Source organism: Puma concolor, chromosome E2, assembly GCF_028749965.1.
Source record: "Puma concolor isolate L17-30 chromosome E2, mPumCon1.1.hap2, whole genome shotgun sequence".
NCBI lineage: Eukaryota > Metazoa > Chordata > Mammalia > Carnivora > Felidae > Puma > Puma concolor.
In genome coordinates this window covers 46406092-46478180 of record NC_141681.1, presented here as the reverse complement: position 1 = coordinate 46478180, position 72089 = coordinate 46406092, and the positions used below count along the sequence as shown (strand labels likewise).

Here is a 72089-nt window from a genome sequence, read left to right as displayed (position 1 = left end):
CAAAGCAATCCTGAGAAAGAACAAAGCTGGAGACATCACCTTTCCTGATTTCCAACTATAATACAAAGTTAGAATAATCAAAACAGCATGGTACTGGCATAAAAATAGACATATAGGCCAATTAGAATCAAGAATATAGAAATAATCCCATGTATACAAGGTCAATTAATATTTGACAAGGGAGTCAAAGGACAGTTTCTTCAACAAATGGTGTTAGGAAAATTGGATAATCACATGCAGAAGAATGAAATTGAACCCCTAGTATAACAGCCACTAAAATTAACTCACGATGGGTTAAAACTTACACATAAGACCTGAAACTATAAATCTCCTCCAAGAAAACATAAGGAAAAAACTTGACATTAGTTTTGACAACGACTTTTTTGGATATGACCTCCAAAGCAAAAATAATTGAGACAAGAATAAAGTAAAAAGCTTCTACAAAAAAACAAAGGAAACAATAAACAAAGTGAAAAGGGGATCAGTAGAATAAGGGAGAAATTATTTGCAAAACATGTATCTGATATGGGGTTAATATCCAAAATACACAAAACTCATACAACTCAATATCAAAAAAATCAAACAATCTCTTGGGATGCCGGGGTGGCTCAGTAGGTTGAGTGTCCGACTTTGGCTCAGGTCATGATCTCATGGTTCATGAGTTCAAGCTCTGCATCGGGCCCGCCACTGTCAGGGTAGAGCCGGTTTGGAGCCTCTGTCCTCCCCTCTCTCTGTCCCTCTCCCACTCACACACTCTCTCTCTCAAAAGTAAAAATAAACATTTATATATATATATATATACACACACACACACACATATAGAGTGTGTGTGTGTGTGTATGTATATATACACACACACTTATATACACACACATATATACACACACACTCTCTCTCTCTCTCTATATATATATATATATATCAGACAATGATTGGAGGACCTGAATAGACACTTTTCCAAAGAAAACCTACAAATGGCCAAAAGGTATATGAAAAGATATATGACATCACTCATCATAAGGGAAATGATGATTAACTCAAAACTACGAGGTTTATCTCACACCTGTTAGGATGGCTGTCATCAAAAAGACAACAGATAAGAGATGATGAGGACGTGGAAAAAAGGCAACACTTGTGCACTGTTGGTGGTACAGCCACTATGCAAAAGAGCATGAAGCTTCCTTAAAAAATTAAAAATAGATTGCCATATGACCCAGCATATATTTTTCTGGGCATATATCCAAAGGAAATGAAATCAGGATCTTGAAAAGATATCTGCACTTCCATGTTCACTGCAGCATTATTCACAGCAGCCAAGATATAGAAACAACCTATCTATGGATGAATAAATAAAGAAGATGTGGTACACACACACACACACACACACACACACACACACACACACAGTGTTATTCAGCCTCAGCCATGAGAAAAGGAAATCCTGCCATTTGCAACATGGGTGGACTCTGAGGGTATTATGCTAAGTGAAATAAATGAGACAGAGAAAAACAAATACCCTATAATCTCACTTATATGTGAAATCTTAAAAAACCAACTCTCAGAAACAGAGTGGTGGCACCAGGGACTGGGGGCAATGGGGGAGATGTTGGTTAATGGGTACAAACTTCTAATTATAAAACAAATAATTTCTAGAAATCTAATGTGCAGCAAGGTGATTATAGTTAAGAATACTATATTATATACTTGGAAGTTGCTAAGAGAGTAGGTCTTAATGTTCTCAACACAAAAAAGAAATAATTATGTGACGGAATGGAGATGTTAGCTGATCCTATGGTGGTAATAATTTTGTAATATACAAATATATCAAATCGATACTTTTGTATACTTTATTTTTTAAGGAATCCCTGTGCCCAGTGTGGGGACTGAACTCATGACCCTGAGGTCAAGAGTCACATGCTCTATAAATTGAGCCAGCCATTTGACCCATCATTGTAATTTAAAACAACACAGTATTATATGTAAATTATAGCTCAATAAAGCTGCAGAAAGAAAACTGTCAAATTTTTAAGATCCTAAAATTCAGGGAGTTGTTGGGAATTCCCCTTAATTGGGATAAAGACCAAACTAAGCTTGAACAAAGCACCTGGTTAAGAAGTAGGGTTGAAGAGAAAACAAAATGTAGAAAGCTGGTCCTAGTAACTTCACTAATCACACTGAAGGACAGGAGCATATAAGATGAATTCTTGCTAACACTACCTCAGTCTCAGATTTCTCCTCAGGAAGATGGATCAATAAACTAGTAAATAAAGTTTAAAAACCAACACCACAGATTTGGCAAGAAAATTCTAACTGCTCAGAACTCAGAAAAAAATTATTAAAATTATTTCTGAGAGAACTCAGAAAAAAATTATTAAAATTAAAAAATATTTAAGAAAAAATTTAGTAAATGTGAAAATATAAATGTCTTAAAATTAGAAGTCCAGAACTTATATACATAAATCTCTATATTTAAAAGTTGATATTTTAAGCATAAATAATACAGGCAGCAAATGTTTAACAAGTTTAATGACGGAAACACGTTTAATGATGTTTAAAAACATACAGAATTAAAAATACATACAGAAACAATCTCAATGAAAAATTTCAAGGAAATGAATAATTTCAAAGGTAATTTGGGAGGAAGGAGGAAAGATGGCAGAGTAAGATGGTCCTGAGCTCACCACTTTGTCACACAGACACACTGAGGTAACAGCTACATACATTTATGCAACTAACCGAAAGCAATCTGAAGACTGGTAGAGACTGGTAGAACAAGCCTTCCACAGCTAATCACATAGAGAGAGGGCCACTTTCAAAAGGATAAGAGAGGTGGAGATGTGGTTGAGAACCAAACCCCTGGTGTGACTAACCGCAAAATGGAGGGACGTCATAAACACAGAGAAGCGTTAGGATCAGACACCACACCAGACACACCAGGCACTGGAGACATGCACTGCGAACATGAGGCCTAGTAAGGCCTGTATTGAAAACCAGGAAGGCTTAACTCCGGGATCTTTAAAAATCAGTGGGATTAACTCTGGGAAAGCTGGAGGGCAACAGGAAACTGCCCTTAAAGAGCCAGCATACTAAATAAGTTGGTCTGAGAGAAAGCACAGAAACAGCAGTCTAAAAAGCACCTTGGGTATATGTGAAGAAGATTACTGACTAATCTTAGGAAGTGCTTGAGGGACAGGAACAAAAGTGCCGGTGGGAGCCATTTCTTTTCCCCTTTCCCAACCTAGATAAGCCAGAGGCTTGCAAAAGCCAACACTAACATTCTCCATCTACCTGCTAGCCCTGGTGCCCCAACACAATGTTCCCCTACTGACCTTCTCCATCCAACTCATCTACCTCAGAAGGCATCCCTCCAAAGCAGCTCCTATTTCCCCATCCTCGCAGGCAGCTCTGAACAGACTGGTGCCACTCCAATGGACTCCTGCCCCCACATACCAGTGCACATCAGGTTCTGCAGCAGAGTCTCTTAGCCCTTTGTTCAGGGAGCAAACCTGCCCTTTAGTGCACCTGCAGCTGTAGAGAGGCTAATTGTAGGTAGACAGGCTAAAAGCTGGCCCCACTCACCAACAAGCCCATGCTGGTGGCAGCCAGGCCTCTCAACAAATCAGGGAGCAAACCCTGCCCACTGTGCCCACAACAAGCAAGGAAGGTCACTGCAACTGGCTTGGCTTAAGACAAATGCAGCAAGGGTACTACATAATGACAAAGGGATTAGTCCAGTAGGAGGATATAACAATTTAAGTATCTATGCTCCCAATACAGGAGCACCTAAATACATAAAAGAAATTAATGGACATATTTGTAAACTTAATTCAATTCAATGTCAATACCTCAGTAGTTTTAATTATGGAAACAGAGTAATTCTAAAGTTTATATGAAAAATATAAATAGCTACAAGTAGCTAAGGCGATGCCGAAGAAGAACAAAGATGGAGGACTCATTTGCATTATCAGATCAAGATTTATGATATATGGTAATTAAGATAGAGTGGGAGTGACATAAGGAAATCAAAACAATGGAAAAGGACATAAAAGTCAGAGATACATATATTAACATGAATAGGTCTGAAAACACAATGTGGAGTGAAAAAAAAGGAACTGCAGAACTGTAAGCCCATTATGTTCTCAGTTATTTAAAAATCTCAAACACAGAGCAACATATGTGGTGTTCACATATACAAATCTGTGTGATAAGAATATAAAACCATGAACTCTATGGGGGCGCCTGGGTGGCTCAGTCGGTTAAGTGTCCGACTTCAGCTCAGGTCATGATCTCGCGGTCCGTGGGTTCGAGCCCCACGTCGGGCTCTGTGCTGACGGCTCAGAGCCTGGAGCTTGTTTAGGATTCTGTGTGTGTCTCTCTCTCTGACCCTCCCCTGTTCATGCTCTGTCTCAAAAATAAATAAACGTTAAAAAAAAAAATTAAAAAAACAAAAAAACCCCATGAACTCTATGGATATAGGTAACATTCATGAGAGTGCATCTGGGGACAAAGTATCTGTAATATTCTAAGTATTCTGTTGAAAAAAATCTTGAGGCCAAAAGGACAAAATACTAAAATATGCTAATTTGGGGAGCTGGGTATGTGGCTATTTATTCTACTTATCCCTCCCTCTTTCTAGATTCTTTTTTAAGAGAGAGACAGCGTGCATGAGCGGGCTAAAGGGGCAGAGGGAGAGAGAATCTTAAGCAGGCTCCCTACTCAGTGCAGAGCCTGAGTGGGGCTCAATCCCATGACTCTGGGATAATGACCTGAACTGAAATCAAGAGCTGGACACTCAACTAACTGAGCCGCCCCATAGATTTTCAAATAATAAAGAAAGGAAGAAAAGAGAGAGACAGAGGAAGAAGCAGCTCTTTATTAGTTATACTATTTTGTGTTTTTCTAACTAACTGACTTGTATTGTATTCTTACCAATTCCTTTATTTTCTTATTTTGTTTCTAATTACCAGAACTGTGTATTTTGCTCTTTCATTCTTTTGTTTATTAACATACTGTTTTCAGCCTGTGCAATGCTTTACTTATTGAAATTTTTTTTAATGTTTTATTTTTGAGAGAGAGAAAACGTGCGCACATGCACATGCACGAGCAGGACAGGGGCAGAGAGAGCCCGAGACACAGAATCTGGGGCAGGCTCCAGGCTCTGAGCTGTCAGCACAGAACTCGATGCGGGGCTTGAACTCACAAGTGGTGAGATCTTGACCTGAGCCGAAGTCGGATGCTCAACAGACTGAACTATCCAGGCGCCCCATGCATTGTTTTATTTTTTAAGATGTTATGTAACATAAAGTTTTATGTCTCTGTTGATTTGAGTTGCTTATCCTAGTTTAAAAATTTCTATGTGAATGTTTTTCTTTTTGAATCTTTTATTATTTACTTCATATTTAATTGTATTGTAGAACTGTCACATGTATAGTTTCTACGTTTGAAATTTATTAAATTTTATTCAGGCCTAATACATGGTCAGTTTTCAGGTTACTACATATCCAAATAAGGGACAGTAACTGTTTCCAGGCTATAAACTATCTTAATCTAGTAGCTCAATCAAATTTTTTTTTACCATTTTTAAAAAACTTTTTATTTTTTAGAGACAGAGTATGTGCACGTGGGGTGGGGAGGGCAGAGAAAGAGGAGAGCAAGAACCTGAAGCAGGCTCTGCGCTGTCAGCACAGAGCCCAATCTGGGGCTTGAACCCACGAACTGTGAGATCATGACTTGAGTCAAAGTCAGATGCTCAAATGACTGAGCCACCCAGGTGCCCCAACTCTATCAAATTATTATTGGTAAATACATTCTTTTCTTGGTCTAGTTTATCTAGCATGAGCTAAGACAGATCAATGAAAGTTTCCTATGGATATGTATCTTCTTATTTTCAGTGTTCTTTATAGTAACTTTGCTGCAGGTTATTTGATAAAGAAGCAGTCCTAAGCCATTTATCTTTATTAGCTATTGCACTCATCATTTTATTTTTTTAGAGTTTATTTATTTTGAGAGAGAGAGGGACAGCATGTGCACGTGTGAGTGGGAGAGGGGCAGAGAGAGAGAGAGAGGAGGGAGAAAGAGAATCCCAAGCAGGCTCTGTACTATCAGCACAGAGCCAAATGTGGAGCTTGAACTCCTAAACCTTGAGGATCGTGACCTGAGCCAAAATCAAGAGTCAGAGACTTAACCAACTGAGCCACCCAGGACCCCTGGACAACCACTTTGGAAAACTGTCAGTATCAATAAAAGGTGACATATATATATATATATATATATATATATATATATATATATATATATATGGTCTATAACTTAGCAATTCTAGTTTTGGTTTATATACAAAAGAATGTGTACATATATGCAACAAAAGACATCTACAAGACAATTCATAGCAATAGTATTTGTAATTGTCCTGAAATAAGAACTACCTAAATGGCAATCAATAACAGAATGGATAAATAAAATTATGGTTTATTTACATAACTGAATAATATACAGCAATCTGAAATTAACTGAACTACAACTACATGCAATAATTCAACATGAACCTGACAAACATAGTATTAGGCACAAGAAATCAGACACAAAGTATATAGATGAATAATATAAATCATCTGTGGTGACAGTAGTTGAATAGTGGTTACCCTGGGGTGGGAGTAATGCCTTGGAAATGTGCAGAAGGAATCTCATGGTTTGTTAGATCTATTTCTTGATCTACTGCTTATGCAGGTTACACACTGTGTTCACTGAAAATTAACTGAGTTTCAGGAAAAAACTAGATATACAGAGAAACTGCGAGATAGGGACACACCGTCAAAGAAAGGTACATGTCAGTATAGGAAAGCTTTGAGCTAAGGGTGAAAAGGCAGTGAAGTGAGATATGTTTAACAGCTAAGAGTGCAGGATAAATCTGAAAGAGAAAGATTCCAAAGGAAGTATAAAGAAAAAGATGAAGTTTTGAGGAAAAGGAATTATCCTTGAAGAGGAGGCAAACATCACTTATTCTAAGAGTAAAATAAAGAAGAAACAAGGAAACATGGATTCAATTCACTAAAACCGTAAATACTCACAAAAACTATGTATACCAGGCATAGAATGTTCTAGGGGATGGAGATATATCAGTAGCCAAATAAAAAATACTCTCTGTTCACATTTCAGTGGACTAAAATTATAAGAATTTACCAGAAATTATTAGACTGTGGCCCAATCTATAGCAAATACCCATTGAAAAATATAATTATGTAGGGTCATTTGAAAGACACACATCTTGTCTATTTCTTAGGATATTCTAGTATTCTTCTTTACTATTATGTATGATACATATAGAACAAATGGCACATATACTAATCTTAAGTGCATAACCTGATACATTTTTATACATTTATATATTTGTGTACTTAGGTCAAAATAAGAACATTTTCAGCACTCCAGAAGATTCTCTCATATCCCCTCCCAGTAAATATCGTAGGGGTACCCACTATTCTGATTTCTATCACAAGGGATTAGTTTTCCCAGCTTTTAAACTTCATATAAATGGAACCATATCTTTGGTTTGTGAATTTACCTATATTGTTGTGACTAACCAGTATCTGCCATTTTTTTTTATTGTTGTGTGGTCTCCCTTTGCATGAAAGAGATAATTTATCATTTTTCCTGATACTCTTCATTTCCATTCTTTCCATTGCTGGCTATTTTAACGTACATTCTTTGTTTTCTCCTTCATCAAAACAGACCATCAAAATAGCTGGGTTTTTCAACTACAAGAGGTCACACTATAATATATTCACTGACCTACAACAATAGGTGCCAATGACAAACATACTTCTAAGAAATGTTCATTTTAATTCTTATTTACAATGCAAATTATGTAATGAATTTCTGCTCTGGTTTGGTAATAATAATGAAATTGAAAGTTGAAGCCCAACTTTAATCTCTCTGAATGAATGTTGGTATTACCATTTGCACTCTTTCCTGGTCTTAAACTTCCAACTCTGTTTCCTCTGAAAATGCTTATGTATATACGATTTTCCAATTTACTGTATGGATTACTGTAATCCCCTTAAACTACACTGTAGAATAAAGGAGAGAATATGCTATTTAAAATTTACCTGGGACTCAGTCATTTCCTCTTCTGTCTGGTAATGGACAGGGCTTAAAAAGGCAGAGCTGGGAAAGAGAAGAAAAGCCATTAGACCAGGTGTGCTTTGTGGTTTCAGAAACCTGTACCCACAAGGTGGATTAAAGGTCAACCTGTAGCAAAATGATTCTTGGATCCATCAGAAAGGCCAAGAATATTCACACCAGAGGTGCTGAGAGGTATAAGGATGACTGGTAAGATCATGTATAGCTTAGGCATAAGGTGGATAAGAATACGATTTCACATGTGGGGGATGTCCCATGAATCTGTCAATAGCTCTGTATCAGAAAATAAATAGTTCACAGGAAGCAGGAAGACACACAGCTTCATGAACGCACATAACCAAGAAAATCAGAAAACTGACAAAACACCTAAGGTATTTTAATGTATTGAGACATTACCAACTAAATGAGAATTTAAACAAAATGGTAATATAATTATATCCTTTCAAGGTAGGAGTAAGGAGAAGTTTGTGTGTCTGTGTGATATTTATTGGAGATAGTGGTGGTGGTAAGAGAATTTCTTTTTTGCCATAGTAAAAAAAAATATATAAGAAATCACACAAGAGCTGAAAGAGGTTTAAAAAAAGGTGAAAGTGTTTTTTTCTGGCAATAGGAATTAGGGATGGGAAAAAAAAACAGTACAGTTTTCCTTCTTTTTATTTCAAGCCTAGTAGCACTATTTCATTTTTTTAAATAAAATTCATATTAGGGTGCCTGGGTGGCTCAGTCAGTCGAGTGGCCAATTCTTGATTTCAGCTCACGTCATGATCTCACGGTTTAAGAATTCAAGCCCTGCGTCAAGCTCTGCACTCACAGCACAGAGCCTGCTTAGGGTTCTCTCTCTCCTCTCTCTGCCCCTCCCCCGCTCATGCACATGCTCTCTCAAAATAAACAAACAAACAAAAAAGAGAGGACAGAATAAGATGGTATCTCAGTAGTTTCCCAGCACCAACAGTACAAAATTCTGTAAAGAAAATTTGATACTTCGCTAAGCATAGAGAACCAGCATACTCCGAAAGGCCACATGTGGCAGATAACGTTACTAACAATAGCCATTGCCCTCATCTTATTCCTTGAAAAATAAACCTTAATTTTTTCACATGCCAATATACCTTCTCCCAAGGATGAATCATGATTGATCTAGGTCAATGAGGGTAATCCTACTTCCCTTTGCCAGTTACTCACTTTCCCAGCATCCCCTGCAGCTATGAGTTACAATGTGACAAAATATTGGCTAAGAGGAGAAGGGTTATGGAAAAATTTGTGATATATATATATTTTTCCCCCCTGCACATATCTCTTGCACACAGCCCCTTTGGCCTGAGGGTGCATACCAGCACATTCTGTTGTCTGGACAGTTCTGGCTCTCATAGTGGATGTGGGTCTATGTGGGCATAGGTTAAAAAAGGAATTATCATATTAAGGGCATTTGCTTAAGGTGAACTGAAGTCGTCAACTAGCCAGAAAGAAGATGCCAATCAGGACTCCCCCCTACTGTCTTTCTTCTTTCTCTGAATCATCAAATTTCTCAAGTACAGGCAAGAAACGGAAAGTGGAGAGAAAACTCCAAAATTTCTTTGAGGCACCTTACGATGAATTTCATTGTAGAATTTCTAATAGCAGTATGTGAACTGGAAGGATGGTTCAACAAAAACGACTTTATATATTGTTAAGGACTTACAAATGATGAAAAGAAAGGAGAGCTCTTATTTAAAGAGGATTTCTTGGGGCGCCTGGGTGGCTCAGTCGGTTGAGTGTCCGACTTCCGCTCAGGTCACGATCTCACGGTCCGTGAGTTCGAGCCCCGCGTCGGGCTCTGGGCTGATGGCTCGGAGCCTGGAGCCTGCTTCCGATTCTGTGTCTCCCTCTCTCTCTGACCCTCCCCCGTTCATGCTCTGTCTCTGTCTCAAAAATAAATAAACGTTAAAAAAAAATTAAAAAAAAAATAAAAAAAGAGGATTTCTTGGGGCGCCTGGGTGGCGCAGTCGGTTAAGCGTCCGACTTCAGCCAGGTCACGATCTCGCGGTCCGTGAGTTCGAGCCCCGCGTCGGGCTCCGGGCTGATGGCTCAGAGCCTAGAGCCTGTTTCCGATTCTGTGTCTCCCTCTCTCTCTGCCCCTCCCCTGTTCATGCTCTGTCTCTCTCTGTCCCAAAAATAAATAAACGTTTAAAAAAAAAAAAAAAAAGGATTTCTTCCCCATCACCTTCAATGAAGTTATGCCACATTTATATTACAGTACAGGTAAATATATTTGTCTCATTCTGCCTTGCATTTTGGGTTCTACTTCCATCCTCATTGATATCTATAAAAAAGATTGCTAGGAATTTGATTGGGATTGCATTTAACCTACATATCAAAGAGACATGAAAACATGAGTCTTCCGATACACGAATGTAGTATGTTTCTGTACTTATTTTTTATTTCTTTCATCACAGTATTTTTTTTTTTTTTTCGTTTTCAGCATACAGTGTCTACACATATTCTGTGAGATTTATTTTTAAGTATCTTATTTTGGGGAGTGTTACTAAATTTTTTATTTCAAATTCCAACTGTTCATTGCTGGATTGTAAAAATGATTTGACTTCATATAATGATTATGTATCCTGCAACCATGCTACATTCATTGAAGAGATCTAGGAGCTTTTCTGTAGATTCTTTGGGGTTTTTTTTCTTTTTTTAATTTTTTAGTTTCAAACTATATAAATACATATCTTTTTTTTTTAATGTTTATTTTTTTGAGAGAGAGAGAGACAGAGCATGAGCGGGGGAGGGGCACAGAGCGAGAGGGAGACACAGAATCCGAAGCGGGCTCCAGACTCTGAGCTGTCAGCACAGAGCCCAATGCAGGGCTCCAACTCATGAACCGCAAGATCATGACCTGAGCTGAAGTTGGACGCTTAACCGACTGAGCCACCCAGGAGCCCCTTGGGGTTTTCTATCTAGATAATCACGTTGCCTGCAAATAGAAACAGCTGTATTTCTTCCTTTCTGATTTACAGGTCTTTGTTTTTCTCTTGCTTTATTGCACTGGCTAGGATTTGCAATACAAGGGTAAATAACGGTGGTGATAGAGGACATCTTCACTTTGTTGCTAATCTTAGAGGTAAAGCATTATCTCACCACTAAGTATAATGCAAACTCCAGTATTCAGGTTTTTTTAGATGACCTTTCATAAAGAACATTCCCTTCTGCTCCTAATTTGCTGAGAATTATTTTTTCATGAATAAATGTTGAATTTTGTCGTGCTTTTTCTGCATCTATTGAGATAATCATATGGTTCTTCTTTATTCTCTTTTGGTGAAGTACAGTCACTGATTTTCAAATAATGAACTTAAAATTCATCTTGTATTCCCAACATGAATCCATTTAGTCATGTTATATTATCCTTTTTATATTGCTAGATTCAATTTTTCAATTCAATGTTAAGGATTTTTGTATCTAAGTCCGTGAAAAATACTGGTCTGTGGTTTTCTTGTCATGTCTTTGTCTGGTTTTGATATCAGGGTAAGGCTGGTCTCATAAAATGGGTTGGAAAGTGTTCTGCTTCTTCTACTTTCTGGGAGAGTTTATATAGAATTGTTATAGCTTCCTCCTTAGATGTTTGCTATTTCACTTGTGAAATTATTTGGGTGTATAGTTTCCTTTTTAGAAAGTTTTTTCGTTTACTGAGGTATAATTGACATATAACATTATATTGGTTTCAGGTGTACAATATAATGATTTGATCTTTGGGTACACTGTGAAAGGATCATCAAAATAAGTCTAATTAATATACATCATCTTACATAGTTACAATTTTTTTTCTTGTGATGAAAACTTTTAAGATCTATTCCCTTAGCAACTGTCACATATGCAGTAGAGTATTGCAAACTATAGTCATTATGCTATACATTACATCCCAGGACTTGTAACTAGAAGTTTGTACCTTTTGACTACCTTCACCTATTTGTCTTATCCCCTACCCTACCCCCTGCTTCTGGCAACCCCCAATCTGTTTTCTTTACCTATGACCTTGGTATTTTGGGGAGGGGAGGCATTTTTAATTTTTTTTAGATTTCACATATAAATGCAATCATACAGTACTTGTCTTTCTCTGTCTGGCTTATTTCACTTAGCATAATGCCCTCGAGGTCCATCCATATTGTCACAAATGGCAAGATTTTATTCTTTCTTATGGCTGAATAATATCCCATTGGATATTATCTGGATCTACTTTACTCCGATATTCAGGAGTGATTCAAAAATCACCAAGCTGGCTAAACAGCAAAAATCCATACATAAGGATATCATACTCATGGAAAATCAAAAAAGAAAAAAATTTCAAAGAAGCCAGTAAAAAAGAAAACACCTTATGTATAACACGGCAAGAATAAGAATTACAACAGAATTCTCATCAGAAACCATACAAACAAAAAGACAGTGGAGTAAAATATTTAAAGTATTAAAAGAAAATCCTACCAACATAGAATTCTCTAACCTGGGAAATTATCCTTCAAAAGCAAAGGAAACTAATATTACACTGTATGTCAACTAACTGGAATTTAAATTAAAACTTTAAAAAAAAGTGGAGAAATAAAGACTTTCTCAAATGAACAGAAACTGAACTTTATCACCAGTAGACCTGCCTTGCAAAAAATGTTAAAAGTTCTTCAGGCAGAAGAAAAATGATATAGGTCAGAAACTTGGACCTACATAAAGAAAAGTAGCGTATCAGAGAAGGGATAATGAAGTTAAAACAAAATCTTCTGGCTCTTTCATTCTTAATTTTTCTAAAAGAGAAATGTTTATTTAAAGAAATAATTATATTAGGTGATTATATGTATTAGGTGATTTTATAGCACATGCACAAGTAAAATGAATGACAGGAATGTCACAGGAATGAGAGGGAGGACTTCGGAATACAGTTGACCCTTGAACATCACAGGTTTGAACTATTTGGGTCTACTTACATGGGGATTTTTAAAAATAAATATAGTACAATACTGGGGCGCCTGGGTGGCCCAGTTGGTTAAGCATCCGACTTCAGCTCAGGTCATGATCTCGAGGTCCATGAGTATGAGCCCCGCGTCATGCTCTGTGCTGACAGCTCAGAGCCTGGAACCTGCGTCACATTCTGTGTCTCCCTCTCTCTCTGCCCCTCCTCTGCTGTGCTCTATCTCTGTCTCTCAAAAATAAACAAAACAACAAAAAAGTTTAAAAAATACAGTACAATACTGTAAATGTATTTTCTCTTCCTCATGATTTTAATAACTTTTCTCTAGCTTACTTTCCTGTAAGAATACAGTATATGATACATATAACTTAAAAAAATACATGTTAATCAATAGTTTACACTATCAGTAAGGCTTCCAGTTAATAGCAGGCTATTAGTAATTAAGTTTTGGGGGAGTTAAAAGTTATAGGTGGACTTTGAACTTCACAGTGTTTGACACACCTAACTTCCGTCTTGTTCAAGGGTCAACAGTACTGTTATAAAGCTCCCTGCACTTTATCTGAAGCACTATAGCATTTTTTGAGAGTGAACTCAGATTAGGTAAAAATATATATTGTAGGGGCACCTGGGTGGCTCAGTTGGTTAGGTGTCCAACTTCAGCTCAGGTCATGATCTCACAGTTCCTGAGTTCGAGCCCTGCATCGGACTCCATGCTGACAGGTCGGAGCCTAGAGCCTGCTTCGGATTCTGTGTCTGTCTGTCTGTCTGTCTCTCTCTCTCTGCCCCTCCCTTGCTTGTGCTCTGTCTCTCTCTCAAAAGTAAATGAACATTAAAAAATTAAACAAAAAAGAATGATAAAAATATATATAAACTCTAGAGCATACCAATTTTCTTTTTGCAAGGATAAATGATACAGTAAAAGAGTGGACAAAATGGAAACATGCTCAGTGAAAGACAGAAGTCCAGAAGGGAAAAAAAGAAACAGAGCAAATGGAACAAGTAGAAAAGAGTTACAAAGATGACTGATACTAATTCAACTATATAAATAATCATATGGGGGCGCCTGGGTGGCTCAGCTGGTTAAGCGACCGACTTCCGCTCAGGTCATGATCTCACAGTTTGTGAGTTTGAGCCCTGTGTCGGGCTCTGTGCTGACAGCTCAGAGCCTGGAGCCTACTTCAGATTCTATGCCTCCCCCTCTCTCTACCCTCTCCTGCTAATGCTCTGTGTCTCTGTGTCTCACAACAAATAAAAACGTTAAAAAAAATTAAAAATAAATAAACAAATAAATATATACATAAATAATATTAAGTATAAATGGTCAAAATACAAAAATGGAAAAACAGGTTGTTACCAGTGGGTAAAAACACCAAGACCCAACTATATGTGCCTACAAGAAACACATGTTAAATATAAACATCAGATAGGTTAAAAGTAAAGGAATAGGAGTGACATCAGCAAAAATATAAGAGTAGGAAACTCTAGGGGTCCATGTCTGTTCAGAAACTGAAAAAACTAGCAAAACCTGTCAGGATCAGCCTGATAGTAACTCTGGAAGACAGTCAAAGGATACAAACAAGTAAATGCTTAATCAGGAGAGAGGTGAATTAAACACAGCAGGAGATCTCTGTGGTATTGTAACTAACCTATTCACAATCACAAAAGCAAGAAAAACACTAAGGTACTAAGAATAATGCAAACAAAAGCTGTGTAAGAGCCATTTATTCGATTTACTGATGTTCATTAAAAGCGGTCTTAAATAAATATCATGCTTTAAAATAGAAGTGAGCATGGTAATGATGATACCTTTCCCAATATTATCTGTAAAATTAACATAATTCCAGTAACCTTTCAAAAAACACTTTTCATTCAACTTGTCAAGTCAATCTTCAAATTTATTTAAGATGATCTGAGAAAAGTGAGATTAAAAAAAACCCTAAAATTTATCTAAGAGGGATGATATGAATATACACATATCAAGCATATTTACTCATATTAAAAAATGGAATAGAACCCAAAAAAACTAAAAAAAATTTTTAAAGTTACTAATAGGAGTAGAGAGAAACAAGGTAATAGAGGCACAAATATAATATAAACAAGACTTCTTTACCTTATCTGACCACAATGCTATGAAACCAGAAATGGGTCACAAGAAAAACCACAAATGCAGGGAGGTTAAACAACATGCTACTAAACAATGAACGGGTCAACATGGGAAATCAAAGAAGAAATAAAGAAAAAAATACAAGGAAACAAATGAAAATGAAAACATGGCAGTTCAAAACCTATGGAATACAACAAAAGCAGTCCTAAGAGGAAAATGTATAGCTATACAAGCCTATCTTAAGAAGCTAGAAAACTCTAAAATAAACAACCCAATCACCTAAAGGAGCTAGGAAAACAAATGAAGCCTAAAGCCAGCAGAAAGAAGGAAATAATAAAATTACAGCATAAATAAATGATACAGAAACTCTACTCCTGAAACCAATATTGCACTGTATGTTAACTAAAGTTAAAAACAAAAATAAAAACCAGACAATAGAACAGATCAATGAAACCAGGAGCTGGTTGTTTGAAAAAAACTGTAAAATTATAAACCTCCAGCCAGACTTATCAAGAAAAAAAGAGACAGGACCCAAATAAATAAAATCACAAATGAGAGAAGAGAAATAACTAACACCACAGAAATACAAACATGGATGAATAAATGAGCAAACAGAAGATACATTAATAAAACCAAAGTAAAAAGTGGGTAATTCTGAATTTTTAAAATTGGAAATAGCAATATGAACTCATGAAATCCATTCTATTAAGAATATACTTCCTGCTACAACATTAATGAACACTGAAAACATGCCAACTGAAAGAAGCCAGTCACAAAAGATGATATGTTGTATGATTTCATTTATACCAAATGTCTGGAAAAGGCAAATTTATAGAGACAGCTGATTATGGTTGATTACACTGGGATGAAGAAGGGGAATAGGAGACTGATTGCTAATATGTATTTCTTTTAGGAGGGGCAAAAATGTTCTAAAATTACATTATGATGATGGGTATACCTGTGAATATAGTAAAAAACAAAAACAAACATTGAATTGTACACTTTAAATGGATAAAATATTATCAAGCTATTAAAAAATAAAAGAGTGTATTTCCTAGCTCTGTCCACCAAAAAGGAAAAAAAAAGTCTAGAAACAATGACCCTGCCAATAACAGTAAGCACTGTAACGGTGGTCTCAAAATATCATTTCCTAATAAAAGGAACCAGAGCACCATAAAGAAATGCCTGATTCCATGCCTAAGGCAGGAAATATTCAAAATGATCTTGGAATAACCTTCATACCAGAAATGTAGGACACTATCAAAGACTTCCAGAGATGTGTTAAAAAAAAAAAAAAACTTAAAAGACATCTTGAAAAGACAACCAAAGATGGGAAAATTTGAGCTTAACAGAGAAAATAAGCACAATGGTTTGAATTACATCAAATATGCTAAAATCTATGAGTACATAACAGTAAAAATAACAACTCATTGGGAAATGCTAAGGAACCAATTCAATAGCCTGAAAACCTATAAAGGGAAAGAATCAATTTATTCTGCTTTTCCTATAAAAACTTTCTTCAAGGTAACCAAAGGGTTGATGAGGGAAATTTTTTTCTTTATAATATTCCAGCCAGTAAATGAAGAAGGAATGCAGAACTCAAACACCATTTATACCAAATATCATTTTGTAACCACTACTGAAATATAGCTGGTAATCTTCCATGTTTTCTTAAACTGATATAGTGGTAAAAAGAGGGATTGTTCTATTTTGAAAACATTTGACAAGTAAAGGAAAAATATCCCATCTCTCTATCTTACTTCCTCTAATATTTCAACCCAACAGTCATTCAACCCCATCAGGAACTTCGTTCATTCTACCAATTTTTCACTGTCCCTCACCTCCTTCCTATCCTCACTTTTCTACTTACCTGGCCTAAAATTCAGTCAATCAATATAATTAATTCCTGCCAACTTAGACACCCTTGCTTCACATTACTCCTAATTAGTTCACGAAACCAACACTCTGGTTAAATCCAACTCCATCTACCCCTCTATTTCACTGCTCTTCCATTTAAAGAAAAACTTAAAGAATTATCTATAACAGGTATCTCCAAACTTTTTTCTCTATTTCTCTCTTTAGCCCCATACTCCACTGAAACTCCTCTTCAGGGTCACCAATGACTTTCATGTTGCTAAAGTCAACATTCCTTTCTCAGTCCTCTTTTCACTTGGCCTATCAGCAGCACTGACACAGTTCTTGTTAACACACATTTTTCCTTTGGTTTCCAGGGTATCAAACTCACTTAGCTTCCCTCCAACCATTCTAGCTAGTCCCTTCCAGTCCTTTTTGCTTGTTCCTTCTCATTTCCCAGGCTTTGTTGGAGTGACCCAGATATAAGTCCTTTACCTCTATCTTTTTCTATCTATCCTACCCTTTAAGTGATCTCATTCAGTCTATTCACTTTATTTTTTATTTTTTTTTTATTTAAAAAAAAAATTTTTTTTTTCAACGTTTATTTATTTTTGGGACAGAGAGAGACAGAGCATGAACGGGGGAGGCGCAGAGAGAGAGGGAGACACAGAATCAGAAACAGGCTCCAGGCTCTGAGCCATCAGCCCAGAGCCCGATGCGGGGCTCGAACTCACGGACCGCGAGATCGTGACCTGGCTGAAGTCGGAAGCTTAACCGACTGCGCCACCCAGGCGCCCCTATTCACTTTAAATATCTACATATTGATAATTCCCAAATTTATGTCTCTAGCCTAGATCTCACATAATTTTTTAAAAAAAATGTTTATTTATTTTTTGAGAGAGAGTGTGCACGTGTGAGCACACAGATATGCATGAGAGCGGCAGTGGGGCAAAGAGAGACAGAGAGAAATCCCAAGCAGCCTCCGTGCTAACCTAACCACTGAGCCACCCAGGCACCCCTCAGATTCTTCTTTTGAACTTCAGACTTGTATATCCCACTGCCAACTTAATATCTCTACTTTAATGTCCAATGGGCATCTCATGCTTCATATACTATATTCCAAACTGAAATCTCACTATCTCCCTTTGCCCCAAGTCAGCTTTTCCTACTTTCTTTCCTTTCTCAGTTTATGATAACTCTGTTCTTCAAGTGTGCCAGATTGAAAAATACTGTGTCCTCTTGTCACAATTATACTCCACATCAGTTCCTTCAGCAAACCCCATCAGCTCTATCTTTAAATTATATCTAATACATGACTACTTCTCACCATTTTTACTACTCTGTTCCAGGTCACGGACATCTTTTCCCTAGATTATTGTAAAGGTTTCCTAAATGGTCTCTTCTGCCCTTGTCCCCCCACCCCCATCCTTTTTCATATAGTTCCTCATCACAGCAGCCAAAGTGATACTCTTACATTGTAGGCAAGATAATGTCACTCCCATGATCAAAACTCTCCAACAGCTTCCCACCTCATTCACAGTAAAAGCCAAATCATAATATGGCCCATGTTATGAACTTGATCTACCCTTCTTCCCTCCAATTACCTTTTTTCTCTCATTTCCCACTAGTCTCCATCTCATTTGCTCTATTTCAGCCATACCAGCCTCTCTGCTGTTAACAGGCAGGTTCCCACCTCAGGACTTTTATAACTGTTGTTCACTCTGCCTGGAATAACCTTCCCTCAATTACATGCATAAATAGCTCCTTTACTTCCTTCATATCTTTTGTTTTTTACATTTATTTTGAGAGAGAGAGAGAGAGCGCACACATGAGCAGGGGAAGGGCAGAGAGAGGGAAAGAGAGGATGCCAAGCAGGCTCTGCAATGCCAGCATGGAGCCTGACTTGGGGCTCGAAACCATGAACCATGAGATCATGACTTTAGCCGAAACTGAGTTGGATGCTTACCTGACTAAGACACCCCGGTGCTCCACTTCCATCATATCTTTATTACCTTTTCAGGATGCCTTCCCTAGCCACCCCATCTAAAACTCGAATTCCCTTCTCTCACTGTATATACCCTTCTGTTTTACTTTTTCTCTTAATATTTTTCACTACTGAATGTATGTTATACTTAACTCACTTACCTTATTATCTGGTCCACGACAATGTAAGTACCATGACAGGAGAGAGTTTCTCTTTTGTTCAGTGCTATATCCCAAGCATCTAGAATTATTCCTTTCACATAGACAGCATTCAATAAAGGGAGTGCTGATGGATAAATGAATTAGTACCTGAAGAATCTAGAAAATAAATTTGAAAAGAGAATACTGCTTCAGAAAAATATTTTAGAAAACACCTATTTCACAAAGATTTTTAAAATGTAACCAAACTGCAAATTAATGAAATTTTACATCTATGAGGTTAGCAAAGATTACTAATAGCGGATAACCATTGTTATCAAGGGTGTATGAATACAGCAATCTTATACTATGCCAATGATACTGTAAATTATTGGAACCTTACAGGAGAATAATTGGATAGCTCTAAGGAGCCTTTAATAACCACCTACATTTTGACCTATCAGTTCCCCTCCTAGAAGCCTACCCCTCCACCTCCTCCCCCAAATTAGTAAGTGCATTATAACATATGACAACTAGTTGTGATAAACACATTGTTCATAATGGCAAGAAATTGGAAAAAACAAATTACCCATCAACAGGAGTAAATGTATTAAACTGTAGAGCATGAAAAACTTTAAAATGACGACATACATTTGTAAATGTTTAAATGGAAAGATATTGTGTATTGTTAAATGACAAAGGCAGGTTACAGAACTGTATGTGTAGTGTGATACCAATTTCTTAGCTATTATGGACATATATAATAATATAGCAATGCATGAATGTATTCACAGAGGAGTGAAAAGATGAGAAGTAAATTTCGACGGCGGCTGGCAGAATTATGAATGTTGTTTTCCATGACCTTTTCTGTATTTTGCGATTTGGGGCGGGGAGTCGGGGGCAAGGAGCATGAAGCTGGTACGCACACAAACAACAAGGCTGATACACAAAAATAAAATTTAACGTAAATAAATACCAAGTGTTGGGGCTATCGATATCTCACATAAAAACACATTTCCAATTACCATAACCAAAGAAATGAGGCACTGATACAAACAGTCGCACAAACCTACACACACAACCGTGCTCTACCTTTCATCCACCGAGTTTATCATTCACTCACGATCCCACAATCACGCACGTTCGCACCCACATTCATACTGAAACGTAAAAGGAAAAGCACACCCACAAAATCCGCTTACACACACGTTCTCACGGCCACACTCAGTCACAAATGTCTGGCAAACAGTTCCATCACGCGCCACTCCCACGGCCGCAGGGAACCACCCGCACCTGCACAGCCCTGCCGGCATCCTCCTCCAGCACGCAGGCACGGGGTCCGCAGGCCCCTACTCCCAACCAGCACAAAGGGTCCAGGGCTCAGAGCGCGAGGCCTCCCGAGGACTCACCAAGGAGCCCGCGGATACAGGCCCAATCCCACAGCTCAATGCCGCCCAAGTGGCACAACCCCTGCGGGCTGAGTCGGAGGCTCCTGTAAGGTCAGCGTCTGCTGTGACTGAGGGCAGCACGAGCCTCGGTCCGTTAGACGCCGGACAACACTTCCCAGAGGCCCCCGCGGCTCACGGGGGTGGGGGCGGGCTGGCTTTCTTGTTGGCGAGCAGCGGTAATTAGCGTACCGCTGCGTTTAAGGGCGCCAAGATCTGCCCTGGAGGCTCAACAGTTTTGCTGCAGCTGCTTCACTTGAGCCCGGCACTCCACTAGGAGCCTGGAAGTGCAACTTGGTGTTGAAAAGAATCTGAAAAGGTTAGCAACTTTTCGGCCGAGGACTACATTTCCCAGAGGCCTTCACGGCCAAGTCTATTTTCTGCGCAAAGCGCCTGCCTTCTTACGGTTGGCTGGGTCGCCGGTTTCCCGGTGTTACGGTGCCTAATACGTGAAGGAAGCTCCGCTGAGTGGGTTTAGTTCCGTCTTGTCCGGGCCCCACACGTACTTCAGCAGGGTGAAGACTGGGAAAAGTCAGGGGCCCGTGGCGGGACGAGATGGACCAGCTTGACCCTCAAGTTCCTGCCAGGCAGAAGAGGGGAGTGGTGTTGTGTCACCGTGTGTGGCAGATTTGGGCCGTGGAACTGGTGGTAGGGCGTCTATGGAGTCCAGAGACTCTCAGGTCCAGTGACTGAGGGTCGTGAGAATTTGCGACCATTTGTATGACAATGGTGGCGTTGTATGTTCTTGTGACCGTTTGATTCTGACCCTGCAGTTTTTTCAGATACTGTGTGCTTTTGTCAATTCTTTGTGTGTTTCTGCTTTTCGGACTCGAGCCTGTTACAATATTGAAACTTACAAGGTTCCGTTTATAAACCACAGTCACCAAGATATTAAATGGGAGGAATTTTATACGTTTGTGAATCCATGTAACTGAAACACCCATGCTTTTTTATTCTGTTACTCCACTACTGCCCTAAAGATTTTTCCTTTTTTTTCAGCATTTCATATGGGTCAGGCTCTGACTTGAGAAGAAATAAAAAACCATTGACAATGAAAGTTGAAGACTCTGCAGTAATTTTGCAGAAGACACTAAAATGGAGAAAATGCCTCTGAAAACACTAGCCCAATGCTTTTCTGCTATGATAGGCTGGCAATGACAACAAAATGCTGCAGACTACAGCATGCTAAATATCGGGAACTTGTAGTTGTTGGAGATTATCAGAGAGGCTACTGACTCATGAGCCTACCATGAAGCTATATAAAGCCCGTAGGCCTATGGTACCTCTAGGATGTCTTCCTTTCACTAGATGATATTGGGCGCTGTTTCAGAGAGTGTGAATTGGTCTGGGAAGGGACAAGAAACTCCAAACACTACATAAAAGGAACGTGCCCTCCAAATGAGTTTTGTTTGTATTTTGTCTTTACCAATAGTAAATTTTTTCCTGTCTGCTGTAAGAATTATTTTTGCTTATCATTTTGTTAAGAGATGATAAAAGAACAGAATTGGGTGTTCTATGTCCATCCAGCTTCCTGATTTTTTATACTTGGAGATTTGTCTAGATCTCCTTTTATTTCTGTTAACTTTGCCTTATATATTTTGAAGCTCTCTTATTGGATGGTATACATTTTGAGTTGTTTGAATTGTAATAATTTCCTGTTGGATCAGTCCTGTTGGAGTTTACTCTTTATAATAATGGCTTTTTTTAAAATTCTTGGTCTATTTTGATATTACTATAGTTTCACCATCCTTCTTTTGGTTAGTGCATGGTTTATCTCTATCCTTTTGTTTTTAACCTGTTTTATTTTTAAAGCATGTCTGTTATTAAACAGCATTATTTTAAGATCAATAATGACAATCTTAATCTTTAATTTGACATATTTAGTGAATTACATTTAATGTAGTTGGATTTTGGTCTACCACCTTAGAATATATTTTCTTTTTTGGCCTAGCTTTTAATATTAATTTTTTATTTTGAGATAATTCTAGATTTGCATAATTCAGAGATTCTGTGTGCCCTTTATCCAGTTTCCTCCAATGGTAAGTAACATCTTCCAAAATTATATATAGTGTCACAACCTGGATATTTACATTGATACAGTGAAGGCTTAGAATATTTACATCATCACAAAGATGGTTCATGTGTTCTTTTGTAGCCACACCCACTTCCTTCCTGCCCACAGCCCCCTGTTTAAGGCCCCACAACCCTAATCTGTTCTCCCATCTCTGTAATTTTACCTTTCAAGAATATTATATAAATGGAATGATATAATGTGTAATTTAGGCATTGGCTTTTTCATGCAGCATAATTCCCTGGAGATTCATAAATGTTTTTACATGTGTAAGTAATTCATTTTTATTACCGAGTGGTATTCCATGTGGATATACCACACGTTTAGTCAATCACTCACTGAAGAACATGAGTTGTTTCCAACTTTTGGCTGTTATAACTAAAGCTGCTGTACACATTCATGTACAGTTTTTTGTGTGAACATAAATTTTCATTTCTTTTAGGTAAACACGTAGGAAGGATTTTAGAAGGAATTTGTCAATGTATACCAAAAGCACAAATGAAAAAAAAAACTATCTGGGATTTTGATTGAGATTGTGTTGAAAATACAGATCAATCAGGGGAGAAGTGCCATCTTTCAAATGGTGAATCGCATGACCCATGAACATAGTATATATCTCCATTTATTTAGATCTTCATTCATGTCTCTCAGCAATATTTTGTAGTTTTTGACATAAAAGTAATGAAATCTTTTGTCAGACTTACCCCTAAGTATTTCAGTTTTTGATACTATTTTAAATGGAATTTTTAAAAAATTCACTTTCCAATTGTTCCTTGCCAATTTCTGATTGTACCTTGTATTTCATATAAAAACACAATTGATTTTTGTACCTTGATCTTGGAGCCTATTAATTTGCTAAAGTCGCTTAGTGTTTCTACTAGAATTTTGGAGGTTCCATTGGATTTTCTACATTAAATGATTATGTCACCTGTGAAAAAAGACATTGGTACCTTTTCCTATCTGTTGTGAATTGTGACACCCATTTATTTTCCAGTATGCAGGTACCACCCACAAAATTTGGGTGGGGTGTTGAGACTCTTGATGCCATACACACACCAAGAGGGTATGAAAAGTTTTATTACTCACATAATGAAGCTTCCTAGGAAAAGCAGGACAGACTTCCCAAGAAAGTCTGCAAATGGTTTGCAAGAGGAAGGAAAGGAAACTGGCAGGGAGGGTTTTTTTTTTTTTTTTTTAATATTTATTTATTTTCTTGAGAGAGAGAGAGAGCAGGGGAGGGGCAGAGAGACAAGGGGACCAGGGACCTGAAGCAGGCTCTGTGTTTACTGGATTAAGGTTGGTATGATATACTTTGTTTTCCTTTTAATATTTGTAGAATCTGTAGAGATGTTACTTCTCTCATTCCTGATATGGGTAGTTTATGTTATTTCCCTTTACTTCCTCATCAGTCTGGCTAGTTTTATCATATTTATTAATCTCAAAGAACCACTTTTTGGTTCCATTGATTTATTTGTCAGTTTTCTATTTCACTAATTTCTGCTCTGATCTTCATCATTTCCTTTGTTTTACTTACATTGTGTTTTATTTGCTCTTCTTTTTCTAGTATGTCAAAATGGAAAAGTCATTGATTTGAGACTTTGATTTCTTCTTTGCTAATATAGTATTTGTTTCTATAAATTTCTCCCTGAATACTGCTTCAGTGGTCTTCCATGATTTTTATATAGTTTTCATTTCCTTTTGGTTCAAAATACTTTCTAATTTCCTTTTTGATTTCTTCTTCAACCCATGGGTTATTTTGAAATGTATATGTTTCTGGGGTGCCTTGGTGGCTCAGTTGGTTAAGCGTCTGAATTCTGACTTTGGCTCAGGTCATGATCTTGTGGCTCTTGAGTTTGAGCCCCACATGGGGCTGTCTGCTGCCAGTCAGTACAGAGCCTGCTTTGGTTCTTCTTTCCCCCCTCTCTCTGCCCCCCCTCCCCTGCTTGCATGCTCTCAAAAATAAACATTAAAAATATTTTAATGTATATGTTTCCAAATAGAGAATTACCCACATATTTTTCATTTACTGATTTCTAATTCAGTTTCATTGTGGAAAGAGGCTTGTTTTCTGGTCCAGTATATGTTCTACCTTTGTAAATGCTCCAGGTACACTTGAAAAAAATGAGTATTTTTTTTGCTATTTTTGGTTTTGCTCTGTAAATATCAATTAGCTCAATGACAGTGTTTTCCAAATCTTCTGTGTTTTAGCTTATTTACTGAGAATGGTATTGGAATCTCTGACTTACTACTGTGGATTTTCTCTTTCTTAGTTTTATCAGTTGTTGTTTCATGTATTTTGAAACTATTGTTAGGTGCATTAAACATTTACAATTGTTATTTCCTCTTGATGAGCTGACCACTGTATTATTACGAAATTAACTTTATCCCTATTGTTTGCTCTGAAATCTTCTTTGTAGATATCAATACACCTACTCCAGTTTTCTTTTTTTTAATAGCTTTATTGAGATATAACTCACATGTCATACAATCCACCCATTTAAAGTATACACTTCCATTTGTGGTATGTTACATTATTAAATTTTTATATGACCATGAAATGTATAACACAAAATTTGTCATTTTAAGAATTTTTTTTATGTGTACAATTCAGTGGCATTAAGTATATTCACAGTGTTGTACAATCACCAATACTATCTATTTCCAAAATTGTTATCAACTTATTTTTTTTTTTAACATTCATTTTTGAAAGGCAGAGAGAGACAGAGCGTGAATGGGGGAGGGGCAGAGAGAGGGAGACACAGAAACAGAAGCAGGCTCCAGGCTCCAGGCTGCAGGCTCCGAGCTATCAGCACAGAGCCCGATGTGGGGCTCCAACTCACGGACCATGAGATCATGACCTGAGCCAAAGCCAGCCACTTAACTGACTAAGCCACCCAGGCGCCCCCAAAATTGTTATCAACTTAAATGAAGGCTCTGTAGTCACTAAACACTCTAGGCAATCAACTCTCAATTCCTCCCTCCCCACATCCCCTGGTAACCTCTTATTTTCTTTCTCTATGAATTTGTCTAATCCAAATATTTCATATAAGCAGAATACAATATTTGTCCTTTGTGTAGGTTCAGTTCACTTTGCATAATTTTTTCAAGATTCATCCATGTAGTACCATATTATCAGAACTTTATTCCTTTTTATGGCTGAATAACATTCCATTGCATATATATACTACATTTTGTTCGTCAATTTATCTGTTGATGGACATGGGTTGTTTCCACCTAGTGGCTATTTTGAATAATGCTATAATGAACATTAGAATACAAGTATCTGTTCAAGTTCTTGCTATCACTGCCTTTGGGAGTGGAATTGCTGGGTCATGGTAAACTATGCTAAGCTTTTGAAGAATTGCCAAACTTTTTTCTTTAAATTTTTTTTTTTTCAACGTTTACTTATTTTTGGGACAGAGAGAGACAGAGCATGAACGGGGGAGGGGCAGAGAGAGAGGGAGACACAGAATCGGAAACAGGCTCCAGGCTCTGAGCCATCAGCCCAGAGCCCGACGCGGGGCTCGAACTCACGGACCGCGAGATCGTGACCTGGCTGAAGTCGGACGCTTAACCGACTGCGCCACCCAGGCGCCCCTCTTTAAATTTTTTTAAATATTTATTCATTTTTGAGAGACAAAGAGCGCAAGTGGAAGAAGGGCAGAGAGTGAGAGGGAGACACAGGCTCTGAGCTGTCAGCACAGAGCCAGACACGGGGCTCCAACCCACAAACTGTGAGATCATGACCTGAGCCCAAATCAAGAGTTGGACGTTTAACTCACTGAGCCACCCAGGCACCCCTGTTTTTCATTTTGGTGAAGTCTGATATATCTCTTTTTTTCTTTGGTTGCTTGTGCTTTTGGTGTCGCATCTAAGAATCCATTGCCAAATCCAAGGTCATTCCAGCTTTCTCTACACAGCATTAGCATGGTGTATGTTTTTCCATCCTTGTACCTTTAACCTATTGGTGGAGTTAAATTCAGTTTCTCATAGGCAGTATATGGTTGAGTCTTGCTTTTTTATCCCCTATGATACTCTGTTGCCTCTTAATTGGATTTTCAGATAAATTATATTTAATCTGATTATTGATACAAACCTTCCATCTTGCAATTTGTTTCCCATCTGTTTTTTGTTCCTTTCTCTATCTGAGTTCTTTTGGATTGAGTGATTTATGATAATTTATGATTCCATTCTATCTCCCTTGTTGAATTATTAGCTATAACTTTTTGTTTTATTAGTTTAGTAGTTGCTATAGGACTTAGAGTATACATCTTTCACTTATAGTGTTTGTTCAAGTGATATTACTTCACACAGAACGGAGGAAACTTCCAATAGTTTATTTCCATTTACTTCTCTTGGTCTTTGTGCAATTGTTGTCATATGATTTACATTCACATCCTAAACTACATTGTTTATATTTTTGTTTAAACAATAATTTATCTTTGGACAAGATTTAAATAATATAAAAAAAAGTCTTACATATTTACCCAGTAGTTATTATCTCTGATGCTCTTCATTCCTTGTGTAGATCCAGATTTTTATTTATTTTTAAAAAAAATTTTTTAAATGTGCATTTATTTTTGAGAGAGAGACAGAGTGTGAGCGGGAGAGGGACACAGAGAGAGACAGACAGACTCCAAAGCAGGATCCAGACTCCCAGCTATCAGCACAGAGCCTAAGGTGGGGCTCGAACCCCTGAGCTGCAAGATCATGACCTGAGCCAAAGTCTGATGCTTAACCAACTGAGCCATCCAGGTGCCCCCAGATTTTTGTTTTTAAATGTTTATTTATTTTTGAGAGCGAGTGAGTACAAGTGGGGGAAGGGCAGAAAGAGAGGGGGACAGAGGACCCGAGGCAGGCTCGACGCTGGCAGCAGAGAGCCCGATGCGGGGCTTGAATTCATAAACCGTGAGATCATGACCTGAGCCAAAGTCGGATGCTTAACCAACTGAACCACCCAGGCGTCCCTGGATCCAGATTTCTATTTGTTACTCAATTATACATGTAGGGACCCATGGGTAGCTCAGTTAAGCATCCAACTCTTGGTTTCAGCTCAGGTCATGGTTTCACGGTTCTTGGTTTCACAGTTAGGGGCTCATGGCTTCATGGTTCTGCACTGGTAGCATGGAGTCTGCTTGGGATTCTCTCTCTCTCTCCCTCTCTCTCTGCCCCTCCCTGCCCTATCAAAATAAGTAAACATTAAAACAAAATTACACATGTATTAAGCCTCTTGAGGTTACCCTTCTACTCACTTTCTATTTGCTATTTTTATCTTTATTTTTGTATTAATATATATTTTTTTACATTTATTTTTTAGAGACAGAGACAGAGCATGAGCAGGGTTGGGGCAGAGAGAGAAGGAGACACAGAATCTGAAGCAGGCTTTGGGCTCTGAGCAAGCTGTCAGCACAGAGCCTGATGCTGGGCTTGAACCCACACCCATGAGATCATGACCTGAGCCAAAGTCAGATGCTCAACTGACTGAGCCACCCAGGAGCCCCTCTATTTGCTATTTTTAAAAGTTTATTTTGTTTATGTCTATCCCAGCACCTCCAAGAGCATCTGGCACCCACTAGGTGCTTTCTAATTTGATACCACAAGGAAAAATTCCACACACCATCCACATCCACTAGTATAATCCTCAGGATCTGTCCACACACACTATTATATCACACTTCTACTCCACTTTACACCAGGCAGTCCTTTTCTATTATAGCACATTCTCACACACAACACAATCTCACACATGGTCACAGAAAAACAGCATGCCCGCCCCAACACCTAGGGTTTTACACGGACACACAATGACAGAATCAGAGGGTCGTGGCACCACTCACAAAATTAGCCAGGTTACAGAACTTGTTCAAATTTAAACACCATTCTAAGGGAGTATAGAGTCAGATTAAAGTGGTCAGAGTGGTGTGATCAGGGAAGGCATTTTTGGAGATGTGACATTTGTATCTGAATGGACAGAATAAGAGAACTTGGAAGACACCCGGTAGAAGAGCCATTTTAGGAAGGGAGGACACATTCACACCCATCATCACCAAATCACAAATACAAGAACGGTATGCAAGGGTGACACTTCATACCCCGACCCCTTCCCTCCGATCTTCGAGGTAACCATTTCCGAAGCTGAAACGCTCTAGGGAAGTCGGGACCTGCGCACTCTACTCCCTGCCCTACCTGTCCCACACACTTTTTCGGGTACCGCAGCACAACTGTAGGTGCTCGCCCCTCACTCCGTTTGTGTGGGCGCGCGCTCCCGAACCGCACCCCCTGCGGCTGCTCCGCGACTCTTAAGTTCTGCGCCTGGTTGCTAAGAGAGGTGCACGGAGCACTTGTGTCTGCGCACTTCAATCGTAGGCCATCTAGTTGACACTCTACCCCGTTCCCGTGGCGGACCCAGGCTCCGAAGTGAGATCTGGGCTCCCACTGTAGGGCCAGGAAGAAGTCAGCGTGGGAGGACCCAGGGCAGAGGGGCGGTGTTACGAATCCCCCAGCGGAGACGCGCCAGTGTAGTCGGACTCTGCAGCGCCGCTTTTTCTGGTCCGGACTACATTTCCCAGTGGCCCCTGCGATTACTGGGCCGGCGGCCCCTTTGTGTCCTCCGGAGGCCCAGTAGCTTCTTTCCGGGCCCGCGGGGGTGGGTTCCATCAGACTCTTAGGGCAGGAGGTGGGCCGGGGTAGAGATTGCCTGAGCATTCAGGGCGGAGACGGGATCTTCCCGCAGTTACTTCTGCAGGTAGGGAATGGGCTGAGGAATGGCTTGTGGGTCACCCGGTCGTCGGTTTCCGGGCCCTCGGCGTGACTCTAGGTGCGAGATCGTGGTTGGTTGTCATACAGTGTGAGACTGTCATCCGATGTGCCTGTGCACGTCGTATCTGTGACTGTGGGTGCGAGTGAGTCGATAGTTGATGCTACAGAGTGAGACTGTGGGGGGGGGGGGAGGGTATTGTGTCCCCAGTTTGTTCCAGTACCCTCGGCCTCTTTGTGACTGGGTTGTGAGTGTGAACGTCGGTTGCGATACTCTACTGTTTGAGACTTCAAGCTTTGGGAGAGCGTGACGGTCGTGGCCGCTGACTGTTCTGTGTCAGCAGACGGTGGTTGGCGCTATAGTTTTAAAGAATGAGTATGTGGGGGGACTGATTGAGACTATGAAGCCAGCCAGGTGATGCCGGTGTGCCACCAAGTTTCAGAACCACTGGTCTGTTGGAGAGGAGAGAGAGTGTGGAGTCAAGAAGACCTTTATTTGATCTTGGTACAGTTAGTCATTAGTTGTGTGCCTTTATGTAAATGATTACATTCCTCAGAGTCTTTATTTGTAAAAATCGAGAAAATCTGTTAAAATAATAAGGAAGTGATTTAGGCATGGGTTAACTTGTATGCAAACAAATTTCTAGGTCTCCAGTATGCTTTCTTTCTATTGGAAGGAAGGGTGTAACAGAGGAAAGAGAAGCCGAAAAATTCTAGGCTGGTGATTCCGGATGCTATAGGGAAACGCTACCTTTTCTTGTTCTTTTCCCCATCTCAGTCATCCAAGGACACTGCCATTTCCCAAGAGAAGAGCCAAGAAGAGGAAAGAATGGCTGTTGGACTTCTTAAAGCCATGTACCAGGTGAGTTGGTGTTTTCTATTTCCTGAATGATTTTCCTGCTCTTCAGATGTCAAAGCAGACATTAACTTTGCTTATGCTGACACTTTACTGGGTAACTAATCTCATGTCACTTATTAAAACTCTCCAGCAGTTGATTCCCACCTCATTCAGGATACATGCTGAAGTCCTTGCCTTGGCCTGCAAGACCATACATAATCTGGTCCCTGACTATCCTTCTGACCTCATTTTGTCACTCTGCAACTCACCTACTCAGTTCTAGCCACACTAGCTAGCTTCCTTGTAGTGAACGGAGTACATTCTTTTTTTTTTTTTTTTTTTGCTGAGTACGTTCTTAACTCATGACCTTGGCACTTGCTGTTTCCTCTGCCTGGAATGCTGTTCCCCAAGATACAGACCAACTTCTTCATTAGTCTCTGTCCAAACATTCATTCACTCAACATTTTTTTATTAAGCACCTATTAAGTAAAAGGTCTTAGTCTTTGGTCCTCTATCTTCTTTTCTGTATCTACACTCACTCCTTTGGAGATCTCAGTCTGTTTTATGGCTTTAAATGCCATCTATATGCTGACAACCACCAAATTATATACAGCCCAGTCCTCTCTCCTGAAATCCAGACTTCTATATCCAACCAACTAGACTTAGTATCTTCACTTGGTTATATAGCAGATATGTCAAACTCAAACGTCTCAAACTTGGTGAAACAAGCCACTGTAAGTTTGCGGGCATAGAAGTGACATATCTAACTCTCATTTAGTAAAATCACTCTGGCTACTATTGAGAATTAACCGAATGGAACAAGGATAGAAACAGGGAAACCAATTAGGAAACTCTCACATACTTCCTTATCTCAGATGCTCAACTTAAAAGTCTTCCAGTCGTGAAGTTCTGTTTGTTCTATGTTCAAAATGTATCCAGAGGTTGACGACTTTTACTACCACTGCTGCTTCCATTCTGGTCTGAACTGTCATCTCCTACCTAGATTACTGCTATAGTCTTCTAACTTTTCTGTCTGCTTCCACCCTTCTTTTAGTCTATTCTCAACAAAGCAGTCAAAGTGATTCTGTTACACATGTTCCATTATGTGATTCTTGCAGGAATAGAAATAATGGAAAATATAGACAACTCTTTCAAATAATTTAGCTGTAAGGATGTAAGAGAGATGGGTGGTATCTGAAGGATAAACTGGTCAACAAGGTTTTTAATTTGAACTGTAATTTTTAATGTTTATTTGAGAGAGAGAGAGTGTACATGTGCAAGTGAGTTGGGGAGGGGTTAAGAGAGAAGAGAGAGAGAATCCCAAACGGACTTCATGTTCAGCATGGAGCGCAGTGTGGGCTTTATCCCATGACCATGGGATCACGACCTGAGCTAAAACCAAGAGTTGGTTACTCAACCAATTGAGCCACCCAGGTGCCCCAACAACAAGGTTTTTTTAAGATGGGTTTATATCTGTATGCTGATGTTCAAGATTCAGTAGAAAGGGAAATTTGAAGATGAAGAGAAGCAAAGAGGGGAGTGATGGAACACTGCTTGAGTAGGTGAGAGGAACTGAGGTCTAGTGGACAAGTGGAAGGGTTGGCCTTTATTAGGAGAGTGGCTGTTCATATAGAGTAGTAATAGGAGCAAGTTAGAGTATGTAGGACAGATGCAGAAATATGTGTAGATGTTGTAGGAATTTCTGGAAATTCTCTTTGAATGGCTTTCGGTTTTTCTAGTGAAACAGCAAGATCACTAGTAAGGATGAGGAAGGAGATATTGAAGACTTGAGGAGAGAGGAACACATATGTAATGGTCATTTAGGAGAGTGGGGAAATGAATGGACTAGAGAAATGTATCATATAGGTAGCATTTTGGTCCACTTGATGTTAGTGTCATGAATTTAAAGTGAGACCAAATAGCATGATTGGTGTGACTTTCTCCAGCAAAGTTCAGCTGTTCAGGGTACAGAAGTAGAGTATTCTGAGAGATGGCTGTGGTTTAACCAGGTGACTAAGGGCAGGGAAACTGAGGGTATATCCATAACAAATGGTTGTGGCAGGAAGTGAGGGAATGTGGGGTTGAGAAACATTGAAAATGCGGTAAGTAGAACGTGATTTGTAGGTTCTAGTGGGGTCAGAGAATTTTCCTAATTGGGGTACTAGAGGGCAAAAGTTGGAATATAGGAGGAAGAAGTCAGGGTAGGAAAGTTGAGATTATGGAGGGTTTGCTACTTATGGGTAATGACAAAGTCTGGGGCATGGCAATAGAAGTGAATGACTATACAAGTGTGGAAGACAAGACTACTGGAGGAGAGAAGCGACACAGCTGAGAGCCCTGGATGTTGGGAGGATTATTTATATAGATATTGAAATGACCAAAGATTATATATGATAGGAGTAGTGCTGGAGAGAGTGACAGTGAGTCAGGCGCTGAGGTGGTAAAGGAATGACAGACTATTGGTATCTACCAGGAATTGGTAGGTAACTAAAACAGGGATGATAGAGTCTGATTTCATGAATGTTTAAAACTAGGTGGCTTTTAGGTAGGTGGGAGGGGTAATGGTCTAGAAACAAATTTAAGGAGCAAAGAGGTCTCCGGGTGCTGTGGTACAAGGAGTGTGGGAGATAAAACAGTCACCACATGACAGGGCTTCAGGGGAAGTAGTAGGTCCTCTCAGGTGGGAGCCATGTTTCTATGAAGGCAAAAAGGTGAAGGGAACTGTTGACTTTCTTCATACTGACTTGATTATAATTATGAATGGATTTTGAAACCACACGTATTTGGTTAGAGGTTAAATTTATTTATTTTCATTTATTTATTTTTTTAAATTGCAGTGTAGTTAACTTCCAGTGCTTAGTTTCAGGTGTACAATATAGTGATCCAACAGTTCCGCACATTACTCAGTGCTCATCAAGACAAGTGCACTCCTAATCCCCTTCATCTATTTCACCTACCTCCCACACCTTTCCCCTGGTAACCATCTTTTTGTTTTCTATATTTAAGAATCTGTTTTTCCTTAAGAGACTCTTAAATACAGAGAACAAACTGAGGGTTGCTGGAGGGGTGTTGGGTGGAGGGACAGGCTAAATGGGTGATGGGCATTAAGGAAGGCATTTGTTGGGATGAGCACTGAGTGTTATATGTAGGTGATAAATCACTGAATTTTACTCCTGAAATCATTATTATACTATATGTTAACTAACTTGGATTAAAATAAAACAAAATAAAATAAAATGTTTTCTGGTTTGTCTTTTTCCCTTTGTTCATTTGCTTTGTTTCTTAAATTTCACATATGAGTGAAATCATATGGTATTTGTCTTTCTCTGACTGGCTTATTTTGCTTAGTATTATACTCTCTAGATCAATCATGTTGCTGCAAATGGCAAGATTTCATTCCATTTTATGGCTGAATAATATTCCATTGTATATATAGAGGTCAAATATTTTAAGAGATCATTTGTTAGAGGTCAAATATTTGAAAGTAATACTTTAAGCTCATTATATTGACATTGTCATTATTTTCATTAAATTTCATCAAAATAATCATTGAGGGGTACCTCCTGGGTATCTCAGTTGGTTGAGCGTCTATTAATTTCGGCTCAGGTCATGATCCCAGGGTTGTGGGATCAAGCCGTGTTGGGCTCCATGCTGACTGTGGAGCCTGCTTAAGTTTCTCTCCCTCTCTCTCTCTCTCTCCCTCTCCCCACCTCCCTCCCTCCCTCTCTCTCCCACCTCTCTCCAAAATAAAAAAATAATAAAAAACAGGATCCTTGAAAACATGTATGTCATATATTAAAAATAGTTATACATTTATTATATATATTTATATAAGGTAAGGAAAATGTTTTTGGAAGCATGTATGTAACATATGAGGGATGTTATTGTTGGTAGAGCAGAGATGAAGAAACTCACAATCTACTTCATATAATTAAATAAGAAAAAACTTATTGAGTGTTGTAAAATACTTCAATAATTTTTATTCTGTAGAGACAGTTTAACTATGACAAAATTTTATCAAATGCCCAATAAATATTTTCTTGCCTTGACAGATTCCCCTCTTTTAATTTTGTAATATATAGTTACCTATATATAAATGTATGCATACATGCACACAAACACATATGTTAGTTTTCATCAGCAGGTGGTCACATTATAGACATCTAGAAATCCAGAATCCAGCTTAATCACAGCATAGCCCAAGTTTTTAAGAACTTTGCCCAGGCCCTGTAGGTAGAACCAGTATTATAAGCAGAACACCCATTTCTTTGCACAAAATTTTAAGTACTCTGGATTAAAGTATTTGAATTAAAATTTTTCTTTAATTTTATTTTTTTAAATTTATATCCAAATTAGTTAGCATATAGTGCAACAATGATTTCAGGAGTAGATTCCTTAATGCCCCTGACCCATTTAATCCATCCCCCCTCCCACAACCCCTCCAATAACTCTCTGTTTGTTCTCCATATTTAAGAGTCTCTTATGTTTTGTCCCCCTCCCTGTTTTTATATAATTTTTGCTTCCCTTCCATTATGTTCATCTGTTTTGTATCTTAAAGTCTTTATATGAGTGAAGTCATATATTTGTCTTTCTCTGACTGTCTAATTTCACTTAGCATAATACCCTCTAGTCCCATCCACATAGTTGCACATGGCAAGATTTCATTCTTTTTGATTGCCGAGTAATACTCCATTGTATATATATACCACATCTTCTTTATCCATTCATCCATCAATGAACATTTGGCCTCTTTCCATACTTTGGCTATTGTCGTTAGTGCTACTATAAACATTGGGGTGCATGTGCCCCTTTGAAACAGCATACCTGTATCCCTTGGATAAATACCTAGTAGAGCAATTTTAGGGTAGTTCTATTTTTAATTTTTTGAGGAACCTCCATACTGTTTTCCAGAGTGGCTGCACCAGCTTGCATTCCCACCAGCAATGCAAAAGAGATCCTCTTTCTCCACATCCTCGCCAAGATCTGTTGTTGCCTGAGTTGTTAATGTTAGCCATTCTGACAGGTGTGAGGTGGTATCCCATTGTGGTTTTGTTCTGTGTTTCCCTGATGATGAGTGATGTTGAGCACTTTTTCATGTGTTGGTTGGCCATCTGGATGTCTTCTTTGGAGAAGTGCCTATTCATGTCTTCTGCCCATTTCTTCACTGGATTATTTGTTTTTTGGATGTTGAGTTTGATAAGTTCTTTATAGATTTTGGGTACTAACCCTTTATCTGATATGTCGTTTGCAAATATGTTCTCCCATTCTATTGGTTGCCTTTTAGTTTTGCTGATTGTTTCCTTCGATAAAAAAAAATTTTTTTTTAATGTTTATGTATTTTTGAGAGAGGGACAGAGTGTGAGCAGGGGAGGGGCAGAGAGAGAGGGAGACACAGAATCCGAAGCAAGCTCCAGGCTCTGAGCTGTCAGCACAGAACCCAATGCAGGGCTCAAACTCATGAACCGTGAGATCATGACCTGAGCCGAAGTCAGACACCTAACTGACTGAGCCACCCAGGCACCCCAAAGTATTTGAATTTTAATGGAACTGGTGATTTTCTCTGCTTGGTCTAGCACAATTTTCAGAGATATAGCAAGCACTTTCTGGTCTCATTTTTGATCCTTTCATAGTTTCTTCAACTTTTCAAACCATTCTTTCATTAATTCAATTTATCCAGCAAATATTTGAATGCCTCATGTGTGCCAAATACTCTTCTATAACTTGGGATATAGCAGTGAGCAAAGCAAAAATGTACTCTACCCTTATGGACTTCACATGTCAGTGGAGGTTGGGGCAGACAATAACAAAATAATTAAGTGCCATGGAGAACAATAAAGGAGGGCTAGGAAATGGGGAACAGGGGTAAGAGTTTGCTATTTTTATACAGAACGATCTGAGAAGTACAAAAGGCCTGAGGGGGAACATGCTTGACATATAGTTGAGGATGTAATATAAAGGAGAGCCCAGTATGCTTGGGGCAGAACAAATAAAGTGAGTATGTTAACAGATGAACTTATTTCACTTCATTTTTTGATTTCATTTCAGGAGTTGGTGACCTTCAGAGATGTGGCTGTAGACTTCTCCAGAGAAGAGTGGGATTGTCTAAATTCTTCTCAAAGGCATCTGTACAGTAATGTGATGTTGGAGAATTATAGGATCTTGGTGTCCCTAGGTAAGAATATTTCTTCCAAAATTGAGTTTCTACTCATAAGGCCCTCTTTGCTACCACCATTATGAATCTTTGGATAGCATCCTCAGTGCTTGGCAGAATATCTGTTGCTGTGCCAAAGTAATGGTTTAATATTTGTGGAATTGCCAGTGGATGGGTCTATTATTAATCTGTTTTGGAAGCTTTAGCTTTCCTGTACTTTGAACACATGTCTTTACACATTTGTCTCCAACTTACTGTAAGCTCCCTCTTCCCCGTTAATCAAAGGATTGGTTATGAGTTCTGGGATATCACAGCATGACCAAATTGTTTCTTTTCATATATGCAGGACTTTGCTTTTCTAAGCCAAGTGTGATATTATTATTGGAACAAGGGAAAGAGCCCTGGATGGTGACGAGAGAGCTGGCCAAAGGCTTGTGCTCAGGTGAGTGAAGAGGAAATAGAAATAGGCAGGCAAAAACCTCTGCAGATGACAGCTCTGCTGGACATAGAGGTGTCACCCCTTCACTCTTCTTTGGTGGCGTGTTCTTGGATGTTCTAGGTTTTACTAGACACTGGGACCTTTTAGAGCATTCTCACAAATTTGTTTTTCTTCCTTTTAATGTTTATTTATTTTGAGAGGGAGAGAGAGAGCAAGACCTGGGGTGGGGGGGGCGCAGTGGGCAGAGAGAGGGAGAGAGAATCCCAACTGGCTCCACCCTGTTGTCAGCGCAGAGCCTGACACAGGGCTTGATCTCACAAACTGTGAGATCATGGCCTGAGCCAAAATCAAGAGTTGATGTTTAACCAACTGAGCCAGGCACCCCCCGAATTTGTTATTCTTAACTCTCTCTCCTTTAATACTTTGCTCTCTCCTTTCTAAGAACTCTTCCAGTCTTCAAAAAATCTTTTCCTAACCTGATAAGCTTTTGAACTTTACAGACACCTGTAACTCAAGTGCCATGTTCAGATCTTGACACTTACAGGCAGTAAAATTTTGGGCAAGTTACTTAACCTTTCTATAAAATAGGATAATTCTTTTAAAGTACTTGAAGAGTTCCTGTCTCATACTGTGAACTCAAAGGCTGTTACTTGCTATTGCTGTAGTAGTAGTGAATCTCCAAATGCCTCATTTTTCTCTCAGTGGCAGTTCATTCATTGTTTCATCAACATTTATTGAATTAAAATTTTTTTTTACTGTTTATTTTGAGGGGGGGGAGGGGCAGAGAGAGATGGAAACACAGAATCTGAAGCAGCCTCCAGGCTGTGAGCTATCACCACAGAGCCTGACACAGGGCTGGAACTCACAGACCGTGAGATCATGACCTGAGCTGAAGTCAGATGCTTAACTGACCGAGTCACCCAGGTGCTCCAACATTTACTGAATTTTTTTTTTTTTAATTTTTTTTTTCAACGTTTATTTATTTTTGGGACAGAGAGAGACAGAGCATGAACGGGGGAGGGGCAGAGAGAGAGGGAGACACAGAATCGGAAACAGGCTCCAGGCTCCGAGCCATCAGCCCAGAGCCTGACGCGGGGCTCGAACTCACGGACCGCGAGATCGTGACCTGGCTGAAGTCGGACGCTTAACCGACTGCGCCACCCTGGCGCCCCTGAATTTTTAAACAAAGTACATGCAAGATGTTAGAGCGCTACATATTTGTATAAGTAATCAAACAATTGATAGACTAGTAGCAGAGATACAGTATTAACTATAAATAGCATATTTGAAAAGAAAGCTGGTCTAAGGACGATCAGACAAAAAGGTGAGAGGCCAAGGAACCTGGGTAACTGAGAAGATGATGGTCTCTAACAAAAACACAGGTCAGGAACACCTGGGTGGCTCATTTGGTTAAGCATCCAACTTTGGCTCAGGTCATAATCTCACAGCCAGGGAGTTCAAGCCCCGCCTTGGGCTCTGTGCTGACAGCTCAGAACCTGGAGCCTGCTTCGGATTCTGTCTCTCTCTCTCTGCCCCAACCCCACTTGTGCTCTGTCTCTGACTCTCAAAAAATAAAAAATAGAAATAGAAATAAAAACAAATTAAAAACAACAAAAACACAGGTCAGAAGCTAGAAACCATTTCAGAGAGAAGAGACTAAAGAGTTTAGGGTTGTGGCATAGGAAGGATTTTTAGGGGCACCTGGGTGGCTCAGTCTGTTAAGCTTCCAGCTATTGGTTTTGGCTGGGGTCATGATCTCTTGGTTTTGTGGGTTTGAGCCCCACATCAGGCTCTGTGCTAGCAGTGAGGAACCTGCTTAGGATTCTCTCCCTCTCTCTCTCTGTCCCTCCCCTGCTCACACTGTCTCCATCTCTCTTAAATTAAATAAATAAAAACTTAAAAAAAGAAGGAAGGATTTTTAGATAGACATAGGAAGCATTAAGGTAAAATGGAGGACTAAAGTTCAAAAGAAAATTAGGGACATTGTAAACATCTCTTGTCACTACCACTCCCCAACTCACCACCCCGCCCCCCGCTACCTCTCTCCAATCTTTTATGTCCTTGTTCAGTTTTTTAAGAAAAATATTTGATGTGGAACTGTAGTTTCAAGGAATATATGGTTAAATTTTATTTATTAATTATTATTAAATAAATCACACACAGGAATGTATATTAATATATGTATATAGCTTAAATATTAATAGAACAAAAACCCAGGTACATACTTCTTAGCTTAAGAAATAGAAAATTGTTGGGGCACCTGACTGGCTCAGTAAAAAAAAAATAAAATCTTAAAAAAAAAAAAAGAAATAGAAAATTGTCAATGTTATTATAGACTCATGAGGGCCCCTGCCTAATGGTATACTATTCTCCACCTATGATCCATCCCCAACCCTCACTGGAGAAACCATTTTTCTACAATTTTGTTATCTTTTCTTGCATTTTCTTTCTTTCTTTTTCTTTTCTTTTTTTTTTTTGAAAGAGAGAGAGAGATTGAGACAGAGCATGGGAGAGGGGCAGAGGGAGAGCGAGAGAGAGAATTTTAAGCAGGCTCCATGCCCAGCTTGAGCACTATTCAGGGCTTGATTTCACAACTGTGAGATCATGACTTGAGTCGAAATCAAGAATTGGGCACTTAACTGACTAAGCCACCCAGGCGCCCCATTCTTGCCTTTTCTTTAGTATACCATATACTCCTAAACAAAATATTATATTTTTGTGTTTTCAACTTTTTACATGTGGAAATACATTATGCATGTAATTCTGACTTTTTTTAAACTCAAAATTATATTCCTGAGATTTATCTGTGTTAATTTTAGTAGCTATGGTTTCCTGAATTTTTGTCTGCTCAAATGTAATGTATTCCACCACGTAAACCATAATTTATCCATTGAAGGTCATTTGAGTTGTTTTCATTTTGTGCTATTATAAATGTTAACTGCTGTGAACCTTATACGTGACTATTGGTGTACAAATGCTGGAGTTTGTATAGAGAACATAGCCAGGAATTTACTAAATAATGCTATTTACTTTCCAAAGTGCTTGTATTAATTTACATTTCTCATAGTTGTGTGTGAGAGTACTCACTGCTCTATACTCAAAATTGACCAATTAAAAATTTTTTTGCCAATTTGATGAGTGTGAAATATTATCTGCTATACTTGACATCTGAATTTCTTTGATTACAAAATAAATTGGGCATCTTTTGGATTTGGATTTCCACTTTTGTGAGGTGCCTGCTCAAGTCTTTTGCTCATTTTGGGGAAGGTTGTCTTTTATATATATGCTTGTAGTTTATATTTTTGATTTTGGTATTTTGTTTTAAGTAAACTTTGTATTCTAAAATCATATAGATATTCTCAAATTGTCTTCTAAAGATTTTCCTTTCATATTTAGGGCTTGAATCAATTGAAATTGATTTTTGAGATTGAAGTAAGAATTTAATTTCTGTGCCTTAGTGGAAAACCAAATGTCCTAGAGTTATTGAAGAAATGAGCTCTCTTTGATCATTGTTCAGAATGTTACATGACTTGAGTCAAAATCAAGAATCAAATGCTTAACTGACTAAGCATCTTAATGTATCGGATTATAGTATATTTATGGGTCTGATTTTGAGCTCTATTCCATTTCATTGATCTCTGTTTCTTTATGCCAGTACCACACTTTCTTAATTAAAATACTTTATTATAAGATGGGATATCTGGAGCACCTGCATGGCTCAGTCAGCTAAGCGTCTGACTCTTGATTTCAGCTCAAGTGGTGATCTTACAATTCGTGGGATGGAGCCCCATGTCTGGCTCTATGCTGAGCATGGAGTCTGCTTGGGATTCTCTCTCTCTCTCTCTCTCTCTCTCTCTCTCTCTGTCCCTCCCCTACTCACGTACACTCTCCCTCTCTCTCAAAATAAATAAATAAACATTAAAAAAAAAAAAAGAACAGGATATCTGTTAGGGCAAGTCCCCTACACCTTGTTTTATGTTCTTCAGAATTTCTTCTTTGCCCATTGGCCATCTGAATAGTTTAGAGCCAACTTGTCAATTTCCACCAGAAAACAACAAAAAAAGTGATTGGCTTTTGATTGAAATTTTACTTATACTCTATATCAGTTTTGTAAATTTTTCTATTTGTAAATTTTTTATTCTGTAGTTCATCTCTCCATTTATTTAGGTTTTAAATTTTCCTTTGGTATGTTTTATAATTTTCTTCATAAAGGCCATGCATATCTTCCGTTAGAATAATTCCTAGGCATCTTAGTTTTGTTACTATGTTAAAATATTATATATATATATTTTTATTGTTGCTCATGTTTTAAAATGAACTTAACTTTTATACATTGACCTTATATCCAGCAAGGCTGCCAAGCTTTCTCATTAATGCTAATAGTTTTTAGATTTCTTTGGATTTTTTTCTATGGGCAGGCTATCTGTGAATCATTTTAAATTCTTATAGCTTTAATTTCTTCTTCCTATTGCCCTATCTTAGATCTCCAGTACAGTATGAACTAAAGTAGTGACAGCAGGCATTCTTTTTTTAAAGTTTTTATTTTAATTCTAGTTAGTTAACATATCATGTTGTATTAGTTTCAGGTGTACAGTATAATGATTCAAAAATTTCATACATCACCCGGTGCTCATCACAAGTGCACTGTTTAATCCCCATCACCTATTTAACCCATCCTCCAACCCCCCCTTACCCCCAGTAACCATCAGTTCTCTGTATTTAAGTCTATTTCTTGGTTTGTCTCTTTTTCTTTTTTCCTCTTTGCTTGGTTTCTTAAATTCCACATGAATGAATTATATGGTATTTGTCTTTGTCTGACTTATTCCACTTAGCATAAAACTATCTAACTCTATCCATGTCATTGCAAATGGTAAGATTTCATTCTTTTTTATGACTGAATAATATTCCATTGTATATATATACCACATTGTCTTTATCCATTTCATCAATCAATGAACATTTGGGCTGCTTCCATAATTTGGTTATTGTGAATAATGCTGCTGTAAACATAGGGGTGCATGTATCCTTTTGAATTAGTGTTTTTGTATTCTTGGTAAACACCCAGTAATGCAATTGCTGGACCATAAAGTAGTTCTATATTTAACTTTTTGAGGAAGCTCCATACTGTTTTCCACAGTAGCTGCAACAGTGTGCATTCCCAACAGTGCATGAGGTATCCTTTTTCTCCACATCTTTGCCAACACCTGTTGTTTCTTGTACTGTTGATTTTAGCCATCCTGACAGGTGTAAGAAGTGATATCTCATTGTAGTTTCCATTGCATTTCCCTGATCATGAGTGATGATGAGCATCTTTTTATGTGTCTGTTGGCCACCTGTATATGTTCTTTGGAGAAATGTCTGTTTATGTCTTCTGCCCATTTTTTAAATGGATTATTTGGGGGTTGGCTATTGAGTTGTATAAGTCCTTTATATATAATTTTAGATAGGAACCCTTTATCAGATATGTTATTTGCAAATATTTTTGTGTATGGTGTAATAAAGTGGTCCAGTTTCATTCTTTTGCATGTTGCTGTCCAGTTTTCCCAACACCATTTTTTGAGGTGACTATCTTTTCCATTGGATATGCTTTCCTATTGTGTTGAAGATTAGATAACCATATAATTATTGGTTTATTTCTGGTTTTCTATTCTATTCTGTTGATCTATATGTCTATTTTTGTGCCAGTACCATAGTTTTTTTTTTAAAGATTTTATTTTTAAGTAATCTCTACACCACATGTGGAGCTCAAACTCACAACCCCAAGATCAAGAGTCAGTTGGCTCCACCAACTGAGCCAGCCAGGCACCCCTGGCACCATATACTGTTTTTATTATTACAGCTTTGTAATGTAACTTAAGTCTGGAATTATGATGCCTTCAGCTCTGCTTTGCTTTTTCAAAGTTGCTTTTGCTATTTGGGGTCTTTTCTGGTTCCATATACAAATTTTAGGATTATCTGCTCTTCTTCTGTGAAAAATGTTGTTGGTATTTTGCTACGGATTGCATTAAATGTTTAGATTGCTTTGGGTAGTACAGACACTTAAACAGTATTTGTTCTTCCAGTCATGAGCATGGAATATCTTTCCGTTTCTTTATGTCATCTTTAGTTTCTTTCATCAGTGTTTTATAGTTTTCAGAATATAGGTCTTTTACCTCTTTGCTTAGGTTTATTCCGATGTATCTTACTGGTTTTGGTACAGTTGTAATTGGATTGTTTTCTTAATTTCTCTTTCTGCTGCTTCATAATTGGTGTATGAAATGCAACAGATTTTTGTACATTGATTTTGTATTCTGCAACTTTACTGAATTCATCTATCAGTTCTAGCAATTTTTTGGTGGAGTCTTTTGGATTTTCTATATAGAATATCATGTCATCTACAAATAGTGAAAATTTGACTTCTTCCTTGCCTATTTGGATGCCTTTTATTTCTTTTTGTTGTGTGATGATAGCAGGCATTCTTTTCCCCTTTGGTCTTTTTTTTTTTTTTTTTTTTTTCAACGTTTTTATTTATTTTTTTTGGGACAGAGAGAGACAGAGCATGAACGGGGGAGAGGCAGAGAGAGAGGGAGACACAGAATCGGAAACAGGCTCCAGGCTCTGAGCCATCAGCCCAGAGCCTGACGTGGGGCTCGAACTCCCGGACCGCGAGATCGTGACCTGGCTGAAGTCGGACGCTTAACCGACTGCGCCACCCAGGCGCCCCTCCCCTTTGGTCTTAATGAGAGTGCTTTCATATTTTGTTATTAATAATTCTGATGTTTAAAGGTTTTTGATAGATACCTTTTTGTTCCTGTTTGCTAGAGTTTCATTGTGGAAAGCTTTTGAGTTTCAATAAATGTTTTTCTTTATCCATAGATGATTAGATGGTTTTTAGTTTTTTATCTGTTAATGTGGTGAATTACATATTACATTTTTAATGTTGAACCAACTTTGTAGTCCTGATACCAATCCATTTTTACAGCTTTTTCATTCATGGCTACTTGCTCTTTGCCAATATATTTAGTATTTTTTGCATCTATGTTAATCAGTGAAGTTGACCTTCAGTTTTTCCTTCATGAACTCTTCTTGTCAGATTTTAGAATCAAGATACTAGTCTCATAAAATCTATTGGTGAGTATTCCTCTTTTTCTTCCTTAGAATAATTTGTGTAAAATCAAAATTCTTTGTTTTTTGAATGTTTGGTAGATCTTTGTTCATCTTGTCCTGTGATTTTCTTGTAAAAAGAATTTCTTGTGAAAAGAACTAATTCAGTTTGTTCTAAGATTCTGTTTCTCCTATAGTAATGAAGCTATAGCATTTTTTCCTGAGAATTTTTATGTCCTATGTAAATTTTCAAATTTATTAAAGTTGCCCATTATCTTCTCTTATCTAAAGTTGGTAGTATATGTAACTATGACCTCTTTTTCCTCCCAAAAAGGGAGAAACAAATTTTTCCATGGATTTATCATTTTTTTTTTAGTATTTTCAGTCATTTTTCTCTTCACTGACGCTCTCTAATTTATCTTTTTAAAAATTTCATTTATTCCTCCTCTTTATTATTTAATTCCTCCTGCATTTATTTATGCTGTTCTCTTTTTTTAAGTTTTGGGTTTTTTCAAAAAATTTTTTAGTGTTTATTATTTATTTTTGAGAGACAGAGCACAAGTGGGGGAGGGGCAGAGAGAGAAAGACACACAGAATCTGAAGCAGGCTCCAGGCTCTGAGCTGTCAGCATAGAGCTAGATGCGGGGCTTGAACTCATAAACTACTAGATCATGACCTGAGCTTAAGTTGGATGCTTAATGAATTAAGCCACCCAGGTGCCCTTCTTTTCTTAAGTTTTAAAGTTAGATAATTCATTATTTTTGAGGCTTTCTTTTTTCTGTTATAAGCACTTAAGACTATATTAGGGATATATTCCACATGTTTTGATATGTCATCTTTTTGTTGTCATGTATATCTAATCATTTTCTAATTTCCATTGATTTCTTCTGGACCCATGAATTAAGTGGAATTTTTAAGTTCCAAATTAAAAATTTTTTAATTGCATTGTGGTTAGAGAACATGGTCTATTTAATTCAAATTCTTTGAAAACTTATTTTATGTCTTAGTGGTTAAGTGGTTGTTGTGTCCTAAAAAATATTCTCTGTTTCTGGTTGTGGAGTGTACAGCATTTGATATATGTTCATTGGATTAAGCTCATTAATTTTGCTGATCAAATCTTCTGTGTCTTTATTGATTTAAAAAAAATCTCTGAGGGGCACCTGGATGGCTCAGCTGGTTGAGCGTCCAACTCTTGATTTCTGACTGAGGTCATGATTTCATGGTTTCATGGGTTCAAGCCCCATGTCTCAGGCTGTGTGCAGTGACCCTGTGGAGCCTGCTTTGGATTCTGTCTCTCTCCCCTTCTCTCTGGCTCTTCACCATGCACATACGCACTCTCTCTCTCTCTCTCTCTCTCTCTCTCTCTCTCTCAAAATAAATAAATAAACATTAAAAAATTATTTAAAAAATTCTGATGATGAATATATACTTTTTTAAGAATTCTGACAATTGGTTATTTCTGTTTTGAAAATATTTTATTAGGTCATATGTTTTTGGATTGTTCTATCTTTCTGGTAAATTCTTCCATATATTATTGTTACCCTTTTTAAATCTAGGATGATTTTTCTCTTAATTATTTTGCTTGATATTAGTGTAGCTATATTAGTCTTCTTTTGTTAATACTTGATGTAGTTTTTCTATCCCTTTATTCTCTTATTTTCTGTGTTTCTCTTGTAAACAGTATATATAGCTAAACAGTTTTTTATTCTATGATAATCTGTGTTTTAACTAAATGATGGCAGTCAATTACATGTTTTGGTATTACTAATAGAATTGGACTTATTTCTACCATCTTATTTTCTTTTATAAATTCTTTTTCCATTTTTTTCTTGTTTCTTGACTTTTTCTCCATCTGCTAATTTGAAAGTTATACAGTCTATTTTTTTTCTTGTATTGATTAGCTTAGAAAATTTAACATTTATGGGACACCTGGCTAGCTCAGTGAGCAGAGCCTTCAATCTTGATCTTGGAGTTGTAAGTTAGAGCCCCACATTGGGTTAGCAATTACTTAAAAATAAAATCTTTAAAAAATTTTAACTCTATAATCATCTTAACAAAGTCTAAAATCATTCTTTACCTTAATTTTTTCCTCCCTTAAAAATATAAGAACCTTAGAATGTTTTAACTTCACTTACTCTCATTTCAGTTCTTATTTCTTTTAATCTCATAAATGGTTATTTTGTTTTATGAAGTTACAAAAGTAGACCATTAGTTTTAGTGTTGTTTAGATTTACCTACATTTCATTTTCTTCATTCACCATTCTTCTCTATATACCAGAACTTTTACCTGTGTCAAATCCTTTATCAATAAATATACTATATAAACTATTTTGTTATTTACTCATTTGTTTTGTATATTTATTTTGATATCATGCATGTAAGAATCTTTTTATATATGCATTCATAAATTGACAGTTATTTTTCTCAGCACCTTAAAGATAACACTGTATACTTTTCTGGCTTCTATTGTTACTATTGAGAAGTCAGTTCTCGTTAATATTTTCTTCCTTGCTTCTTTTAAAAACTTCCTTCTCTTTGTTCATGTTACTGTATATTTTCACTGTGGTGTGTCTAAATGTAATTTTTTTAAGTTTATTTATTTGTTTTGAGAGAAAGAGAGAGTGGGGGCAGGGGAAGAGAGAGAGGGAGAGAGAAAGAATCCCAAGCTGGCTTTGCACTGTCAGTGCGAAGCCCTGTGTGGGGCTCCAACTCATAAACGGTGAGATCATGACCTGAGCAAAAGTCAGATGCTTAACTGAATGAGCTACCCAGGCACCCCTAAATGTAGATTTCACTTAAAAAAATTTTTTTAATGTTTTTACTTATTTTTGAGACAGAGAGAGACAGAGTGTCAGCAGGGGAGGGGCAGAGAGAAAGGGAGACATAGAATCCAAAGCAGGCACCAGGCTCTGAGCTGTTAGCACAGAGCCTGACGTGGGGCTTGAACTTGTGAACCATGAGATCATGACCTGGGGTGAGGTTGGAGGCTCAACCAACTGAGCCACCCAGGTGCCCCATATTTCATTTTAATTGCTCTACTTAAGATTTATTATGATTCTTGTATCTGACCATTCTGGTCTTAACAGTTTCTGGGTAATGATCAATGGTTATTTCTTCACATATTATTACTCCCCTATTCACTGTATTTTCTTTTCCTAAAACTCCAGTTAGATGTACCTATGACCTTCTTTCTCATCCAGGTTAAACTGATGCTTTAAACTGATCCAGGTTAAACAGTTGCCCCTTACTGACTCAAAAGTAACTTTTGAAGTCTTTTTGACCTCTGGGAGTTTACCTTAATTTTTTGCCAGATTTGCAACACATCTAAAAAGATATTTTCTCTCTTTTACACAACATCTTAAGTTTGTTTGTTTTAATATGTCTGGTTTGTCATTTTAACTAGCCTGCTGTATTGCTGGACAGGGATCCTGTGTACTGTTAAAGGATCTAGTTACTCACTACCATGTTGCTCTAATTTTATACCCATATACACTCCCTCTGAATGAGAAAGGATGCATCTACACCTTTTGGTAATGTGGTAGATTAAATATAATATCATAATGTGTTTTCTTAATTTTCTTTGAACACATGAGATGGATTTTGTTACATGCCTTTAGTACCCAGTTATTTTTAAAATTGTCTCTTCACATCATTTGTCTGCTTTTAATGGACCATAGTTCTTTTTACTTATCTATAAGGTCTCTTCCTTATTCAGGATTTTATTCTTTTGTCTCCAAAATTATTTTAATTATGGTAAGACACATATAACAAAATTTACTCTTAACTGTTTTTAAAGTACTGTCTATTCACTATCATTAAGTACTTTCATAGTGTTGTGCTACCGTCACCAGCATCTTGCCATAGAACTCTGAAACTATACACATTAAACAGTAATTCTCCATTCTCCCTTTCCCCAGTCTCAATAACCATCATTCCACCTTCTCTCTGTGACTTGCACTGCTGTAAGTACCTTATATAAGTAGAATCATACAGCGTTTGTCTTCTTTTGACTGGCTTATTTCACAAGGGGTAATCAAAGTTCATTCATCTTGTAGCGTGTGTCACAATTTCCTTTTTCTTTAATGTTTGCTTATTTATTTTGAGAGAGAAAGATAGAGAGCGAGCAAGCCAGGGAGGGGCAGAGAAGGAGAGAGAATCCCAAGCAGGCTCCATGCTGTCAGCACAGAGCCCAACACGGGACTTGAACTCATGAACCATAAGATCATGACCTGAGCCCAAAATCAAGAGTCTGATGCTTAACTAACTGAGCCACCCAGGTGCCCCACAATTTCTTCCTTTTTAAAAGTGAAATAATATTCTATTGTATGTATATATCACATTTTGTTTATCCATTTAATGACATATGTTTTGGTTGCTTCCATCTTTTGGCTATTGTAAATAATGCTCCTATGAACATATGGGTAAAAATACCTGTTTGAAACCTTGCTTTCAATTATTTGGGTATATCCTTAGAAGTGGAATTGCTGGATCTTATGGTAATTTTATTTTTAATTTTTGAGGAACTGTTATACTGTTTTCCACAGAGGCTCTCCCATTTTACGTTCTCACCAACAGTGCCAAGGGTTCCAGTTTCCCCACATTTTCACCAACACCTGTTCTTTTCTTGTTTGTTTTTAATCTTTTTTTTCCCTTTTTTATTTTAGAGAGCGCGCGAGCAGGGGAGAAGGGCAGAGGGAGAGAGAGACTCTTGAGCAGGCTCCACACTCAGTTCAGAGCCCAACATGGGGCTCAGTCCCACAACCCTGGGATCATGACCTGAGCTGAAATCAAGAGTTGGATGCTCAACCAACTGAGCCACCCAGCCACCCTTTTCTTTCTTTTTTTTAACAGTAGCCATCCTAATGAGTATGAAGTGGCATTTTGTGGTTTTGATTTGCATTTCCCTAATGATTAGTGATGTTGAACATCTTTTCATGCTTGTTGGACATTTGTATCTCTTCTTTGGAAAAATGTGTATTCAAGACCTTTGTCTATTTTTAAATTGTGTTCTTACTGAGTTGTAGGAGTTCTTTATACATTCTGGATATATATGCATTTTCAGATGCATGATTTGCAGATGTTTTACCCCATTTTGTGGGTTGCTTTTTTATTTTGATGATTTTAATCTTTAATGCATAGAAGTTTTTAATTTTCATGAAATTCAGTTTTTTTACTTCCTTTTTTGTTGTCTATGTTTTATAGTATTATAACCAATAAATCATTGCTAAAGTCAATGTTATGAGGATTTTTTTTCTCTATGTTAACAACTAAAAATAATTCAGTTTTAGGTCTTACATTTAGGTCTTTGATCCACTTGGGGTTAACTTTTGTATATGATGTAAAGCAAGAGCCCAGCTTTATTGTTTTGCATGTGGATATCCAATTTTCACCGCATTTGTTAAAAGCCTGTCCTTTCCCCATTGAATGGTTTTGGCACCCTTATCATCTGTATGTCTTCTTTGGAAAAATGTCTATTCATGTTTTCTACCCATTTCTTAACTGGATTGTTTTTTGGCTGTTTAGTTGTATAAGTTCTTTACAGATTTTGGATACCAACCCTTTATCAGATATGTCATTTGCAAACCTTCTCCCATTTTGTAGGTTGCCTTTTAGTTTTATTGATTGTTTCCTTCACTGTGCAGAAGCTTCTTATTTTTATGAAGTCTCAATAGTTTATTTTTGCTTTTGTTTCCCTAGCCTCAGGAGACATATCTAGTGAGAAGTTGCTACGACCAATGTCAAAGAGGTTACTGCTTGTGTTCTCCTCTAGGATTTTAATGGTTTCCTGCCTCACATTGAGGTCTTTAATCCATTTTGAATTTACTTTTGTGTATGGTGTAAGAAAGTGGTCCAGTTTCATTCTCTTGTGTGTTGCTGTCCAGTTTTCCCAATACCATTTGTTGAAGAGACTTTATTCTGTTGGATGTTCTTTACTGCTTTGTCAAAGATTATTTGGCCATATAGTTTTGGGCTCATTCCTGGGTTTTCTTTTCTGTTCCATTGATCTATGTGTCTGTTTTTGTGGCAGTACCATATTGTCTTGATCACTACAGCTTTGTAATATAATATGAAGTCTGGAATTGTGATGCCTCCAGCTTTGCATTTCTTTTTCAAGATTGCTTTGGCTATTCGGCGTCTTTTGTGGTTCCATACAAATTTTAGGATTGTTTTTTCTAGCTCTGTGAAAAATGCTATTGATATTTTGCTAGGGATTGCATTAAATGTGTAGATTGCTTTGGGTAGTATAGACAGGTTAACAATATTTGCTTTCCAATTCTTAAGTATGGAATGTTTTTCCATTTCTTTGTGTCATCTTCAATTTCTTTCATCGGTGTTTTATAGTTTTCAGAGTATAGGTCTTTTCATCTCTTTGGTTAGATTTATTCCTAGGTATCTTATTGTTTTGGGTGCAGTTGTAAATGGGATTGATTCCTTGATTTCTGTTTCTGCTGCTTCATTATTGGTTTATACAAATGCAACAGATTTTTGTACATTGATTTTGTATCCTGAAACTTTACTGAATTCATGTATCAATTCTAGCAGTTTTTTGGTGGAGTCTTTTGGATTTTCTGTATAGAGTATCATGTCATCTACAAATAGTAGATCCTTGCCAATTTGGATGCCTTTTACTTCTTGTGGTTTCTGATTGCTGTGGCTTGTACTTCCAGTTCTATGTTAAATATCCGTGGTAAGAGTGGACATTCCTGTCTTGTTCCTGACCGTAGTGGAAGAGTGCTCAGTTCTTCCTCAATGAGAGTAAGATTAGCTGTGGGTTTTTCCTATTTGTTGGCACCCTTATCAAAAGTCATTTGACTATACATGTGAGGGTTTATATTTGGACTTTCTGTTTTCTATTCCATTAGTCTGTATGTCTCTTTATGCCAGTACCACACTGTTTTGATTACTGTAGAACTTTGAAGAAAGTTCTGAAATCAGGAAGTGTGAGATCTCCAACTTTCTTCTTCCTTTTCAAGATTGTTTTGACTATTCAGGGTCCATTGAGGTTCCATATGAAGTTTTCTTATTTCTTGAAAAAAACATAATTGGAATTTCGATATGGATTGCACTGAATCTGTAGGTAGCTTTAGGTAGTATGGCTGTCTTAGTAATATTAATGTTGTAACCATGAATTCAGGATATCTCCATTTATTTACATCTTCTTTAATTTCTTTCAGCAATGTTTTGTAGTTTTTTCATTGTACCAGTTTTTCATCCCGTTAATTCCTATTTTATTCTTTTTCATGCTATTGTAAATAGAGTTGTTTTCTTAATTTCCTTTTCAGATTGTTGATTATGCATAGAAATACAACTGATTTTGGTGTGTTGACTTTGTATTTTGCTACTATGCTGAATTTGTTAATTCTAAGTGGTGGGGGTGATGTAGAGTCTTTAGTGTTTCTACATATAAGAGCATATCATCTACAAATTTTAGTTTTTCCTTTATAATTTGGATTTTTAAAATGTATTTTTCTTGACTAATTGCTCTGGCTAGAACATCTAGTACTATACTGACTAAAAGTGGTCAAAGTGGGCATTCTTGCCTTGTTCCTGATCTTAGAGGAGAGTTTTCAGTCCTTCACCATTGAATATGATGTTAGCTATTGGCTTTTCATATATGGCTTCTATTATGTTGAAGTAGTTTCCTTTTGTTGCCAGTTTGTTCAGTGTTTTTATCATAAAAGGGTGTTGAATTTTATAAAATGCTTTTTCTGCATCATTTGAGTTTTTTCCTTCATTTTGTTAATGTGTGTTACATTAATTTTTGCTGAACCATCCTTGCATTCCAGCAACAAATTCAACTTGGTCATGGTGTATAAGCCTTATAATATGCTGTTGAATTCAGTTTGCTAGTATTTGTTGATGAGGTTTACATCAGTGCTCGTAAGGGATATTGGTCTCTAGTTTTCTTATGGTATCTTACTTTGACTTTGGTATCAGAGTAATGCTGGCCACATAGAATGAGTTTGGAAGTCTTCACTCCTCTTCATTTCTTTGGAAGAGTTTGAGGAGGATTATGTGAATTCTTAAACCTGTGATAGAATTCACCACAGACACTATCTGGTCTTAGGCCTTTATTTGTTGGAAGGTTTTGGATTACAGATTCAGTCAACCTACTAGTTATGGGTCTGTTCAGGTTTTCTTTCTTTATGATTCAGTCTTAGAAGGTTGTGTGTTTCTTAGAATTTGTCTGTTTTATCCAATTTATCGGCATGCAGTTGTCCATACTACTCTCTTATAATCCTTTTTATTTCTCTATAATTGGTAGTAATGTGGCCCCTGTCATTTCTGATTTTAGTTACTTGAGTCTTGTTTTTCCCCTAGTCAGTCCAACTAAAAGTTTGTCAGTTTTGTCAATCTTTTTGAAGAACTAACTCTTGGTTTTGTTGATTCTATTATTTTTCTATGTATTTTGTTGATCTCTACTTCAGTATATTCTTTTTCCTAGCTTTGGGTTTAGTTTGCTCTTTGTCTAGTTTGTTCACATGTAAAGTTAGGTTGTTGATTTGCAATCTTTCTTTTTTAATGTAAGCATTAACAGCTTTACATTTCTCTTTTAGCACTGCTTTTGATGTATCCCATACTTTTTGGTATGTTATATTTTTCTTTTCATTGGTTTCAAGATACCTTGTGATTTCTTCTTTGACCCACTGGTTGTTTAAGTGTGTGTTGTTTAATTTCCACATATTTGTGGATTTTTCCAGTATTATTTTGCTATTGATTTCTAGTTTCATTTCATTATGATTGAGAAAGATAATTTGTATGGTTTCAGTCTTTTAAAATTTATTAATGCACGGGGGCACCTGGGTGGCTCAGTTGGTTGAGCATCCAATTTCGGCTCAGGTCATGATGTCGCAATTCACAGCTTCAAGCCCCATGTTGGGCTCTGGGCTGACAGCTCAGAGCCTGGAGCCTTCTTCAGATTCTGTGTCTCCCTGTCTCTCTCTGCCCCTCCCCCATCACGCTCTGTGTCTCTCTCAAAAATAAATAAAAACATTAAAAATTTTTTTAATTTATTAATGCATGTTTTATGGACAGCATATAGTCTTATCCTGGATACATGTTTACTATTTTGATAAACTTTAGGATTTTAAAAAAAAATTCTTGAAGTCAGTTTGCCAAACTGAAAAATCTGAGAGAATGGTGCTCCACAAGACTGTGCTTATTTCAGATAGTTTCTGCAAGTTTGGGGATTTTCAGGGCCACTCTCATTTGACTAGCTGGCTACAGATAAGAGGGTGCCTACAGTCACCCTCAGGTTTGATAACTCACAACAGTGACCTCCAGAGGTCAGGAAAGAACCATATTATGATTACAGTTTTATTGTAGCAAAAGATAACAAAGAACCAGCCAAAAGCACAGCCACCAATGGCAAGGTCTGGCAGAGTTGCAAACATGAAAGGGCCTTCCAGACATCTCAATATTCAAAAGAATAAGCTTTCAAGAGAGCTTCAGTGTTACAGAGTTATTTGTTTGTTTGTGTTTTGGTTTAACTAGGTAGGTATGATTGAATGGATCATTGCCCAATGCCCAATGTGATTCAGTCTCCAGCCTCCTTCCCTTCCCAGACTGATACCATGATAGCTCAAAGCACCAACCCTTTAATCACATGGTTGGTCTTTCTGGCATGGCTAGCCTCCATCCTAAGTCATCACATTAGCAAAAACTATCTAGGGGCATGCCATGAGTCATGAACTATAGCTATAAACTATCAAGTATGGGGGCACCTGGGTGGCTCAGTCAGTTAAGTGTCTGACTTTAGCTCAGGTCATGATCTCACAACTCATGAGTTCAAGCCCTGCATTAGGCTCTGTGCTGAAGCTCAGGGCCGGAGCCTGCTTCAAATTCTATGTCTCCCTCTCTCTCTGCCCCCTGCCTCCCCCCATTCGTGCTCTCTCTCTCTCTCTCTCTCTCTCTCTCTCTCTCTCAAAAGTAAATAAAATATTAAACTATCAGGTATGGTCCAAGGGCCTCACAATTATACTCCTTCCAGTAACTTAGAGTGGTTAGAGGGTTACCTCTTGGAACTATGGACAAAAGCCTGCCAAATTCTTTATTACCCAGTTTTTTAAAAAATTCACTATGAGGCTCTGACTGTAATTGAATGAAAGTAATAGGTTAATTTTAGAATTAATGGCTTTACATTTTGGTTCTTCATATAGAAAAACAAAGTATGCATCTTCTCCCTTTATTCAAATTTAAGGGGGGGGGGCAGGTCCCTCATTAGAATTGTAAAGCTTTTTGCTCATTTCTCGCAAAGTTTATTTTTAGGGTATTTTCCCTCTTCATTGTTGTTGTCAATGTTAGTTATCTCCTGATGTTATTTTCTTTATGCCTTCCTCTATTGCTTTTTAAAATTGATTCAGAAGTTGCAAAATGATAACAATCTTATTTGAAAAAAATAAGTATAAATAGTATAGTAATCTCCCTTCTTCTACATAGCTTCTACATTCTATTTGCCTTTTATTTATGGTATGATTCATTTCTGGTGTTTTGCAAGTCACAACATATTCACAATTCTTTTTAATGGTCATTATTATTAGCTGCTGTTATTATAACTTTTGTGACATTTCTTGACTAATATTCCAGTACTGTGTGTGTTTTGTGATTCTGTATTTTAATCTTTTTCAGTATAAATCATTGAACAAGTTGATTTTCAAAAAAATTTTTTTTAACATGTATTCATTTTTGAGAGATGGAAAGGGACAGAGCATGAGTGGAGTAGGGGCAGAGAGAGAAGACACAGAATCTGTAGCAGGCTCCAAGCTCTGAGCTGTCAGCACAGAACCCAACGCGGGGCTTGAACCCACAGACTGTGAGATCAAGACCTGAGCTGAAGTTGGATACTTAACTGACTGAACCACCCAGGCACCCCAGAACAAGTTGATTTTCATTACAACATTTAATTTCATATCATGTGATATTAATATTCTTAGCCATGATTTTTTAGGTTTACATTTGTTCCTTCTTAATCTCTTTTGGTTTGTTCTCTTTTCCCAAATATCTTAATGTTGGAGTGCTCTGGGGCTCATTACTTGCTCCTTTCTCTTCTCTTTATACTCATTCTCTTGGTAATGTATTCTCTTTAACTGCCATGTATATGCTGGCAATTTCTAGTTTAAAATCTCTAGTCCAGACTTCTATCTTAAATTCAGTCTTATGGGTCCATAACACTGCCTTCTCAGCATTTCCATTTCAATGTCTAAAATCAACTTGGCTGGGTGGCTGTCAGTTAAGCATCTGACTCTTAATTTCGGCTTGGGTCATGATCTTGCAGTTTGTGAGTTCGAGCTCTGGATCAGGCTCTGTGCAGACAGTGTGGAGCTTGCTTGGGATTCTCTCCCTCTCTTTCTGCCCCTCCCCCACTCATGCCATCTCTCTCTTTCAAAATAAATAAATATTTTTAAAAATAAAAATTAAAAACACTTTAAGTTTATTATGTTCAAAACTGAACTCCAGATCTTACATATATCCCCACCTAAACCTGCTGTGCCCATGGCCTTTCCCATCAATGTTGATGGCTAATCCATTCTTCTATTGCTCAGGACATAAACTTTGAAGGCTTGCTCATCTCTTTTTACTGTTACTTTCCATATCCAATCTGTCAGGATATCCTCTTGGCATTTCCTACAAAATACATCTAGAATCTGGCCACCTCACTATACCTCCATTGATAGCTCTCTGGTCTGGATCCTCATCATCTTCACCTGGATTACTACATTCATAGGTCCCCTTACTTCTTCCATATTTGCCTCCATTCAGTATTTTCATTGAACTGTACATAAGTATCACTCCTCTACTCCACAGACACTTCAGTGGCTTTCCATCCCACTCAGGATAAGAACCAAATTCCTTAGAAAGTATATAAACCTTAAATAATCTTATCTTTTATTTCCTGACTTCATCTCCTACAACACCTCTCCAGACACACTGGCCTTCTTGCTATTCCCTAAACATATCATATGTGCTTCTACTTTTAGGCTATTTCTTCCACCCACAATGCTCTTTCTCAATATCTAAGTGACTGACTTCTTCACTTATTTCAAATCTTTGCTTAAATGTTAATTTATTAATTATTCCTACCTCTGACTTTACCAACATTCCTAATCTCTTTTACCCTGATTTTCTTCTTCTGAAGCACTTAGTACCTTCTAACATATAATAAAATTTACTCATTTAGCATTTATTTCCTATCTCCCCCAAGAATATAAGGTCCATAAAGGTAAGGATCTTTGTTTTGTTTAATATCAAAAGCATTAGAAGACTTTGGCACAAGGTTTGATAAATATTCTTGCAAGAAACAACTATAATAATGGATGTTATTTCAGTGCTTGTATTATTCATACATGCATAAAATTATAACCAAGTCCATCCATCTCCATAATTCCTTATTGACATGAGATTTACCTTTCTGATTTTTAAAAAAATGTTTATTTTGAGAGAGAGAGAAAGTGTGAGGGAGGGGCAGAGAGGGGGGCAGGGACAGAGGATCCAAAGTGGGTTCCATGCTATCAGCACAGAGCCTGATGAAGGGCTTGACCTCACAAACCGTGAGATCATGACCTGAGCTGAAGTTGGATGCTTAACCGACTGAGCTACTCAGGCACCCCTACCTTACTAATTTTCTTATAATTTCTAATCATTCCTCTTCAAGTTTCTGTATGATCTATTTTCAGTTTCTTGCAAACATCAGAACTACAAAAGCCAATGTTCTTGTGGGTTTTGTTATTAAATTCACATACTTCACTTTATGAATGTAAATTCAGAAATGTTCCTTCTGGTACATCATAGAGGAGACATGTTTTTAAATTATTTTTCAGGCTGGGAATCTAGGTGTGAGACTGAAGAATTAACCTCAAAGCAAGATATTTATGAAGCACAATCATCCCAGAAGATTCTAGAAAAACTTACAAGCTGTGGCCTTGAGTATTCCAGTTTAAGAGAAGAATGGAAATGTGAGGACCATTTTGAGACACAGCCAGTAAATCAGAAGTCATGTTTCAAGGAAGAGACAATCACTCATGAAGAAGCCCTTGTTAATAAAAGAGCACAAGAATATAACAAATCTTGGGGAAATTTCCATCCGAACACACTGCTTCATACACAACAGATAACCACCAAAGAGGAGAAAGTACATAAACATGATACACATAAGAAAAGCTTTAAAAAAAATTTAATGGCCATTAAGCCCAAGAGTATCTATACAGAGAAAAAACTTTTGAAATGTAATGACTGTGAAAAAGTCTTTAGCCAGAGCTCATCTCTTACTCTTCATCAAAGAATTCATACTGGAGAGAAACCATATAAATGTGTAGAATGTGGAAAAGCCTTCAGCCAGAGATCAAATCTTGTTCAACACCAGAGGATTCATACTGGAGAGAAACCCTATGAATGTAAGGAATGTAGGAAAGCCTTCAGTCAGAATGCACACCTAGTTCAGCATCTGAGAGTTCATACTGGAGAAAAACCTTATGAATGCAAAGTGTGTAGGAAAGCCTTTAGCCAGTTTGCTTACCTTGCTCAACATCAGAGAGTTCATACTGGAGAGAAGCCTTATGAATGTATTGAATGTGGAAAAGCATTTAGCAATAGATCATCCATTGCTCAACACCAGAGAGTTCATACTGGTGAGAAACCTTATGAATGTAATGTCTGTGGGAAAGCATTTAGCCTTCGTGCATACCTTACTGTACACCAGAGAATACATACTGGAGAGAGACCCTATGAATGTAAGGAATGTGGGAAGGCTTTCAGCCAGAATTCACATCTTGCTCAACATCAGAGAATTCATACTGGAGAAAAACCTTATAAATGTCAAGAATGTAGGAAAGCATTCAGCCAGATTGCCTACCTTGCCCAACATCAAAGAGTTCATACTGGAGAGAAACCCTATGAATGTATTAAGTGTGGGAAGGCTTTTAGCAATGACTCATCCCTTACTCAGCATCAGAGAGTTCATACTGGAGAGAAGCCTTATGAATGTAACGTTTGTGGAAAGGCTTTCAGTTACTGTGGATCCCTTGCCCAACATCAGAGAATTCATACTGGAGAGAGACCCTATGAATGTAAGGAATGCAAGAAAACTTTCAGGCAGCATGCACACCTTGCTCATCATCAGAGAATCCATCTTGGGGAGTCACTCTCACCACCCAATCCAGTCAATCACCAAGTTCTCTAGACACTATCTCATAAATATATCCAGAATTTATGTTCTTTTTTTTCTATCTCTAAAGTCACCGTAGATTCATCTCACCTCAATCACCATACGGTAGCTTTCCAAGAGGTCTTCCTATATCAACTTTTGATCCCCTTAAATTCATTCCCACCATGCCCCAAACTGATTTTTTTTTTTTTTTTTTTTTTAAATTTTTTTTTTCAATGTTTATTTATTTTTTGGGACAGAGAGAGACAGAGCATGAATGGGGGAGGGGCAGAGAGAGAGGGAGACACAGAATCGGAAACAGGCTCCAGGCTCTGAGCCATCAGCCCAGAGCCCGACGCGGGGCTCAAACTCACAGACCGTGAGATCGTGACCTGGGTGAAGTCGGACGCTTAACCGACTGCGCCACCCAGGCGCCCCCCAAACTGATTTTTTTGAGTATAAGAATACATCACTGCCTCCAGTTAAAACCTTTTTTTCTTTTTTGGCTTATTATTTTCTTAAGCTAACATCCTCAGTCTTTAAATTGTCTATGAGGTGCTTCATTATCTGGTTCTTACATACCTTTCAGTCTTATTTATTCCAGTCTCCTTCACTGAGCACTAGGCACTTCCCAGGACTAAGAGCTTAGATTCTGGAAAATCAGCTCTACAACTGCTGTGGCATTGTACGACTTTGAGTAATTTGTTTGACTTATCTAAACCTCAGGGTTTTCTTTAATTCTTAAAATAGGGATAATAAAGGATACTGTATTGTAGAACTGTGATTATTAAATGATATAGTGTCTGTCGTAGACTGATGCATATAAAGGAATAAATTTGCATGTAAAGTGCTTCACGTAGCACATCAATTATAGCAGATATTCAATAAATCATAATAGCTAACGTGTATTGAGTGTCTACTCTGCACCAGGCACTGTTCTACATACTCAGCATATGTTAAGTTACTTACTCCACAGCTAGAACAAAATTCTTCAGTGGACAAAGTAGAACATCCCTGGGAAGCAGCAGGTCAGAATTAAGAAAACCTAAAAATTTTAGAAACATAAATGGGAGTCTTTGCACTCTAGATACGTAATCAGGATAGACAACAAGTAGTAGAACTACTAACACCTACAACCAGTTTTAGGAAGTTTCTAAAGAGAATTGGATAAACAATATAAGGAGAATGATGATTGAGAAGAATACAGAACTCACATTTAGATCAAGAAAAGAATAGAGGATCACAACTCCAAAAAACCAATAAACATAGAAATTCATACTGTCCCATAAAAATATACCAGGCCCACGCAATTGTATGGGTGAATCTAAGTAATTTAAGAAGCATTTAAATTGTTCTACACCACAGAAAAAGTATAAAGTTTGTGAATGTTTTAGCCAGTGGTTGTAAAATTTAAACCAAATAGGAATTAAGGGTAAAAAGCTACAGACAAATATATATAGGGTTTCCTATATATATATATATTTTATATATATATATATATAATATATATATTATATATATATATAATATATATATAATTTCTCCTTCAGTGAATATTGAGTACCGTTTGCTGGACATGGTTTTAGACACAAGGAGACAATAGTGATCAATACTAAGACTATGTCTTCATGGAGTTAAATTTCAAAGGCTAAAATCATTAACACTTAAATATAAAACAACAGATTTTCTAGACCTAGCAAAATGAAAAATAATAAACTGAGGAGTATTATATGGTCTAAGCTGAAGAGACAGCCTAATAAAAGTTGTCAGCTATTCCTAATTCACAAATTCACTCCAATTAGAACCAAAATTCCTCAGGTCTTTTTTCCTTTTAATTTCACAGCTTTGTTCTAAATTCATCTATGAAGTGTGAACTCTTAAGCAAGACAGCTGTCGAGTCTGACCTATTTCTAGAAATTCTGCATATGATTAAGATGGCTTAGACCCATAGAGAAAAGATGCATTTGGGGTTATTAGAATCATTGTTTATATCCATTACAGTAAGGGAAAAGCAAATAAAATCATAGTGAACTATTTCAAAATCATTACATTGGCAAAAGCATCATAGTACCAATTACTGGAAAGATGTGGAGCAGTACGAATGTTCATACAGTGCTATTGGAAGTAGTTGTATTTAGGATAATTTAGCAATATCTAGTAAAGTTGAAAATGCATATACTCTGACCCAGCAGTTCCACACTTAAACCTCTTATAGTCTCTCCTCTCTTCATGTGTCTAGAGAAGTATACATGAAAGTCTATTTCAGTATTATTTAAGAATGAAAAGCTTAAAGCAATCAAAATAACCATTAGGGTGAATAGAAGTTAGATCCCAAGTTAAAAAGAATGAAGTAGAGATATTTCTGTCAGCATGGATAAATCTTAAAACAATATTAATGAAATTGAACTAGACAGTATTTTGTATTATATGGTACCATTTATATAAAGTTTGAAAATATGCAAATTGATGCTATGTGTATTTTCCATGGCTAAATACCATATAGATTGAGTATAACAACATTCATGGAAATAATAATTAAATCCAAAACAGTGGTGACCTCTGGAGGGGGAGAAAAATGAGCTTGAGAAAAGGATGCAAAAGGAGATATCTGTTAATCACTCACTTCTTTAAAAAATAAGCAAACATGGCCAATTCTTATAAATTGATAAAGCTGGTTGTTGGTTTATAGGTAGGTTCTTATTCTCTATATCTTTCTGTATATTTAAACTACTTCATAATAAAAAAATAACATTTAAGTATTTGCTTTTGTCAAGTTACTTCCTTACTATATCTCAGGCATGCCACTGGTGTTCCCATCCATATTCATCATACCCTTCAGAAAGAAGCTGACACATAATTGATTTCAGATGCAATCACTGTTAACAATTTGGTATATCAGTGTTTTGACAATGACTGTATTCTTATGCTGACGGTTTTGTGACCTACTTATTACACATTTTCCCCCATCAGTCTTTTTCTTCCTCCCCAGCTTTACTGAGTTGTGACTGACAACACTGTATGTATAAAGGTGTACAGTGTGATGTTTTCATATATTTATACATTGTGAAATGATTACTACAATCAAGCTAATTAACATATTCATCACCTTATGTGTTATCGTGTGTGTGTGGTGAAAATACTTGAGGTCTCTGCAAATTTCAAGTATACATTAACTATAAGTTACCACGCTTTACATTAGGTCTTCAGCACTTACCCTTATAACTGAAAGTTTATACCTCTTGATCAATATCTCCCTTTCCCCCCACTCCCCAGCCACTCATCACCACCATTCTGTCACTGTGAGTTCAACTTACTATAGTCTACATGTAAGTTAGATCATACAATATTTGTTTTTCTGTGTCTGGCTTATTTCAGTTAGCATAATGTCCTGCAGGTTCAGCTATGTTTTTGTAAATGGCAGGATTTTCTTTGTTTTTAATGCTGAATAACATTCCATTGGATGTGTGTGTGTGTGTGTGTGTGTGTGTGTGTTTTCTTTACCCATCTACAGACACTAAGGTTTTTCCATATCTTGGCTACTGTAAATAATGCTGCAATGAAGATGGGCATGCAGATAAGTTTGAGATCCTGATTTCATTTCTTTGGAATATATAGGCAGAAGTGAGGTCATATAGCAGTTCTATTTTTAATTTTTTGAGAACACTACATACTGTTTTCCTTAATGCCTGTACCAATTCATATATTGACCAAAAGCGTACAAGGGTTTCCATTTCTCCATGTCCTCACCAACAGATATCTTTTGCCTTTTTGATAACAGCCATCCTAACAGGTGTGAGGTGATAACTCATTGACATTTTTGTGGTTTTGATTTTCATTTCCCTTATAATTAATGATGTTGAGCACTTTTCATGTACTTGCTGGCCATTTGTATATCTTCTTTGGAAAAATGTTTATTTGGGTCCTTTGCCCATTTTTGTTATTGTGCTTTTTTTTTGCCATTAAGTTACATTAGTTCCTTATATATTTTGGACATTACTCCCTTACCAGATATGTAGAATCATATTTTATGTATCTGGTAAGGGGTTAATATTTTCTCCCATTTCATAGATTGCCTTTAATTTTGTTGATTGATTCCTTTGCTGTGCAGAAGCTTTTTAGTTTGTTGTAGTTCCATTTGTTTATTTTTGCTTTATGTTGCCTGTGCTTTGGTGTCAAATACAAAAATCATTGCCAAGACCAATTTTAGTGAGCTTATTCCCTATGTTTTCTTATAGGAGTTTAATGATTCCAGGTCCAAATGAAAGTCTAATACATTCTGCATTAATTTTGGAGTATGGTATAAGATAAAGATCTAATTTTAATCTTTTGTATATGGGTAACCAGTTTCCCCAATACCATTTTTTTAAAGAGATTATCCATTCCTCATTGCATTCTTGGTCACTTAGTAAAAAACTAGTTGACTGTATATGCAGAAATAAATCCATCATCATTCTTAACATTTACAGAGAACCTTTCTGTATGCACCATGATTTATTAATTCCCTGTTCTTTCCAACATTTTTAAATGTCTAGATTTTTCATAGGCCAATTACTATCCTTTCAGAACTTTTTCTCAGATGTTAAAAGGAGATAATACCTTTTTCATAGAATTGTTGTATGAATTATCATCACACATATTAATGCCTAGCAATGCTTAATGTTAACTGTTACTATTCTATAAAATGTATGGGGGCAGTGGAAAGGGAACTGGAGAAGGGAAATGGTGTGAAGTCATTATAGTAGAAACAGGAGATTGAAATTCACTTAAGACAGGTATGTAGCACACAGGAACAAAGATATGTAGTAACTCTGGATTAAAAGATGTATGCTTAAATTAACTTGGTCACTATGTTTATAATCACTGTCCAGCATAATTTTTATTTCTGGTGACTTAGATTTTTTCACTGTACTTTTCTTATTTATAAGTCAAATGTAAACATAAGCAATTAAAATATCAAAGAACTTATTTACCACTGTCAGAACTTAAAAGAAGCCCCAGACCTATATGCCTGCATGATTGGGAATATTAACAGGGGATAGGATGACAGAATGAAGCAGAGCACTTATCTACCACACTCCAGGGAATGAAAATTAGTAAAAGCAGTTAAAAAATAAAGTGACTGCCCTCATTTCATGTCTATTACCTCATTAATAGCCTTTAGATGGAAATATATAGATGCACAGCACTATAGCTCAGTCCCTTATAGTAGCTTAGGAAAGAAATACTGTACTTAAATACTTTTGTCATAGGTCCCTAGGATCTGGAATGTCACTGTGCTTCTCATAGTCTATACTCATAAACAGCTCTGAGGTGGGCTATGTTCACCAGGCAGCCAGGTATTGAACAGGAAGGAATATACTCCTAAGTTTTTAGACTGACAAGTAGATACAAAAGAGAGAATCCAAATTTAAACTTCCCAGTTCCTAAGGCAATTCTCCATATATCTCTAGCCCTACTGAATTACAAAAAAAAAATACTGCATTACTAATTGTCAGAGAATACTTAAAATAACTCTAAGCTCTTGCCATTTTTTATCTGGAGTCTTTTCAATTTCTTTAAAAAAAATTTTTTTTTAACATTTATTTATTTTTGAGACAGAGAGAGGCAGAACATGAACGGGGGAGGGGCAGAGAGAGAGGGAGACACAGAATCGGAAGCAGGCTCCAGGCTCTGGGCCATCAGCCCAGAGCCTGACGCGGGGCTCGAACTCACGGACCGCAAGATCGTGACCTGAGCTGAAGTCAGATGCTCAACTGACTGAGCCACCCAGGCGCCCCAGGAGTCTTTTCAATTTCTGATGGGTTCCTTCTCAGCTATATTGAAGTAACTAGATCAGCACTGCCCAATAAAAATATATTATGAGCAACAGAACAATATATGTAATGTCAAATTTTCTAGTTGCCACATCAAAAACATAAAAGTAGGGGCGCCTGGGTGGCTCAGTCGGTTAAGCGTCCGACTTCGGCTCAGGTCATGATCTCACGGTCCGTGGGTTCGAGCCCCGCGTTGGGCTCTGTGCTGACGGCTCAGAGCCTGGAGCCTGTTTCAGATTCTGTGTCTCCCTCTCTCTGTGACCCTCCCCCGTTCATGCTCTGTCTCTCTCTGTCTCAAAAATAATAAAAACGTTAAAAAAAATTAAAAAAAAAACATAAAAGAAATAGGTGAACTTAATAGTAAGATATTTTACAAACTATATCTAAAATATTATTTCAACATGTAATAAAAAAATAGTGTGACATTTTACATTCTTTAATTCAGACTGACCACCTTTCAAGTGCTCAATAACCATGTGACCAGTGTAACCATATTGGATAGCTAGAACTAGACCTTTATCAGAAGGAACAGGCAGGTAGAGAAAAACTGCTAAATATACAAAAACACTCCAGGAATCTAACAGAAGGACACCAAATAGAAAAAATGATACTCAATGAAACAGAATTGAAAGAAAAAAAGGGAGAGAATTTTTCTAAAGCTCTAATTGTATTCTCAGTGTACTAAAAAGAGAGCGTTCTGAAATTTTTTTTTAAATCAAAGATGATTCAAAGAAGGAAAAAGAAAGAAAATGATTATCAGAATAGATATTGTAGCTATTTTAAATGACTTTCTGAAAAACTAAAAATCAAATGGCAGGAGTACCAATAACCTCATTTGAAGAAGTAAAATATCAGATACTCTGCAGAAGGGAAAGAGGGACACAAACTCACCGACAATGGTGCAGGATCCTTGTGTTTCCCTCTCTCTTTCACTGTTTCTCTGGATTCCTTAATATTTATTGTGTGAGAAACCACTAAAAGAACTGAAACCAGGAATGGGTAAAAGATACTGTCTCTTAAAGGTGAGAGTGTCAATAAAACCTCTTTGATGAGTAACTTGGCAGGATCTTCAAAAATATAAAATGCAAATACCCCAATTCATGCCCATGTATGTATCTACCTTGTACATTACAAATAAACATAAAAATTCACCCTGAGTAGTGAAAATGAAATATAAGTTGGTATAAAAGGCATGGAAAGAAAGGTGGATAGGAAACAAAATATGATTAAAATACTATTTTTTAAAAATAAAATTTTTTCATTAATACTTCACTTCTCAAAGAAGAAGCCTTCAATCATTCCTACGTTCACTCTTAACTTCTGGTCTTGTCACTTTACTTTGAAATATTTGTCACCAAGGACCATTTATTTTGTAATTCCAAAGGTCTAGGCTTTCCCTTTTTCTGAGTTTGGTACTTTTCTAACTCCCTTTCATATACTATTCTCTTCTTTCTTCTTAATAGCTAAAATCATATTGTCTTAGTTCTTCTATTTTATTTAGACACCCATAAGTCTTTTCTCTCAGTATTCATTCTTCATAACTGACCTCATTACCTCCCAAAATGTCAAGCATGTGGTTGATGCCACAATCATATCTGTAATCCTGAGGATGTTTAGATATTCAGTCTCAATTATCCACTTCAATTTTACACCTAAATCTCAAAATCTCAAACCTTAAGTTTCCCAAGCCAATTACATTGTGTGTGTGTGTGTGTGTGTGTGTGTGTGTGTGTGTGTGTGTGTGTGTGTAGGTATTTACGAAACCAACACTTCTGATGTCCCTTTATATGTATGTAAATGTCACAGTTTCCCTTCCAATCAAGCTTAAAGCTAAAATTTCAAATGTTTTCTAGGCTGTCATCTATAGTATCCTTTATTGTTGGAACCTTATGTGAATAATATTACATGGACATATTATTATTCTCCATTATTTTATGCATTATTTGAAATTTCTGATCAAGTTTAATGTTCTCCACAAAGATCACGCACATCTTTGCTACATTTTAAATTGTGGGTTTTTTTAAGTTTATTTATTTTGAGAGAGAGAGCACGAGTGGGTCAGGGACAGAGAGAGGAGAGAGAGAATCCACGCTCTCAGGTGGATTGAACCAATGAACTGTGAGATCATGACCTGAGCCAAAATCAAGAGTCAAAGGCTCAACCAACTGAGCCACCCAGGCAGGCGTCTTTGTAAATTGTGTTTTTTAAAGTTTTTATGCTGATACATAAAAATACAATGGATTTTTGTTTAGTATTATATTCTGCACCTCTCTTAGTTCTAATATTTTTTCTATTGATTTAGATTCTCTTGGGCTTTCTATATCTTCTCTGAATAATGACAACTTCTCTTTTAGTAATCTTTCTATTGTGTCTTCTGGCCTTCCCCTCCCTTCTTCCTCTCTTCCCTTCTTCCTTTTATATTTTATTTGCTTTGCTAGAACCTCAGTATAATGGTGAATAGAAGTAGTATTGCTAGATATCCTTGTCTTATTTTGAATTTTTAAGGAAAAATAATTCTAATATGTTACACTTTAAGTATGATGTTTACTGTAGATTTTTAAAGATAGATATCCTTTATCAGATTAAGAAATTTACACTCTTTCTGATTTAATTTAAAAAAACAAGAACAGTTTTGAACTCCAACGAATATTTTTTTCTGAGATTCTTAATATGGTTTTTACTCTTTAAGCAATTAATATGGTTAAGTCTGTTAACAGATTTTTCTAATGTTAAGCTAGCCTTGCATTCCTAGGACAGACCACCTTGGTTGTAATGTGTGTATATATGTGTATAAAAGCCATATTTAGGGGCACCTGGGTGGCGCAGTCGGTTAAGCGTCCGACTTCAGCCAGGTCACGATCTCGCGGTCCGTGAGTTCGAGCCCCGCGTCGGGCTCTGGGCTGATGGCTCAGAGCCTGGAGCCTGTTTCTGATTCTGTGTCTCCCTCTCTCTCTGCCCCTCCCCCGTTCATGCTCTGTCTCTCTCTGTCCCAAAAAAATAAATAAACGTTAAAAAAAAAAAAAAAAAAAGCCATATTTAGGGGCGCCTGGTGGCCTAGTAGGTTAAGCATCTGATTTCAGCTCAGGTCATGATCTCATGGTTTGTGAGTTCGAGCCCCACATCGGGCTCTGTGTTGACAGCCTGGAGCCTGCTTCAGATTCTGAGTCTCCCTCTTTCTCTCTCCCTTCCTTGCTCTGTCTCTGTCTCTGCCAAAAATAAGTAAACATAAAAAATTTTTTTTAAGCCATACTTATTTTCTAATATTTGGCTATTATTTTTGACTTTATAATCATATAACTGATATTTAATTTTCCTTTACTTTTCTCCCCATTTTTGCCTTTATGGTATTATTGGTTTTATACAGTGAATTAGCTGATGGGCATTTACTCCTATTCTTTGGAAAATTTGGAACATAAATGTAATTATTTGTTTTTTGAAAGCTTGGGGAAACTCAACAGTAAAACTGTTTGGCCTGATGTTTCTTTTTGGAGGTGTTAAAGTAGTTTTTCAAATTCTTTATTATCTATTTAAATGTTCTATTTTTTGTAGCTTTGGGAAGTTATTTTTCTGAGAAATTTTTCATAACAACTATATTTTCCAACTTATTAGCATGGAGTTTTTCATATATTCTCTTATTTTGTGTATCTCTACAGCATCTCTTGTTGTGTCCCTACTTTTACTCCTAAAAATATTTGTAGCTTTGTTCTAGTTTTTAAAAACCCTGTCAACAGATCTTACATAGTTGACCCTTGAACAACACAGAAGTTAGGAATGCCAACCCCTCTGTGTAGAAAGAAATCTGTGTATAACTTTTGACTCTCCAAAAACTTAATTATTAATAGCCTACTACTAACCAGAAGACTTACTCATAACATAATCAACTAACATTATTTTTTTGTAATATTTAAAAAAAAATTTAATGTTTATTTTTTGAGAGAAAGCACAAGCAGGGGACAGGCAGAGAAAGAGGGAGACACAGAATCTGAAGCAGGCTCCAGGCTCTGAGCTGTCAGCACAGAGCCCCATGCAGGGCTGGAGGTGGATATGATGACCTGAGCTGAAGTCGGACACTCAACCAACTGAGCCACCCAGGCGCCCTTCAACTAACATATTTTTTATGTTATATGTATTACATAGCATATTCTTACAATAAAGTAAGCTAAAGAAAATTTATTTATTTCTGAGAGAGAGAGTGCATGCACGTGAGTGGGGGAGGGACAGAGAGACAGGGAGAGAGAGAATCCCAAATACACTTCATGCTGACAGCATAGCACTCAAACTCATGAACCGTGAGATGATGACCTGAGCTGACATCACGAGTTGGATGCTCTAGTGACTGAGCCACCCACATGCCCCAAGAAAAGAAGAAAATCATAAGGAAGAGAAAATATTTTAACAGTACTTTACCCTAGTTATTGAAAAGATCTGTGTATAAGTGGACCCATACAGTTCAAACCCATTTTGTACAAGGGTCACTATGCTTCAATAGTCTCTTAATTAAAAAGCTTTTGTCTGTATCGGTCCATTCTTGTAGCTATACTTTCTAGTTCATTAATTTTTAAACTTACTTTTATTTTCTTTCTCCTATTTTTAGTTTTCTTTAACTCTTTGGGAAGAGACATTTCTGTCAATTCTGAGTGGGCTGCTATCTATATCTAAGTGTGTTTGTGAACAGATACATACACTGAGGTCAGCAGGCCAGGATACACTTGCTGTGCTTTCCAAATTAATCCTTCCCTTGATTTTGGATTTAGCCACCTCCTACTTCAGCTTCCACTCATTCTGGTTATGGGATACTCTTCAGGGCCTGCCTTTTGTGGTGTTAATATAGTATGATGGAAGATAGTCTGAGCTGCCATTTACCTCTTTAATTTTATACACATTTTTAAAGTTTATTTATTTATTTTGAGAGAGACAGAGACCGCATGAGTGGGGGAGGGACAGAGAGAGTGAGAGAGAGAGAATCCCAAGCAGGCTCTGCACTGCCAGCACAGAGCCCAATGCAAGGCTTGAACCCACGAAATCATGAGATCATGACCTGAGCCAAAGCCAAGAGTCGGATGCTTAACCAACTGAGCCACCCAGGCACCCCTTTCTTTAATATCATTTTATATTCATTCAATCTCTCAAAGATTTCTCAGTTTTGTGAGTGGTGATACTTTGTCTTCTTGTTTTTGAGCATGACTATATTTCTAACACACTGGCCTTTACTTTCTCAAAAAAAAAAAAGTTTTATTTTCTGACCAGTTATTATTCCCACTGTTTTTCTAACTAGTTATTATTCCACTATTTATTATGCATATTTCTTTCCTCCAGAGCACCTCAAAAGTTGTATTTTAAATATATTTATTTGTTTATGAGGAACCTGGTCTGAAATTGAAGGTTTCTCCCTCTCTCTTTCTTTCTCTTACATGGAAAAAGAACTTTGTGTATTCATTAGGCCCATAGTCTTCTCACTCCATGGTGATTTTTATATATTGAATATGGGTAAATCACGTTTAAAAACCTCCAGTAAATGACTATCAATATCTGTCTCCTGATCTGAGTAGATTCTCATGAAGAACCCATACACTGAAAATCATCCATACTCTAACACAGAGACAAATACATAGGAGGTATTAATGCTGATTAACCTGTGCAGCAAGGGAAGTGATGTGCCATTACCAGTCTGATTCCTGAATTTCAACACGTTGGTGCTGTGGAGAAGAGATAAGCAAATGCATATTCTCATTTAGTGTTTATAATAATGCTGTGAGAAAGGGATTTCATTCACATCCCTATTATACAAAGAAAAATCTGAGGCTCAAAGCTGTTCCTAAAACTTTAATACCAATTTTCAAAATGAAATACTACAAGTCTGATGGAAAATACAAGAACAAAATTATTTTATTGCTACCATTATCTTTTGTGGATGTGATGGGATCATGTCAAGGATATGAGAGGATATTGGAATAAGGAGAAAGGATTATATAATTCTTTGAGCTGTGTTTTTATAGATAGATAATTAGTAAACTGCTGTAAGACTTTTTAAAAATGTTTTTATTTATTTTTGAGAAAGAGAGAGAGACAGAGCATGAGTAGGGGAGGGTCAGAGAGAGAAAGGGAGACATAAAACCTGAAGCAGGCTCCAGGCTCTGAGTTGTCAGCACAGAGCATGACACAGAGCTCGAACTCATGAACTGCAAGATCATGACCCGAGCCGAAGAGAGACTTAACTGACTGAGCCACCCAGGCGCCTGCTGAATTGTACTTTTTAAAGGGTGAATTTTATTGTGTCTGGATTATATCTTAATAAAAGTAGATTAGAAGAAAACAATGTGCCTCATTTAAAAGTCTTACATTGGGGCGCCTAGGTGGCTCAGTTGTTAAGGGTCCAACTTTGGGACCAGGTCATGATCTCAGGGTTCATGAGTTCAAGCTCTGCTTGGGGCTCTCTGCTGTCAGCATGGAGCCCACTTTGGATCCTCTATCTCCCTCTCTCTGTCCCTACCCCATGCTCTCTCTCTCTCAAAAATATACACTAAAAAAAAAAAAAAAAAATACAATCCAGCATTTTAAACACACACACACACACACACACACACAGTACGGCAGCCAGGCTCTGGCAACCACTAATCTACTTTCTGAGTCTATGAATTTGCCTATTCTGGATATAAATGGAATCACAGAATATGTCGTCTTTTATGATTGGCTTCTTTCCACTAGCATAATATATTCAAAATCCATCCATGTTGTAGCATGTAACATGCAGCATTTAAATTCATTTTCCTTTTTATACAAAAATACTTTATGCTTTAGAGAAGTTTTAGGTTCAGAGCAAAATTGATTGAAAGGTACAAAGATATCCCATATATCCCCTGTCCCCATACACATGTACCTGCCCCATTATCAACATCCCCCACTAGAGTGGTACATTTGTTATAGTTTATGAATCTTCATTGACATATCATTATCATCCCAAGTACATAATTTACATTAGGGTTCATTTTTGGTAATGTTTATTCTATGTGTTTGAATAAATTTATGATGACATGTTTTTACCATTACATTATACAGAGTAGTTTCACTGCCCTAAAACTTCCCTGTGTTCCTTTTATTTATCCATCCCTGTCCAACTGACCACTGGCAACCACAGATCTTTTTACTGTCTCCAAAGTTTTGCCTTTTCCAAAATGTTATATAGTTGGAATAATATAGTGTGTTGTTTTTTTTCAGACTGATTTCTTTCACTTAGTAACATGCATTTAAGTTGCCTCCATGTCTTTTCAAGGCTTGATATGTCATTTCTGTTTAGCATTGAATAATATTCCATTGTTGGATGTATGACAGTTTATTTATTCATTTTGCTGCTGAAGGACATCTCGATCACTTCCAAGTCTTGGCAATAATGAATAAAGCTCATATAAACACTGTAAGCATGTTTTTGGGTGTACATAAGTTTTCAACTCCTTTGAGTAAATACTACCATATGATGATTGCTGCATCATATGGTAAAAGCTTCATACCTTTTTATTGCTAAAAAAAATATTCCATTGTATGGCTATGACACATTTTATCTATCCATTCATCAATGGATGGACATTTGAATTAATTCCACATTTTGACTTACATGAATATTGCTGCTGTGAACATTTGTGTATGAGGCTCTGCATGGACATATGTTTTCATTTCTTTTGTATATATAACATAGAGTAGAACTGCTAGGTCATATGGTAATTCCATGTCTAATTTTTTGAGGAACTGCCAAGTGTCTTCCAAAGTGACCACATCATTCTCAACACCAGTGTATAATGGTTCCAACTTCCCCATATCTTCACCAACACTTGTTATTGTACATCCTTTAGAGTATAACCATCCCAGTGGGTATGAAGTGCTACTTATGATTTTGATTTGCATTTCCTTAATGACTAATGATGGTGATCATCTTTTCATGTGATCTTTTAATCATTTTTCTTATTGGCAAAAAAAGGGGGATGCCTGGATGGCTAGGTTGGTTGAGTGTCTGATCTTTATTTCAGCTCAGGTATGATCCAAGGGTCATGGGATCCAGCCCCACATTGGACTCTGCACTGAGCATGGACCCAGCTTAAGATTCTCTCTCTCCCTCCCTCTCCTTCTCTCTCTCTCCCTCTGTGTGGGGCTCTCTGCTGTCAGCATGGAGCCCACTTTGGATCCTCTGTCTCTCTCTCTCTCTCTCTGCCCCCC

At 37.3% G+C, this 72089-nt stretch overlaps 1 protein-coding gene across 8 annotated transcripts; it reads left to right on the top strand.

Moving 5' to 3' along the window:
* Positions 1-20739: 20739 nt before the first annotated feature.
* LOC112851031 (uncharacterized) lies at positions 20740-58296 on the top strand. 8 transcript variants are annotated; one of them, XM_086691002.1, is made up of 6 exons: positions 20740-20912; positions 22572-22632; positions 30199-30282; positions 36304-36430; positions 36756-36851; positions 56750-58296. In XM_086691002.1, exons 2-6 carry the CDS (start codon positions 22630-22632, stop codon positions 58105-58107), a joined length of 1668 nt encoding a protein of 555 aa, XP_086547128.1. In that variant the 5' UTR covers positions 20740-20912; positions 22572-22629; the 3' UTR covers positions 58108-58296. The 8 variants fall into 8 exon arrangements, with proteins under 8 accessions (XP_086547128.1, XP_086547126.1, XP_086547130.1 ...); XM_086691000.1 differs by having other exon boundaries at positions 21593-22632; XM_086691001.1 differs by lacking the exon at positions 20740-20912 and adding an exon at positions 20992-21273 and having other exon boundaries at positions 21593-22632.
* Positions 58297-72089: the final 13793 nt, after the last annotated feature.

Coding starts and splice junctions, on each gene's coding strand:
- LOC112851031 (XM_086691002.1), top strand. Junction 30,283..36,303: donor TTCTTAAAGCCATGTACCAG/GTGAGTTGGTGT, acceptor ATTTCATTTCAG/GAGTTGGTGACCTTCAGAGA. Junction 36,431..36,755: donor TAGGATCTTGGTGTCCCTAG/GTAAGAATATTT, acceptor TCATATATGCAG/GACTTTGCTTTTCTAAGCCA.